Source organism: Engystomops pustulosus, chromosome 6, assembly GCF_040894005.1.
Source record: "Engystomops pustulosus chromosome 6, aEngPut4.maternal, whole genome shotgun sequence".
Taxonomy (NCBI): Eukaryota; Metazoa; Chordata; class Amphibia; order Anura; family Leptodactylidae; genus Engystomops; species Engystomops pustulosus.
The window spans coordinates 9650684-9722772 of record NC_092416.1 but is presented as its reverse complement, the minus strand read 5'-3'; the positions used below and the strand labels follow the sequence as shown (position 1 = coordinate 9722772).

At 45.0% G+C, this 72089-nt stretch overlaps 3 protein-coding genes across 4 annotated transcripts in view; all 3 read right to left on the bottom strand.

The window, feature by feature from the left end:
- LOC140065363 (fMet-Leu-Phe receptor-like) overlaps nt 1–3232 on the bottom strand; it is a 5047-nt gene extending 1815 nt beyond the window's left edge. Inside the window, exons 1-3 of one of the 2 annotated variants that reach the window (XM_072112955.1) lie at nt 3097–3232; nt 2447–2483; nt 505–576 (exon numbers count right to left, since the gene is read on the bottom strand). In XM_072112955.1, the coding sequence (XP_071969056.1) occupies nt 505–563 (59 nt within the window). In that variant the 5' untranslated portion in view covers nt 564–576; nt 2447–2483; nt 3097–3232. Of the gene's footprint in view, nt 1–504; nt 577–2446; nt 2681–3096 lie in introns of those variants that run through there. The other variant, XM_072112956.1, reaches the window with a different exon arrangement.
- Nucleotides 3233–8727: 5495 nt separating this feature from the next.
- Nucleotides 8728–12436, bottom strand: LOC140065362 (formyl peptide receptor 2-like). The gene is made up of 2 exons (XM_072112954.1): nt 12370–12436; nt 8728–11938 (listed from the first exon to the last, which is right to left on the bottom strand). The coding sequence occupies exons 1-2, from the start codon at nt 12426–12428 to the stop codon at nt 10993–10995; spliced, it is 1005 nt and encodes a 334-aa protein (XP_071969055.1). The 5' UTR covers nt 12429–12436; the 3' UTR covers nt 8728–10992.
- Nucleotides 12437–39694: 27258 nt separating this feature from the next.
- On the bottom strand, nt 39695–60199 carry LOC140065361 (C3a anaphylatoxin chemotactic receptor-like). Its single transcript, XM_072112953.1, has 4 exons — nt 59889–60199; nt 54090–54189; nt 43242–43319; nt 39695–41111 (listed from the first exon to the last, which is right to left on the bottom strand). The coding sequence occupies exons 3-4, from the start codon at nt 43304–43306 to the stop codon at nt 40166–40168; spliced, it is 1011 nt and encodes a 336-aa protein (XP_071969054.1). The 5' UTR covers nt 43307–43319; nt 54090–54189; nt 59889–60199; the 3' UTR covers nt 39695–40165.
- Between the last annotated feature and the right edge of the window lie 11890 nt (nt 60200–72089).

Here is a 72089-nt window from a genome sequence, read left to right as displayed (position 1 = left end):
GGGAACACTCAATATGGAAAGTGTGGCTAATTTGTAAGCTGTCTCTTCTTTTGGATTATTTGACCAGTGATACTTAGATTGGATTCATCTGCAATGTGTAGAGCAAAGGATAAGTTGCTGCCAGTTGTAACATAGTCAAAAAGAATAAGTCATGAGCCCAAACTACATCTGGAGAAGTTTTTGTGGCCATGTTTATATAATTTTCATAACACTCCCCAACACAATATTAAAAATCATCTCAAACAGTGGATAAACTTATATGTATCCCAGGACCCTGTCCCATGTTGCACATGTTCACCATTAATTAAATGTAGCGCAGCACCTCCATTGACATAAATGTAGCATAGCAGTGCCCCCCCCCATTAGTTAATATTGAGCACAACAATCCCCCCTTATTAATTAATGCAAAGGTCCCCCTTATTTTCTAGGACAAAGGTTGCAATGAAGATGACCTGATTTTATGTTAAACAATAAAGTACAAAATAAAGATGAATATTAACATACCAGTTGTGGTAATCCAGAGTTATATCAAGTAGGGTCAGGTTATCATCAGTAGGATCCATTCTGACTCTTTTTCTAAACAGCAAGTAAATAAATGAATAAATAAATTATCAAAAAACTAATAACTGTGCACCGAGAAATACAGGACATCATGTACTATGGAAGTTTAACACAAAACAATATTATCTCGGAAACTGCTCATCTGCTGACATGCAAAGCCAAAGAGAAAGAGATGCAGACATACAATGGTGTAACACTGGGTAATGAGGCGGGGATGCCTATTTTGATATCCTTTAAACAGGTCCTAGATCTTTATATCCACTTACCTCATAGTAGAGATGTTATCTGACTTTGTGTTACTTTTTGACTCTAAGTGCTTTAGAAAAGTGGTATTAGTCCAAGAATGTGTTATCTTCAAGAATTGAAGGAAACCAACTACTACAAAAATGTAAAAAAAAATTATTAATGTGTCCCTAATCTTGACAAGCCCGCATGGGAGAGGGAGGTTCAGGGGCGTGCATAATTAGCAGCCCAGAGCACCGGACATCTTGTCCCTGACACTCCGTAGCTGTTTATTATAACATTCTTTTCTAGCTGATCCCGGCTTGTCAAGATTAGCGCTGGACAGCGCCGGGATCAAGGTAAAGAGGATCAGGGTAAGTATTAATAGGTTTTTTTTATGTTTTTGAGGCAGTTGGTTTCCCTTAATCTGGCGCTTAACAATGAAGATTTTTATTGAGGGTAATTATTACTTTAACAAACAAGACAATAATTGTAGTCAAAGGTACATTATAGGACAATCAGTATTCAATTCACAGAGCATTATGTCTGTATCTTGTGAGTACAAGCTTAGTAGAAATAAATAAGAAGGCTATTATGGGCCTTTGTTTAGGGGGGACATCTAGGTCTAAAAATAATAAAGTATGGGTTGGGAATGGGCAAAGATGTTATCCTAGGAGGGAATTAAGTAAGTTGAAAGTTTTCTTCCATATGTGGGTATTTAGCGGAAATTGCCATAATATGTGGGGCGGGGTGGTGCCAATTTTAATATCCTGTCAAATGACCCCTGGACTGGGATCACCTGAAACAAAGACTAATAGAAAGCAACCAGCAGTGCTGGGACATTATGACCAACTGGGCTCTGAGCCGCTAATTATTCACCCCTATCGCCACCTCCCTCTCCCATAAGGTGATGTCAGGCGAGAGGCACAGTAGAGTATCTGTAGCTTCATTGTGATATAAGATAGTGGCAGTTTTCCTTTAAGAAGTAAAAGGTTTGTATATAACCGTACCAACTAGTAGCTTTCTTCTTACAGATAGTAAGGAGTTACAATGTCAATATTCAACATCTCCACCAAAGCACAACTACAGCTCTCGTACCCACCATCTTGAAACCATTTAGGAACAATTATTGTCTGATAAATAAAATAAGCATAATTTATTATGGTGCCTCTAAGGAGCCTAACAGCTAGTCATACGTGTTATTGCAAAACTCACATCTATCATCTAACGACTTTGATAACAGACGTGATCCTTACAGTTACAATATGATGGGTAGAAAGTTCCTCCTCACAAAGTCGTATTTTGGAGGTAGTAAATGTGAAAAATATAAATATCTGATGAAGTCTAATATCTTAAAGTAAAGTAGCATGTGGACCAACAACCCCCACCCTATATCCATGGAAGGGAAAATCCTAGATGGGGTAAAGCTCCGATAATGGGGAGGTAGACAGGCTGGACATTGCATGGGCATGGACTCTTCCAGTCGAAAAAAAGTCAAGAAAGATAAAAAATAAACAAGTGCACATACAGTATAATATAAAAACAATACAACACATAATACCACATGTGAACAATACTCCTCCTGAGCAATGTCTGGGGATATACAATGGATCTTATTCTTATTAAACAATAATAAAGCTTAAGGAAATAAGAAACTACTCACCACAGCAACAGTTTCATCTGTGGGAAAGAAAGGAAGTCTGCGGGATGATAAATACAGTTATAGTTGTAGGTCAAAGGTGAAGAAGAGGCTTGGGAAGAGAGCGAGTGTAATGTAGAACACAAGAGGAGTGAGAAATAAGAGAGAGAGGCCGGATGTGATCAAAGTATTGACGGATGAGTCAGGATCAGCATGAACATTTAAAATGACAATGGAGAGAAGAGAAATATTATGGTGGATAAAGGATACAGGAGCTCGAAAGAAAGAGAGAGACAGAGGGTAACTATATGTGGGTTCCGTGCAGGCATTCCAGTATCCTCCCAAACACATAAGGAATCAAGATGTCATAAAAAGTTTGCTACATTTTTAAGGCATTGCATAAAATGTTGCCTTATTTAAACTGTCAACATCTGGATTCTAAAAATCCAGTGGTGGTGAACTTTGCAGGACTGGTAAAAAAGTTGCCAATTTTTGTGCAAGAAAGTTGTAAGCATAACAGAGAAAGATAAAAACTAAGAAAAAATGACCCCATATATAGGAGTCCTTGCACTCTAATTGGTTTACTACAATCATTGACTTAGCCCTCCCCCAAATATCTCTTTTTATCTCTCTGTTGTGTAGATATTGGATCATACATAAAAGCTTTTACTCACCTGATTTCTAGAGCCACAGCTCAGCCGGAGACAAAGATCAGTAGAGATCATATACTGTAATATTCTATAGAAAGGGATAGACAGTCACCACATGTACTATGTACTATGGCTCACAAGTAAGATGCCTGAACATCTGAGAAGACAAAGAGTCTCACATTGTCTTTTCTTTCCTCCACAATATCGAGTGCAGGATCGGAGAACGATTATAATCTGATTGTTCTGATATCACGGGGCCGTACTCTTTTGGCGGTCAATCAAGTGGCACATGACTGGTTGTTTAGATATCAGATAAGTGAAAGTGCAGTTTTATATTCTCACGGTAATTTCTGTCACTGATAAGTTAAGACAATATACTTTAAAAAAAGTAAAAAGAGAAATAAAAGAAGTGGGAGCATTGTAAAAAAAAAGAAATTCCAACGTACATCTAATGCAGGGCGTACAAAGTTTCTAAATTTACAATTATATTTCTATGTAAGATTATTGACACATGTAGCACCAGTTACCATGACTGGCTTAACGTCGTAACCTGATGTGATAACTCATCCTGCAGTGTAAGCTCATATTAGGAGCTGTCCCTCATTGGGTCTAGAACTATTAACTTTGACTTTAAGATTGGTCCATTTAACTTAAAATACACATGATTTAACTCTGTATTTTGCCCAAAAATTCACCAGTTCTATTTAGCAGAAAATGAACTTTGGCCCTATGCCAGGTAATGGGGGCATTTCTCGTGGAGCTCTCCCAATCTTCCTCCATTCAGCTCCCTCTTCTTCCCCCTCCCTCTTCTAACCACTGATTGTGTTCAAATCTCTTCCATTCTCACTGGGTGAAATTCCCGGCTCCAGACATGTGACGTCAGTCAATGACGAGAGTTGAGCTGTGAGTGTGCATGAAGCAGATTTGAGCACACCTGGTGGTTATATCAACATATGTTAATATCATCCACAGATATTACAGAATATCCGATAGGCAGGGATAGCCAGGCTATGAAGGAAGGGCTCGGCCGGCTACGTTTATTTCTACACCAGGGAGGACCTGGCATAGAATTATGTGCTGCACAGTACCCCGCCAGATCAGACGGGGCTATCGTATTCCGGAGCATGAGCACTGGCATATAATAAATAACCCCCATTGACTTCTATATCTCCTGCCACCTCTCAGTAGAGATACTTCCTAGATCCAATTCACACATAGCTTTCACTGAAAATCATGTAAAGTACTGAGGTCATTCATCCTAGAGCCAGAGGAAATTAAAATGAAATATGAGCTTTTCAGTAAATTTCTGTGTTTAAGAGGACTAGATCAGGGTTATATACTAAGTTCCAGGATAATTGGACTATGACTATGGTTGGCAGATTCCTTCCACATGAATAGTTTATCTTGTACTGCAGGGGGAGAGGCAGGAGGCAGAGAACACTACAGACACAGGCACTTCCTGTCCAGCAGCAGTGCAGAGCAGACAGCAGCAGCTCTGAGGAGAACACTACGTGTTTTAAATTGAGTAAGAGGATAGCAGAGATGAGTGCGTGATCACGTCTTATATCCATCTAATCTCTGATCTGTCTCATCTCTCTTTCTATGTGTCAGATACTAGTGAATGTCCAGAAGATAAATTAAAGTGTTTATAAACCCTGTACCCTAATAATCTAAGCACATTGTCAGCACACAGCATCTCACAGCAAGAGGGATCATGAAGTGTCTGCTCAGAGAATCCCCGCTCACACTCTGGAATCTCACACTGACCATCACTGAAAAATAGGACCAAAACCAAGCAATAAAAGTTACTAAAATTGTAAATTAAGGGTTAAAATTATATCTATTGTGTAAACATCACAAGGGCATTAAAATTTTAGAACTTTCTTCTACGGACAAACCCCTTTAAGTCACTATAATTTTGTAATCAGGTGTGATACATTTACATTTACAGTCACTTACTTTACAGTCATTTATAGAGTTAAAGGTATAAAAAATATTTCTTTGCTCTGTAGAGGATTATTCTTGCCCAATGGCAAAAAAGCTGCCAATATGAATTTCCACTTTATGAAGTGAACATATCATGGAGATCATTTACACCGGCAGTCATCCAGGTAAAAGTTGTTTAAACTGTGTATTTAGGTAGAGGGAATTTAGGTTTACCGTATATACTCGTGTATAAGCCGAGTTTTTCAGCACAAAAAATGTGCTGAACAAAGAGGGGACTTTGTTCAGCACATTTTTTGTGCTGAAAAACTCGGCTTATACACAAGTATATACGGTAAACCTAAATTCCCTCTACCTAAATACAAAGTTTAAACAACTTTTATACTTATACAAGAGTCACGAGTCACTTAAAAAATACTTAAAAATACTTAAAAAATACTTAAAAATAATAAACATATACTCACCCTCCGTTGGCCCCGATGTGCAGCGCAGCTCCCCCGATGTCCGCGCGGGTCCTTTTCTGGCTTCCGCGCCTGTCTACTGTCTTCTGTAACATCCCAGGAGAGAGCAATGGCGGCGCCCAGCACGATTTTACGGAAGACAGGCGTGGAAGCCAGAAGACGAGCCACGCGGACATCGGGGGAGCAGCGCTGCACATCGGGGCCATCGGAGGGTGAGTATATAAGTTTATTATTTTTTTTAATGCAGGGCTGTGCTGTATACTACTGGGGCAGGCTGTATACTACTGGGAGCAGGCTGGGCAGTGCTGTATACTACTGGGGGCAGGCTGTGCTGTGCTGTGTACTACTGGGGGTAGGCTGGGCAGTGCTGTATACTACTGGGGGCAGGCTGGGCAGTGCTGTATACTACTGGGGCAGGCTGTGCTGTATGCTACTGGGGGCAGACTGGGCAGTGCTGTATACTACTGGGGGCAGGCTGGGCAGTGCTTTATACTACTGGGGGCAGGCTGTGTTGTATACTACTGGGGGCAGGCTGTATACTACTGGGGGCAGGCTGGGGTGGCTGTATACTACTGGGGGCAGGCCGTATACTACTAGGGGCAGGCTGTATACTACTAAGGGCAGGCTGTATACTACTGGGGGCAGGCTGTATACTACTGGGGGAAGGCTGTATACTATAGGGGGCTGGCTGGCTATATACTGGGGGGTCTGTGACCAATGCATTTCCCACCCTCAGCTTATATCCTCGAGTCAATATGTTTTCCTACATTTTGGTGGTAAAATTAGGGGTCTCGGCTTATACTTGGGACGGCTTATACTCGAGTATATACGGTATAAGTCCTGAAGGGTTTGATGTTGGCTCGTAGGGCAATATTGACTCACTGGAAATTGAGTGGGGCACTGACAGTCAAGGGGAGGGGAGAATTAATTTACTGGTATCAGCTGATAGGTGGAAGATTGGATTAATAAATTCAGATTTTAGTTGAATTTTCTTCTTTTCCTTTTTTTTTTTTTTTTTTTGCTTTTTTGTTTGTTTTTCTCTCCAAGTTTTCCATGGGGTGGGCAGTAGGGAAATGAAATGCTTGATATTGATATATCGATGCATATTGATTTATTTGTGTTCCGAGTTTGGCTAATGTAACATGTAAATAATATGTCTATTGTCTTGGCTATGTATTTTTCTATTAATGTTTTGTATTGATATTCTGTATTGACAAATAAAATAAAAAAAAAATTGTAAAACCTCAGATGTGAGTTGACTACCAGTTTTTTACTGGATGGCTTCAATATATGGTTCAAAAAAACCCAGATGTTAACAATTATCATCAGTAACAACACACATGAAGTTCTTTCAGAAAACCTTTTAAACACATTTTTACACGTAACTTGGCCATTTGTTTAACCCCTTCCCACTGCGGCCCTTTTTCGATTTTGCGTTTTCATTTTTCACTCCCCACATTCAAAAATCTGTAACTTTTTTATTTTTCCATGTACAGAGCTGTGTGATGACTTATTTTCTGCGTAACAAATTACACTTCAAAATGGTGGTATTTAATATTCCATGCAGTGTACTGGGAAGCAGAAAAAAGATTCCAAATTCAGTGAAATTGGTAAAAAAACGCATTTGTGTCGTATTCTTGTGGGCTTGGATTTTACGGATTTCACTGTGCACCCCAAATGACATGTCTAATTTATTATTTGGGTCGGTACGATTACGGGGATACCAAATTTGTATAGGTTTTATAATGTTTTCATACATTTAAAAAAATTAAAACCTCCTGTACAAAATTTTTTGGGGGGATTTTGCCATCTTCTGGCGCTAATAACTTTTTCATACTTTGGTGTACGGAGCTGAGGGTGGTGTCATTTTTTGCGGATTTTGATTATGTTTACAATATTATTATTTTTAGGACTCCATGACCTTTTGATCACTTTTTATAGAATTTTAATTTTTTTTCTAAATGGCAAAAAAGTGCCATTTTCGACTTTGGGCGCGATTTTCTGTTACGGGGTTAAACGCAGTGAAAAACCGTTATCATATTTTTATAGACCGGGCATTTTCGAACGCGGTGATACCTAATGTGTTTATGATTTTTACTGTTTATTTATATTTATATCAATTCTAGGGAAAGGGGGGTGATTTGAATTTTTAGGTTTTTTAATTAATATTTTTTTTCTTTTAACTTTTTTTTATTTTTATTTTTGCTATTTTTCAAACTCCCTAGGGTACTTTAACCTTAGGTTGTCTGATCAATCCTACCATATACTGCCATACTACAGTATTTCACTACTCATACATTACAATGTGCTGACAGCACATTGTAATGAATGGGTTAACCAGAAGTAGCTTCGGGTCTTCGTGAGACCCGAAGCTACCATGTCGATGGATCGCCGCTCCCTGATGACGTCACGGGGAGCGACGATCCACGGAAAGATGGCGGCGCCATCAGCGGTGAAACACCCGCGATCGGTGCCGGCACCGATCGCGGGTGTTACCGGTAAGCCTTTGCTGCAATATGCAGCAAAGACTTACCGGCTATGGAGAGGGCTCGGCTCGCAAGCCCTCTCCATGTACCGGGACCCGACATGTGAAAATGCTAAAATATATATGAACCACTTAACAATATCAACCCCTCACCAACATGTGACGTAATAGTAAGTCACACGCCGGGTGCATTGAGGAGGCTCACAGGCTAAGCCCTCTCCATAGTCGGTAAATCTCTGCTGCACATTGCAAATCTCCCGGCAGCTTATTAAAAATGGCGGCGCATGGGCGCCTCCATCTTGGCGAGGATCGTTGCTCCCCGTGACGTCATCGGGGTGCAGTGATCAGTCGCCATGACAGGTTCAGGTGTTCCAAAGTGTCCAATAGTGTTCCGCAACTCTACAGTGTCTGGTATCAAGCCATCGGATCAATTAGCACCATGAAGCTCTGAGGGGGATTTCTTATTTTATTTTTTTTCATAAACTGCTGCATTGTAAAATTGTTGTATTTTGTGCAAAATGATTTCTCTTTGATCACAACTTCACAACGTAACTTGGCTTTTACATTACATTTGCTATATCTGATTATATAGGATGGTGGAAATTATCTACAAGAATAAAACCATCAGTGTGAGTGAAGGAGAGCGCTATATACTGACCGGCATCACCTATATACTAGCACAGTGTTACCTACCAGCCTATGAGATCCCATCGGCGGTGATCAATCCTCATGCTGAACAATGGCTTCTGATTATCCTGCCCGAAGCTTCTGCTCCATACAATTATAACAGTTCTTCACATATTTTTATGTTTTATTAATTATTTTGTACGTGTGATGCACAATCCAGAAAATAATACAAAGTTTCCGAAAAATGTTCATAGCTCTAATTTTTGAAATTGCTAATACTAAAAATTGAAAGGGGGATTTAAAAACCACTTGAAACCAGACATACAAAGTTCTTGGTGCACGGAGAGAAATTCAGCCTATTTCCCACCTTATGCTACCTCAACGCCAAATACACTGCCTATAGCCTTGGCACATAATCTGAGCACTTGCATAGAAGGGCTCCGGGAGCACCGCACATCTCCCTGACGGATTTATCATGTAAGGAGGCTAGAGCCTCCTGATTGATTCAGTGGGGGCACCATCATACATTGGTGCATTTAGGATTTACGATAGATGTGCCCCAAACAAATCAAATGTGCAAAGATGTAGTAAGAAGATGTGGTTGCCTGTTTTTGGACATCCTGCCCATACAATAAAAACATGGTTGACTAGTGATAGATACATGATGGACACATGATATAAAATTGAATGATCCATGATACATACATAAAGTACATGATTGAAATCTGATGTACACATCATAGATACATGATGAGACATGTGGAAGATGCATTTATCTTAGTTTTCCCCTTTTTTCTCTTTAGTTCTTTTCTTTAGGTTGTAAAACAAATAGAAATGTTGTTCATAGGTGGTTGAGAAAACTCCTCAAAACCTGCTTTGCATAAGCCACTGGTCCACTGAATTACAGATGGTATTCGGAAGAAAAGTCTTTCTTGATGAGATAAGTCATCCCCGGCATAGAGTTATTCCACTGCTAACCGCACCAATGTAAAACCAAAAGATGGTGATAAATCTGTCTAAACAAGACTACTGCAACATATTTATAGGGAAATCTCTTGTGAAAGAATCAATAGATAACCCTCAGTTTCCCATAAAACTCATAAAATTTACACAATGTTCATGAACTATGAGGGAAGGGTTGACCACCGATAGAGTAAAAAAAGTAAGGTCTCAGTGGCGTAACATGAAGCTGGGGGCCTCTAGTATAAAGTCTGTGCCGGGACTTGGCTATACTCCTAGTACTGGTCTTTTCAAATAAAATAGTGACACCTTATGGCCACCCTAAGCCTCTTGAGCACGGTTGTGATGGCTCCTTTTACACCCCCTCAAGGAAAACCCCGGTAAAGCCACAGTCTTGCACATTCTTCAGTGGTCCGGAAGTTTAGACTTATACTAGCAGATAAGAATCACAGAGATGAGGTAACAGATGTGGTCCACCTTCCACAAGGTGTTCACAAACTATTTTAGCTATGGGATCTCCACATTTACAAAGAGGAGCACTGTAACTCACAACACCCACTTTTACTGAGATTTTTCAACTTGGGCCAGTTGAAAAACGGGCTAAGGATAGTGTAAAAACCTAAAAAGTAAATGCGGCACAAGGTCTTTCAGGTGCAAATAACTCCAGTGTTCTGGTGCGGACAGATTGGCGCTTATTTACTAAGGGTCTGCATTTTCGTTGGGTTTCTCGACTTTTTGGGGATCGTGCCGGGAATTGTGCCGCACGCAATCGGATTGTGTCGCAATCGCGCTGGCTTTCATGTCACACAAATCGGGGGCGGGCCGACGGACGATCTGATGGATTTGGACTACCCACGGGATTTAACATTTAAACTTGTGTCGCATCCAATGTACTTACCTACAAAGGGGGGAAAATGGTGAACTCCGGCAGACCTGATCAGGGAAATGACACATGCAGGATATCAGGCGCACAATCTTCACGAACAGCGGCAGAGTTCATCCTCGTCAGACAGTCCAGATCAGGGATCGTGCAGGGACCGGGTAAGTAAATGCGCCCCATTGATACAATACTGATGTACTCAATTTAGCTGAATGTTTACATGTGAACTTACCCTAAATATCTCTCCACCTCGAAAGGAAAGGCAAATCTAAGCCAGATGGTGAGAACATAGAATATTCTGTAACTATTCTGTATCAATATTTCTATCTCATCTGCTGTCTCCACCTCCATCTGTACCGGGCATCCATGTGATGTCACTGCTGATGTCACAGAGTTCCCCAGAGCAAATATAAGATCTACAGTATATGCAGAGAATTTCATGAAAGGGTACTGATTATTTCAGTCTTCTGTTACTAGAAATGATTGGGGGATGAATTTAATAATATGATCCCACTGATAACATCGCACACAGGATCTCAGGACCATTATCACTCACCCGTTCCCTAACAAGGCGAGACATCCACATTGGGTGAATGTTCATGATCCCCTCCTTCTCTGCAGGGCTCATCAGGAGGTTCACTTAAGGCATTTTCCATCCTAAAAGGAATGGATATCAGGAAACGATGTCTGAAATCTTGGCCCATATATACATAAATAATTGGGTTGATACAACTGTTTAGATAAACCAGACACTTAACAATAACATCGACTGTAAAGTTTTGTAAAAGAGACCTACTATATGGTATTGCTAATGGCCAGATGTAATACGGAGCCCAACAGATGAAGAAACACAATATAACAGCGGTGATGATCCTGTAGGGTCTCTGAGAGCTCTGGGGTCTATTTCTAGTCTTAATTTTATAGAAAATGGTGATATAACAGGCCGAAATAATGTGAAAAGGGAACGCAAACATTAAAAAGAGTCTTAATAACTTATATGTATTGTTTGTATAATGACCTGCAGTAAAAAGACCGTACCACCCTAATAAGAAAACCATGAATCCACTCCAAACGAGACTCAGCACCCAGATAATTCCTGCAGTGATTCTCACTAGTTTCTGTCTCCTATGGACCTTAGCCCAAAATGGCCACATGACCGATACCCAGCGATCAATACTCATGGCCGTCAGGAGGAGAACACTGGCGCTCATGTTTAGATTAAAGAGAACAAGGTTAAATGAGCAGAAATGTCTTGGTAATGATGTTTGGCACACAGTAGTGGAGTAGCCCATCTCTACAATGGGCAGTGGAAGTGACAGACAACACATGAGGTCGGCAATGGCCAAGTGTAGGAACCACACGGCACTGATCATCTTCTTCATCCTGAATCCGGCAATCCAGATGACCAATCCATTCCCGATAATCCCAAGGATGAAAATGATGCTGTATAATGTAACCGTCACCGTGTTCAAAATTTCTAGATTTTTATAAAAAGTTGTCCAGAACTTTCTGTAAGATAATCAGAGAAGACGTGAGAAGAAAGAAGTTAGAATTTATAGTTCTGCAAATCACTACATTTTACATTGCAAGACTTTTACTACTTATATTATTCTAGGACAGCAGAAGCAAAGTTTGAGAGAAACTAGTGTCCATGGGTGGATATGTTCGGGATGAGCAGCATAAACCTGATTGATGTCATTTACCAAATGATTGATGTCATTTACCAAGTTGAAATCAACAGAATATTGTGTGGTGCATCAAATCAATGCACAGAATGTATTTATTTTAGTGGCCCAGAAGGTAAATTATTTTAAAAAATTGGGGCGGATAATCACAAAACACCACTCCTTGGGTTTTATTTTATAACAAAAAATTCAGGTACAAATTTAGTTTCATTTTCTTGTCTTTAGAAAAATAAAATATGAGAAATGTCAACATACTGGTTCCCATCATCCAGAGTTGTGTTAGGTGCGGTCTCAGAAGCGCTGATAGGATCCATTTTGACGTTTTACCTAAGCAAAAAAAAATTATGAAATTGATATAAAATATTATTTTTATAGTATTTCATGGTCGTGACACAACCCCTGCTGATACATAGGAAATCACCACTTGTCTCCCGATGACCTCATTACGCGATATCTCACACGAGTAAACAATGACTAAGACTAGGTGGTATTTTACTCCATCAAGATTTCACCTATTATATCCAAATTCAGAGCCATGGTGCTGGCAAAGATGTGGGGTAAGAGGCACTCTGCTTCATATGTTATGGTCCTGTCCAGTGATCACACCACTATCGAAGGCAATAGAGCAAATCATATCCCAAATCCAGCATGAACAATTAGCTCTAAAAGCAGCCACATCACTGCTACTAATGGACATAATCACGCATATCTTAATGGCCAGAAACTGGTTATCACCAGAGCCTGGAAGACACCGACAGCTCCCCACGTAAGTGAAGTCTTATCTCAAGTTAACACTAAGGGAAGACATGTGACAAGTCACACATCGGGGCAGATTTACTTACCCGGTCCATTCGCGATCCAGCGGCGCGTTCTCTGCGGTGGATTCGGGTCCGGCCGGGATTCATCAAGGCAGTTCCTCCGACGTCCACCAGGTGGCGCTGCTGCGCTGAAGTTCCCTAAAATGCACTGAAGTTCACGATCCTATCCTGGACGAAGGTGAGTGCAAGCTCCACAATTTCCTTTTTTTAAATGCGGCGGTTTTTCCGAATCCGTCGGGTTTTCGTTCGGCCACGCCTCCCGATTTCCGTCGCGTGCATGCCGGTGCCGATGCGCCACAATCCGATCGCGTGCGCCAAAATCCCGGGGCAATTCAGGTACAATCGGCGCAAATCGGAAATATTCGGGTAACACGTCGGGAAAACGCGAATCGGGCCCTTAGTAAATGACCCCCATCATCTCCTTTATCCTCTTCCTTTTGGTCCTTTAGCCTCCTAACATTAGCAAACTGAACTTTATGCAAATATCCTGTCACATCAATTCACAAACGTCTTCATGGACTTCTACTTCTCTCCATCCTTCTTGGAGGCTGCTGTGACTTGATATAATCAGATATATACATGGGGTATGGTTTACTAATGTAAGATAAGACCACCCTGGTCACACGACATTTCTGCAGAGAAGCCTGGATCTTGTGTCTGGTTACCCTACACTATATAAGGAAAAACATGTAATGGGGAAAGCTGTCACCAGGCCTGAATCTGGCAGAGTAATCCAGGGACAAAAATAAACACCAGTGCAAACATGTTGGTTATAAGGGACAGAGGGTCCAAATAAATAACTAAATGTGACAAGGATTCTAATCCACTGAAGGTGACATCTTCTTATAGACTCTATGACCTGCCTGTTATATATGTGATACACAAGGATATAAAGCTTCTGCACATCGCTGTTTATAAAATGACAGGAAAATGTATGTAGCCCCCCACCACCCTATACACAGATCTGGAGATGCAGGGATGTGCGGATGTGCAGTAGGGATGTGGGGATGTAGGGATGTGGGGATGCAGGGATGTGAGGCTGAAGGGATGTGGGGATGTAGGGATGTGGGGATGCAGTGATGTGGGGATGCAGGGATGTGGGGATGGAGGGATGTAGGGATGTGCAGTAGGGATGTGGGAATGTAGGGATGTGGGGATATAGGGTCGTGAGGATGAAGGGATGTGGGGATACAGGGATGTGGAAATGTAGGGATGTGAGGCTGAAGGGATGTGGGGATGTAGGGATGTGGGGATGCAGGGATGTGGGGATGTAGGGATGTGCAGTAGGGATGTGGGAATGTAGGGATGTGGGGATATAGGGTTGTGAGGATGAAGGGATGTGAGGATGAAGGGATGTGGGGATGCAGGGATGTAAGGATGCAGAGATGTGGGGATTCAGGTATGTGGGGATGCAGGGATGTGAGGCTGAATGGATGTGGGGATGCAGGGATGTGGGAATGTAGGGATGTGGGAATGTAGGGATGTGAGGCTGAAGGGATGTGGGGATGCAGGGATGTGGGAATGTAGGGATTTGGGGATGCAGGGATGTGGGGATGCAGGGATGTGGGGATGCAGGGATGTGGGGATGCAGGGATGTAGGGATGTGCAGTAGGGATGTGGGAATGTAGGGATGTGGGGATATAGGGTTGTGAGGTTGAAGGGATGTGGGGATGCAGGGATGTGGGAATGTAGGGATGTGGGGATGCAGGGATGTGGGGATGCAGGGATGTGGGGATGCAGTGATGTGGGGATGCAGGGATGTGGGGATGCAGGGATGTAGGGATGTGCAGTAGGGATGTGGGAATGTAGGGATGTGGGGATATAGGGTCGTGAGGATGAAGGGATGTGAGGATACAGGGATGTGGGAATGTAGGGATGTGAGGATGAAGGGATGTGGGGATGCAGGGATGTGGGAATGTAGGGATGTGGGGATGCAGGGATGTGGGGATGCAGGGATGTGGGGATGCAGAGATGTTAGAATGTAGGGATGTGGGGATGAAGGGATGTGGGGATGAAGGGATGTGGGGATGCAGGGATGTGGGGATGCAGAGATGTTAGAATGTAGGGATGTGGGGATGCAGGGATGTGGGAATGTAGGGATGTGGGGAAGCAGGGATGTGGGGATGCAGGGATGTGGGGATGCAGGGATGTGAGGATGAAGGGATGTGGGGATGCAGGGATGTTAGAATGTAGGGATGTGGGGATGCAGGGATGTGGGGATGAAGGGATGTGGGGATGGAGGGATGTAGGGATGTGCAATAGGGATGTAGGAATGTAGGGATGTGGGGATATAGGGTCGTGAGGATGAAGGGATGTGGGGATACAGGGATGTGAGGATGAAGGGATGTGGGGAAACAGGGATGTTAGAATGTAGGGATGTGGGGATGCAGGGATGTGGGGATGCAGGGATGTGGGGATGCAGGGATGTGGGGATATAGGGATGTGAGGATGAAGGGATGTGGGGATGCAGGAATGTGAGGATGTAGGGATGTGGGGATGCAGTTGATGTGGGGATATGCAGTAGGGATGTGGGGATGTGCTGTAGGGATGTGGGGATGTAGGGATGTAAGGATGTGAGGATGCAGGGATGTGGGTATGCAGGGATGTGGGGATGCAGGGATGTAGGGATGCAGAGATGTGGGGATTCAGGTATGTGGGGATGCAGGGATGTGAGGCTGAAGGGATGTGGGGATGCAGGGATGTGGAAATGTAGGGATGTGGGCATGCAGGGATGTGGGGATGCAGTGATGTGGGGATGCAGGGATGTGGGGATGGAGGGATGTAGGGATGTGCAGTAGGGATGTGGGAATGTAGGGATGTGGGGATATAGGGTCGTGAGGATGAAGGGATGTGGGGATACAGGGATGTGGAAATGTAGGGATGTGAGGCTGAAGGGATGTGGGGATGTAGGGATGTGGGGATGCAGGGATGTGGGGATGCAGGGATGTGGGGATGTAGGGATGTGCAGTAGGGATGTGGGAATGTAGGGATGTGGGGATATAGGGTTGTGAGGATGAAGGGATGTGAGGATGAAGGGATGTGGGGATGCAGGGATGTAGGGATGCAGAGATGTGGGGATTCAGGTATGTGGGGATGCAGGGATGTGAGGCTGAATGGATGTGGGGATGCAGGGATGTGGGAATGTAGGGATGTGGGAATGTAGGGATGTGAGGCTGAAGGGATGTGGGGATGCAGGGATGTGGGAATGTAGGGATTTGGGGATGCAGGGATGTGGGGATGCAGGGATGTGGGGATGGAGGGATGTAGGGATGTGCAGAAGGGATGTGGGAATGTAGGGATGTGGGGATATAGGGTTGTGAGGTTGAAGGGATGTGGGGATGCAGGGATGTGGGAATGTAGGGATGTGGGGATGCAGGGATGTGGGGATGCAGGGATGTGGGGATGCAGTGATGTGGGGATGCAGGGATGTGGGGATGCAGGGATGTAGGGATGTGCAGTAGGGATGTGGGGATATAGGGTCGTGAGGATGAAGGGATGTGAGGATACAGGGATGTGGGAATGTAGGGATGTGAGGATGAAGGGATGTGGGGATGCAGGGATGTGGGAATGTAGGGATGTGGGGATGCAGGGATGTGGGGATGCAGGGATGTGGGGATGCAGGGATGTGGGGATGCAGAGATGTTAGAATGTAGGGATGTGGGGATGAAGGGATGTGGGGATGAAGGGATGTGGAGATGCAGGGATGTGGGGATGCAGAGATGTTAGAATGTAGGGATGTGGGGATGCAGGGATGTGGGAATGTAGGGATGTGGGGATGCAGGGATGTGGGGATGCAGGGATGTGAGGATGAAGGGATGTGGGGATGCAGGGATGTTAGAATGTAGGGATGTAGGGATGCAGGGATGTGGGGATGAAGGGATGTGGGGATGCAGGGATGTGGGGATGCAGAGATGTGGGGATGCAGGGATGTGGGGATGGAGGGATGTAGGGATGTGCAATAGGGATGTAGGAATGTAGGGATGTGGGGATATAGGGTCGTGAGGATGAAGGGATGTGGGGATACAGGGATGTGAGGATGAAGGGATGTGGGGAAACAGGGATGTTAGAATGTAGGGATGTGGGGATGTAGGGATGTGGGGATGCAGGGATGTGGGGATGCAGGGATGTGGGGATATAGGGATGTGAGGATGAAGCGATGTGGGGATGCAGGAATGTGAGGATGTAGGGATGTGGGGATGCAGTTGATGTGGGGATATGCAGTAGGGATGTGGGGATGTGCTGTAGGGATGTGGGGATGTAGGGATGTAAGGATGTGAGGATGCAGGGATGTGGGTATGCAGGGATGTGGGGATGCAGGGATGTAGGGATGCAGAGATGTAGGGATGCAGAGATGTGGGGATTCAGGTATGTGGGGATGCAGGGATGTGAGGCTGAAGGGATGTGGGGATGCAGGGATGTGGAAATGTAGGGATGTGGGCATGCAGGGATGTGGGGATGCAGTGATGTGGGGATGCAGGGATGTGGGGATGGAGGGATGTAGGGATGTGCAGTAGGGATGTGGGAATGTAGGGATGTGGGGATATAGGGTCGTGAGGATGAAGGGATGTGGGGATACAGGGATGTGGGAATGTAGGGATGTGAGGATGAAGGGATGTGGGGATGCAGGGATGTGGGGATGCAGGGATGTGGGGATGCAGGGATGTGGGGATATAGGGATGTGAGGATGAAGGGATGTGGGGATGCAGGGATGTGGGAATGTAGGGATGTGAGCATGCAGGGATGTGGGGATGCAGTGATGTGGGGATGCAGGGATGTGGGGATGGAGGGATGTAGGGATGTGCAGTAGGGATGTGGGAATGTAGGGATGTGGGGATACAGGGATGTGGGAATGTAGGGATGTGAGGATGCAGGGATGTGGGGATGCAGGGATGTGGGGATGCAGGGATGTGGGGACATAGCGATGTGAGGATGAAGGGATGTGGGGATGCAGGGATGTGAGAATGTAGGGATGTGGGGATTCAGTTGATGTGGGGATATGCAGTAGGGATGTGGGGATGTGCTGTAGGGATGTGGGATGTAGGGATGTAAGGATGTGAGGATGCAGGGATGTGGGTATGCAGGGATGTGGGGATGCAGGGATGTGTGGATGCAGGGATGTGTGGATGTAGGGATGTGGAGATGCAGGGATGTGTTGATGTAGGGATGTGGAGATGTGGGTATGCAGTGATGTGTGGATGCAGGGATGTGGGGATGCAGTGATGTGGGGATATGGAAATGTCGGGATGCAGGGATGTGGGGATGCAGGGATATGGGGATGTCCAGTAGGAATGAGGGGATGTCGGGATGCAGGGATGTGGGGATGCAGGGATATGGGGATGTCCAGTAGGGATGAGGGGATGTAGGGATGTGAGGATGTGGGGATGCAGGGAAGCAGGGATGTGGTGATGTAGGGATGCAGGGATGTGGGATGCAGTGATGTGGGGATGCAGGGATGTGGGGATGCAGGGATATGGGGATGTCCAGTAGGGATGAGGGGATGCGGGGATGTGGGGATGTGGGGATTCAGGGATGTAGGGATGCAGGGATGTAGGGATGCAGGGATGTGGTGATGTAGGGATGCAGGGATGTGGGGATGCAGGGATGTGGGGATTTAGGGATGTAGGAATGCAGGGATGTGGTGATGTAGGGATGCAGAGATGTGGGGATGCAGGGATGTGGGGATGCAGGGAGGTGGGGATGCAGGGATGTGGGAATGCAGGGATGTGGGGATGCAGGGATGTGTGGATGCAGGGATGTGTGGATTTAGGGATGTGGAGATGCAGGGATGTGTTGATGTAGGGATGTGGAGATGTGGGTATGCAGGGATGTGTGGATGTAGGGATGTGGAGATGCAGGGATGTGGGGATGCAGGGATGTGGGATGCAGTGATGTGGGGATGCAGGGATGTGGGGATGCAGTGATGTGGGGATATGGGGATGTCGGGATGCAGGGATGTGGGGATGCATGGATATGGGGATGTCCAGTAGGGATGAGGGGATGTAGAGATGTGGGGATGTGGGGATGCAGGGAAGCATGGATGTGGTGATGTAGGGATTTAGGGATGTTGGATGCATTGATGTGGGGATGTGGGGATGCAGGGATATGGGGATGTCCAGTAGGGATGAGGGAATGCGGGGATGTGGGGATGTGGGGATGCAGGGATGTAGGGATGCAGGGATGTGGTGATGTAGGGATGCAGGGATGTGGGGATGCAGGGATGTGGGGATTTAGGGATGTAGGAATGCAGGGATGTGGTGATGTAGGGATGCAGAGATGTGGGGATGCAGGGATGTGGTGATGTAGGGATGCAGAGATGTGGGGATGCAGGGATGTGGGGATGCAGGGATGTGGGGATGCAGGGATGTGGGGATGCAGGGATGTGGGAATGCAGGGATGTGGGGATGTAGGGATGCAGGGATGTGGGGATGCAGGAATGTGGGGATGCAGGGATGTGGGGATGCAGGGATGTGGGGATGCAGGGATGTGGGGATGCAGGGATGCAGCGATGTAGGGATGCAGGGATGTGGTGATGTCCAATAGGGATGTGGGGATGCGGGGATGTGGGGATGTCCAATAGGGATGTGGGGATGCGGGGATGTGGGGATGCGGGGATGCAGGGATGTAGGGATGCAGGGATGTGGTGATGTAGGGATGCAGGGATGTGGGGATGTGGGGATGCAGGGATGTGGGGATTTAGGAATGTAGGGATGCAGGGATGTAGGGATGTGCGGACATCCATCAGCAGAAGATTGATCTCAGTGTATTGTTTCAGCATCTATATTTCTATAAAGAAATAGGAAAAAGACAAAACATATAAAACATAACTGTATCATCATAGTAAAATCCTGTTATTCCCAGTTCCATTTGGAAATAATCCGCTATAAATAGGAACTGATTCTTTACATTTAAAGTTAGTAGAAAAGCAAATAACAGAGAAAGTACTTACAGCCGCAGCAGCTACTTCTGTATGGGACACATCAACTGTGGGAAGGAAAGGTTTGGCCGAATCTAAAAATATTCATAGAATATTAGGTCACAAATAAAGAAGAGGCTCGGGAAAAGAGAAACTGTAATTAGGAACACAAGAGGAATTTGGAAAGGGGGGGGGGGAGTGGATGCGAGGGGAGTATAGACAGATCTGTGAAGGTCTGGAGGAGATAACAGGGAGAGAAGGGAAAGTAATAATTATTTATATAAATGAGATCCCTTCTTTTTCCTAACTATCCAGAAGCAATAGAGCAGTAGCTGTAACCTGGCTACTATTATCAGGGTGGGAACGTTCCCGTAAATATTTCCCATTTATTTTATACTAGTCTGCGGCTTCTATATCCAGCAGTCAGCCGTTGCTCAGTTATTGGACAATGTGCTGTTGTTCCGGGTACCCTGGTGACATAAGGTACTGGGGGAGTAAAGGGGGTGTAAGTGTCAGCAATTTCAGAAGCTAACTGTCACGGGTGGTCCCCTGACCCTCTCCGGATCTAAACACTAAAAATAAATGTGTCAAATATTTTTTAAAAATCTATCCAAGGACATCAGACTTAGAAACCTACCCCACCACCTGGGAGGCAAATTATTATAGATTCAGAAAAAAAAAAGTGACAAATTAAAGTACGAGAAACTACAATCAGTGTAAACTACAACGTACAACGACGTGGACGTTCTACATCTTGGTTGCAAGATGTAAAAAAGGCAACCAGCAGGGGAAGAAACCCAATATAACAGCGGTGATGATCCTGTAGGGCAGTGATGGCGAACCTATGGCAAGGGTGCCAGAGGTGGCACTCGGAGCCCTTTATGTGGGCACCCAGGCTGTCACCCCAAGACAGAGTTCACCAGACAGGACTCAAATCTTTCTGCAGTTCCAGAGACTTGAGATGCTACTGTCAACACTCTTTTAACGTGACACAACCTTCACTGATTGGAACTGCAGGAAGAGTGAAAAGGTGTGAACAGATTATCTTTTGAGGTCCCCTTGCTGCCCCCATTATTCTTCCTGTACAGAGAGACCCTGCAGAGAAGCTACAATGATGTCTGAATTTGCCCTCCTGCTTTCAACTGTATTGGTGTCCCCAGGGGGCCAATACAATTGAATGTTGGAATGTTGTGGAAGAACAGGAAGCAATAAGTTACTGTTTAAATTGTCATGTTGGCACCTGATGGTAAATAAGTAGGTTTTGGTTGTAGCTTGGGCACCCAGTCTCTAAAAGGTTCGCCATCACTGCTGTAGGGTCTCTGAGATCTCTGGGGTCTATTACTTTTTCTAAGTTTAAGGACAATGGTGACATAACTGGTGAAGATGATGGGAAAAGGGATCACAAACAGCATAACCAAGCAGACTATGTGAATGATCAGAGCATAGCCAGCACCCCAACCCTTTGCATAAAATAAACTTAAGAAATAAAAAGACTCAACACAAGACTCAGCCCCCAGATAATTCCTGGAGTGATTCTGACTCGTTTCTGTGTCCTATGGATTTTAGTCCAAAATGGCCACATGACCGATACCCAGTGATCAATACTCATGGCCGTCAGGAGGAGGACACTGGTGCTCATGTTTATAGTGAAGAGCATGCTATAAGTAATTTGGTAACTGAGTGATGATGAGTGAACATCAATGAAAGCCCAATAAACAATTATCATCGGAATAGAAGCGCAGCACAGGAGGTCGGCGATGGCTAAGTGGAGGAACCACACGGAACTGATCATCTTCTTCATCCTGAATCCAGCAATCCAAATGACTAATCCATTCCCGATAATCCCAAGGATGAGAATGATGCTAAGTGATGCAATTTTCAACTTCTGTAAAATGTTCATCTTGTCAGAAATGGCATCAAAAGTTCCTGCCTTGTCTCTAATATAGAATCTAAGAAGATAAGATGGGGGAGATGTTTAAGTTCATGAAAAACTTACAATTTAATCACTTGAAAGTTTTCTAGACTGTTCACTTTTTCAAGTGAAGATCTATTGCTATATCCAAAGACTATGTCTATCTGCAAGTGTGAGAAGAAGTCTATAGCATTTAGAAAACTTATTTAAAATGAAAAAAATATTTGCATGGACGTAAACAGTAAAATTGTATGTTGTGACAATTAAAATTTAGCTCCTGGGGGACTCCTGTGTCTTTTTATTATCTTTGAGATCTTTTTGCACTTTGATTAAAGTCCATCTATATATTCAGGTAAAAAGGGTAAGAACTGTCTGTGTAATCATAAAAATGAGGAAAGAACTGCCTGTAGATCTCAGAGACATGAGTAGATGATAGATCTCTGTAGAGCTGAGATAATGTACATAGGAAGGAGAGAACTGCCTGTGGAGCTCAGAGACACGAGGAGATGATAGCTCTCTGTAGAGCTGTGATAATGTACATAAAAAGGAAAGAACTGCCTGTGGAGCTCAGAGACATGAGGAGATGATAGCTCTCTGTAGAGCTGTGATAATGTACATAAAAAGGAAAGAACTGCCTGTGGAGCTCAGAGACATGAGGAGATGATAGCTCTCTGTAGAGCTGAGATAATGTACATAGGAAGGAGAGAACTGCCTGTGGAGCTCAGAGACATGAGGAGATGATAGCTCTCTGTGGAGCTGAGATAATGTACATAGGAAGGAGAGAACTGCCTGTGGAGCTCAGAGACACGAGGAGATGATAGCTCTCTGTAGAGCTGAGATAATGTACATAGGAAGGAGAGAACTGCCTGTGGAGCTCAGAGACATGAGGAGATGATAGCTCTCTGTAGAGCTGAGATAATGTACATAGGAAGGAGAGAACTGCCTGTGGAGCTCAGAGACATGAAGAGATGATAGCTCTCTGTGGAGCTGAGATAATGTACATAGCAAGGAGAGAACTGCCTGTGGAGCTCAGAGACATGAGGAGATGATAGCTCTCTGTAGAGCTGAGATAATGTACATAGGAAGGAGAGAACTGCCTGTGGAGATCAGAGACATGAGGAGATGATAGCTCTCTGTAGAGCTGAGATAATGTACATAGGAAAGAGAGAACTGCCTGAGGGGGAGAGAACTGCCTGTGGAGCTCAGAGACATGAAGAGATGATAGCTCTCTGTGGAGCTGAGATAATGTACATAGCAAGGAGAGAACTGCCTGTGGAGATCAGAGACATGAGGAGATGATAGCTCTCTGTAGAGCTGAGATAATGTACATAGGAAAGAGAGAACTGCCTGAGGGGGAGAGAACTGCCTGTGGAGCTCAGAGACATGAGGAGGAAAGAAATGCTTGAAAACCAGATTTGTGTGAAAACAAAGAAATAAAGAAGAGTAGAAAATGCTGTTTTAAAAGACACAAAAGCAAGTTCTAACTCTTCTCCAGTTTTCTCTTATTGACAGTCGGATGGTTTGGACGTGTCTTCAGTCAAATGACCACTGTGACCAATCAGCGTCTTCACAGGAACTGGGACTGTGTCAGCAGTCTTATCTTTCATCACTTTCCAGAATTGATTGATTGGCCACAGAAGACAAATAACTTTAACCAATTCTAATCCGGCTGTTAAAATCAGGGCCAAATGTGAGGAACTAGAGGAGTTGAGGTACATGATATTTTTTTAAAGGATCCTGTCACATCTGTTACCCCATCAATACCACAGACAGGGCATTGACTGGAAGTTTGCAAGTCTTCGAAAGATGTTATATCTGGCCAACATTGTAAGATGCCTCTAAAAACTGCTTTTATTGCTCCCTAAGATAAAGTCCAGAAGGTGGAGTAGCTGGACTATGCAGCCAAGCTGCCCCGCCTCCTGATGGCCATTTGTACTGCCCACCCACGTACTTGATGTTGTGCATGTGTGAGAACTCCTCCACATCTTTGACTTTATCGTAGGGAGGAGAGGGGGATAAATAAAAGTAGTTTTTAGCAAACTGCCAGACAAGGTACTGTTTATGTTCTTGGGGAGTAGAGGAGGGAAAATGTTCCCTTTAATACCCCCCTGTACAGCCCCCAGTCATTATTCAACTAAAGTCCTTTAAGACTCTGTTCACACCTGGGGGTGGAGTGGAGGGGGGAGACTGGTCCACATTTTGCATTGGGGTCCAGGAGCTTTACTTTACACCTCAGATATCACTCATTACCCTACTTACCTCTCCAACCACCCTCATCCAGTCTGATACTCACCCGCTGCCTTCACTTCTCTGCGTGAGTCACTTTTCTGTGTTCAGTCACCAAAATTGTTTGTTACACCCAACTTATCCACCCTGTGATTTCCTTTATATATTAAGAACGTTCTGTTTTGACATATTTATTTGTCCGTATCCCTGGTGATAAAAAACTGAGAAAAAACAGATAATGATCTAGAGACTCAAAAAGTGCAGGAGTCACTACAACCAAAATGTTTTAGTGTCTGGGGAAATCTTTTTATTTATATTTACCTAGTTTATAAAGGTTACCAATGTTAAAGCTTTAGAGGAAACCCTGCCATTTATTGGACTACATTGTAAGATAAAGGGGTTGTCCACTCCATATAACCCATCATTTAATAAACAACATTAACCCCTTAAGGACCAGGCCCTTTTTCGTTTTTGCGTCTTTATTTTTCACACCCCACCTTCAAAAATCTATAACTTTTTATTTTTCCATGTAGAGAGCTGTGTGATGGCTTGTTTTCTGCGTAACAAATTGCACTTCATAGTGATGGCATTTAATTGTCTATGCCATATACTGGGAAGTGGGAAAAAAATTCTGAATGCAGTGAAAATGGTGAAAAAACGCATTTGCGCCGTTTTCTTGTGGGCGTGGATTTTACGTCTTTCACTGTGCGCTCCAAATGACATGTCTAATTTATTCATTGGGTCAATACGATCACATGGATACCAAATTTGTATAGGTTTTATAATGTTTTCATACATTTACAAAAATTAAAACCTCCTGTACAAAAAAAAAAATTCTTCATTTTGCCGTCTTCTTGCGCTAATAACTTTTTCATACTTTGGTATACAGAGCTGAGGGTGGTGTCATTTTTTGCGACTTTTGATGACGTTTTCAATGCTTTTATTTTTAAAATTGTACGACCTTTTGATCACTTTTTATTGAATTGTTTATATTTTTCGAAATGGCAAAAAAATGTCCGTTACGGGGTTAAACGCAGTAAAAAAACATTCTTATATTTTGATAGATCGGGCATTTTCGGACGCGGCAATACCTAATGTGTTTATGATTTTTACTGTTTATTTATATTTATATCAGTTCTAGGGAAAGGGGGGTGATTTGAATTTTTAGGTTTTTTTAATATAATTTTTTATTTTTAATTTTTTTTTTATTAAAATTTTTTACTATTTTTCAGACTCCCTAGGGTACTTTAACCCTAGGTTGTCTGATTGATCCTACCATATACTGCCATACTAAAGTATGGCAGTATATGGGGATTTTGCACACCATCTATTTCAATGTGCAGATCGCACATTGTAATAGATGGCCTAAAACATGATAGCCTCGGATCATTGTGTGATCCGAGGCTGTCATGGCAACGGATCACCGCTCCCCGATGACGTCACGGGGAGCGGCGATCGGAGCCAAGATGGCGGCGCCCACGCGCCGCCGGCTCGTTAATGCCGCCGGCAGCTTTGCCGGCGGCGATGAAAGGGTTAACACCCGCGATCGGTACAAGCACCGATCGCGGGTGTTAGCGACGGGTGCTTGCTTCATTGTGAAGCAAGCACCCGGCGTGTATGAAGAGGGCTCAGCCCGTGAACCCTCTTCATACTACCCCATGCGCAATAAAGAGATTTTTCCCCTTCCACCAATAACTTATTATTAAGCACTACACCCAATACAGCACAAAAGTCTGCACTGAAAGGAGCGTTCCGGTGCACAGTCAGACGCTGGAACACATTTATCATGAAAAATCAGAGTTTGTGTTGCAAGTCCTACTTTAGAGGTGCAGCAAAAAACATTTGGAGTGCTGGAGTGATTGCACAAAGTAATACATAGTTTTTGCATTTGAAATATCCAGGAGTAATTGCATGTCCTACTGCCGTTCTGTTGTAATGCACTCTGAATGCAGGTTGTTGGGCGGGTTAGCCACTACCAGTCAGAGTGGTCGTATCCAAGGACAACAATCTTGTTTCTTTTTTAAAATCAGATTGTTTTCTATTAAACTTCTCCATTACATTTTCAATTTACAACATTGAAGACAACCCACAATGAACTCATCCCCCCCCCCCCCATTTTTTCCTTTGAAATAAATAATTTAATAATAATTTACATGTTGTATGAATATTGATAATGTAGCAGGTCAAGCCTGTGCATATCATGCATGCAAATACCCCCAGTAGCTTGACATCCCCTACAGCATGTAGGGAAGCTGATACCTTCTGACAAATGCTTTAAACAAGGTTTATTTAATATTTCTGGGAAACTACAGGGAAAATCACAAATGTGGGACCATTGCCTAATGGGATATGAAGATCAGTTGGGTAAAGGGACTAGGGTTGAGTATATTAGTGTAATGAGACCTCTGGCATCGGAGCTTCACAAATAGATTGCTCTTTGTGAGATTAGTTGGGGGGCAGTTTAAGCAGGAAGGAGAGAACAGAGGATTGTAAATGAAAGGGGTCGTCCAGATTAAAGAAAAATTATATATAAGGCTTAGGGGAGCTAAAAAAAGGAATAAAATACTTATACCCCCTCCGTTGCACCAGTTCAATTGCATCTCCATCCATCAATGCTGTTCTCTGTTTGTTTATAGAGGCGGATGCTTCCATCCTAACCGCGGCCGCGCACCCGTTACAGCAGCAGTTTGTAGCAGCTGCATGGAAGTGGTCAGAACGAAAGTACCGGTCTCTGCAAACAGTGATGGTCAAATACATGAGGGAACACGAACGCCGGAGGTGGAGAGTATGAAATTGTAATTCTTTTTCTAGCCCCCCCGCACGCATTTTTTAGTTTTTTTAAAAGCCCAGTCATCCCTTTTTTTATTTGAATATTTCTGGGAAAGAAAATTCTCTTACAATTGCATATAAAATAGCAAAGTAGAATAGTACAAATATTACATTAATTTAAAAAAACATTATAGTCTAACAATCCATACGTCATCCTACCTTCTTGCCTACCACCCCTTACCCTACGCTGGTGATTTTAGAAGCAATGAAGAAAAAAAACCTCCTAAACCCACTGTACTTTCCATTGTTGCTTTCCTCTCCATATCGTCTCTCAGCTAGAGGGTAGATTCCAGGCGCCAATCACTATGACTAGAGATATTTCACTAGCAGGTTCCTTTATTTGGTAGCTTTGCAATACACGTTTCGAGCCCGGAATGGGCTCTTCCTCAGTTACATCAAGCATGTGCACCGTGAACACGCTGGAATCTACCCTCTAGCCGCTAGATCTTCTTCATGGACACCAATGGTACCAGGAAGCCCAGAAAGGCAGCATAAACCACTCAAAGATAAAACGGAAGCTACTTCACGTGTTGTACCGTTGTACTGTGAGCACTAGAGATGAGCGAACATACTCGTCCGAGCTTGATGCTCGTTCGAGCATTAGCGTACTCGAAACTGCTCGTTGCTCGGACGAATACTTCGCCCGCTCGAGAAAATGGCATCTCCCGCCGTTTTGCTTTTTGGCGGCCAGAAACAGAGCCAATCACAAGCCAGGAGACTCTGCACTCCACCCAGCATGACGTGGTACCCTTACACGTCGATAGCAGTGGTTGGCTGGCCTGATCAGGTGACCCTGGGATAGACTAGCCGCTGCCCGCGCTGCTCGGATCATTCTGTGTCTGGATGCCGCTAGGGAGAGAGCTGCTGCTGGTCAGGGAAAGCGTTAGGGTGTTCTATTAGCTTACTGTTAGGCAGGAGTGATTCTACAAGAACCCAACAGCCCTTCTTAGGGCTACAATAACGTTATACATTTTTTTTTTATTTGCTTGTGGCTGGGCTTGCTGGCATTAGTAGTGCAGCTAGTACCATATTGTGAGGAATTTGCAGGGGGACTTGCTACCGTTGTGTTTAGCTCTTAGTGACACACATATCCACCTCAAACACCAAAGTGGGACAATTTATTAGGGGTTTAAATAGAATTAGGCAGAGTCTGCTGATTTTTTTTTTTTAGCTGTATTTCATTTTATAGCTCAAACTCCTCTTGCAAAGCACAAAATCCAGTTGTGTGCTGTCAGTGTAGGTTAGAAACTAGCCATAGCAATAGGATAGCATCGTTTTGTTAAAAAAAATAAAAAACTAAAAAAAAATAAACACAAAATTTTTTTTTTTTCAAGTTTACACTTTAATTTGGAAAATGTTTAACCCGAGGGCTAGGGGTAGAGGACGAGGGCGTGGACATGGGCGTCCAACTACTGCAGGGGTCAGAGGCCGTGGTCCTGGGCGGGATGAGACACCACCTGCTGATGGGGGAGCAGGGGAACGCCGCAGAGGTACACTCCCTAGGTTCATCATGTCTCAAGTTACTGGGACTCGTAGTAGAGCACTGTTGAGGCCAGAACAGTGCGAAGAGGTGATGTCGTGGATTGCGGACAATGCTTCTAGCCATTTGTCCACCAGTCAGTCTTCCACGCAGTCCACCCATGTCACCGAAATCGGCACTCCTCCGGCTCCTCCACCTCAGCCTCCTTCCCCCCAGTCTGCCCCCTCCCACCAAAACTTGGCATTTGAACCGGCATACTCTGAGGAACTGTTTTCTGGACCCTTCCCACAGTCACAAACCACTTGTCCTGCTGCTGCTGAGCTATTTTCCGATGCCCAGGTTTTCCACCAGTCGCAGTCTGTGGGTGATGATGACATTATTCACGTAGTTGAAGAAGTGTGTAAAGAGGTGTCGGACGATGAGGAGACACAGTTGTCAGACAGTGGTGAAGTTGTTGTCAGGGCAGGAAGTCCGAGGGGGGAGCAGACTGAGGGATCGGAGGATGATGAGGTGACAGACCCAAGCTGGGTTGATAGGCCGGGTGAACACAGTGCTTCTGAGACGGAGGCGAGTCCTATAGCAGAACAGGTTGGAAGAGGCAGTGGTGGGGCCAGACGGAGAGGCAGGGCCAGAGCTGGGGCACCAGCGCCAAATGTTGCCCGTAGTCAAGCTCCCGTGGCGAGGGCTAGATTTTCAGAAGTCTGGAGGTTCTTTAAAGAAACACCGGATGACCGACGGACTGTGGTGTGCAACCTTTGCCAAACCAGGATCAGCAGGGGTTCCACCACTTCTAGCTTAACTGCCACCAGTATGCGCAGGCATCTGAATGCTAAACACCTCACTCAATGGCACCAAGCCCGTTCACCTCCGGCCGGGCACACCACTGCTCCTTCCCCTGTGTCATCTGCTAGTCAGCCCCCTGCCCAGGACCCCGGCCCAAACACCTCCCGTGCGAAAACCACACCTTCGCCTCCACGATCCTCCACAGCATCCACCAGCGTTCAGCTCTCCATACCCCAGACACTGGAGCGCAAAAGGAGGTATAGCGCAACCCACCCACACGCCCAAGCCCTCAACGTCCACATCTCCAAGTTGCTTAGCCTGGAGATGCTGCCCTATAGGCTGGTAGAGACCGAGGCCTTTCGAAACCTCATGGCGGCGGCCGCCCCTCGGTATTCGGTCCCCAGCCGCCACTACTTTTCCCGATGTGCCGTCCCAGATCTGCACAAGCACGTGTCAGAGAACATCCTCCGTGCCCTGACCAACGCCGTTTCTGACAAGGTCCACCTGACCACGGACACGTGGATGAGTGCTGCCGGGCAGGGCCACTATATATCGCTGACGGCACATTGGGTTAACTTGGTGGAGGCTGGGACCGAGTCTGACCCTGGGGCTGGTCATATACTGCCGACGCCGAGGATTGTGGGGCCTACCTCGGTCCAGGTCTCAAAGGCCTTCTATGCCTCCTCCTCCTCCCACCCCTCCTCCACCTCCTCCTCTGAATTACCATCCGTGGGCATGGCGCCATTAGTCGTTAGCTCTAGGCACAGCAGCAGTGCCATCGTCAAGCGACAGCAGGCGGTGCTCAAACTGCTGAGCCTAGGCGATAAAAGGCACACCGCCGAAGAGTTATTACAGGGCATCACTGCGCAGACTGATCTGTGGCTGGCACCGCTGAACCTGAAGCCAGGCATGGTTGTGTGTGACAAAGGCCGTAACCTGGTGGCAGCTCTGCAACTCGGAAGACTGACACATGTGCCATGCCTTGCCCATGTGTTAAATCTCATAGTTCAGCGTTTCCTCAAGACATACCCCAATCTGTCTGATTTGCTCACGAAGGTGCGCCGCATCTGTGCGCATTTCAGGAAGTCCAGCACAGATGCTGCCACTCTCAGGGCAGCGCAGCGCCGCCTCCAACTGCCCGCTCACCGACTGTTGTGCGACGTGCCCACGAGGTGGAATTCAACACTGACCATGTTATCCAGAGTTTACCAGCAGCGCAGAGCGATTGTAGACTGCCAGATGTCAACTTCCACCAGAACTGGTAGTCAGGTCAGTCAGCTTCCTCAAGTCTACAATGAGGAGTGGACGTGGATGTCTGATATCTGTCAGGTGCTGAGTAACTTTGAGGAGTCAACACAGATGGTCAGTGGTGATGCCGCCATCATCAGCCTCACCATCCCGCTGCTTGGCCTGTTGAAAAACTCTCTGGTCAGCATGAAGTCGGAAGCTTTGCGCTCGTCACAAGAGACGGGGGAAGAAGATTCCCTTGTTGATAGCCAAAGCACCCTTAGGTCTGTTTCTCAGCGCATATCGGAGGAGGTGGAGGTGGAGGAGGATGAGGAGGAAGAGGAGGAGAATGTTGGCGAGACAGAAGAGGGGACCATTGTTCAGTCCTTCACTGTTCAGCATGTATGGGCAGAAGAAGAGGAGTTGGAGGAGTTGGAGGAGGAGGAAATGGACAGTCAGGCCAGTGAGGGGAGTGAATTCTTGCGCGTTGGGACTCTGGCGCATATGGCAGATTTCATGCTAAGCTGCCTATCCCGTGACCCTCGCGTTCAAAGAATTTATTCCAGCACCGATTACTGGGTATTCACTCTCCTGGACCCACGGTACAAGCAAAATCTTTCCACTCTCATCCCTGGAGAGGAAAGGAGTGTGAGAATGCATGAATACCAGCAGGCCCTGGTGCACAAGCTGAAACAGTATTTCCCTTCTGACAGCGCTAGCGGCAGAGGGCGTACTTCTGCGGGACAAGTAGTGAGGGAGAGTAGGCGACCAGGCAGCTTGTCCAGCACTGGCAGGGGTACGCTTTACAAGGCCTTTGCCAGTTTTATGTCACCCCAGCAAGACACTGTCACCTGTCCCCAGTCTCGGCAGAGTAGGGCTGATCTTTACAGAAAGATGGTGAGAGAGTACGTAGCTGACCATACCATCGTCCTAAATGATCACACAGCTCCCTACAACTACTGGGTTTCAAAGCTGGACATGTGGCACGAACTGGCGCTGTACGCCTTGGAGGTTCTTGCCTGCCCTGCCGCTAGCATGTTGTCCGAGCGGGTTTTCAGTGCAGCTGGTGGCATCATCACCGATAAGCGTACACGCCTGTCGACTGACAGCGCTGACGCTTATCAAGATGAATAAAGCCTGGATTTCTCCGCATTTCCATTCTCCACCAGGTGAAAGAAGCTGAACCTGAATAATGTATGCACTCCTCCTCCTCATTGTCCTCCTTCTCCTCCTCTTTGTACACTAAAGCAGAGGAAACTGGCTATTTTTTTGCCAGGGCCAACTGGCTCTGGCTATAGTACTCTATGTATTTAATTTTTCTGGAGGGCCAACTACCCTGTCCTCTGTTTTAAACAATTTTTGGGAGTGCCACATACAGGCACTCAATCTATGTAATTTTTCTGGAGGACCAGCTACCTGCTCCTCTGGTTTGAAAACTTTTTTGGACTGCCACATACAGGCACTATCCAAATTACATTGTCTCCATAGCAGCCTCCACACGTCGTCTTTTTAGCTGCCTTCACACGCTGTCTCCATTGCTACCTCCACACGTCATCGCCATAGCTGCCTCCAAAAGTAGTCCATATAGCTGCCTCCATACATGGTCCCCTTATCAAACGAGCTGTGTCAGGCAGAATTTTGGGTTGTTTTCATGGCTTCCACATCAAACTTGTTAACTTTGTCGCCACCCTGCTGTGTAATCCACAAAATATACTGGCAAACTTTTATCATTTACCAATATTATTTCAGCGCTTCTTGCGCATCTGTTTACATTCCCCTTCATCGTGATCCAGGCTGCACTCCCATTGCATTTGAGTTGATCGTGCCAAATCTACACTTGAATTTCGCACTCTCTCTCTCTCTCCTTTCTCCTCGACCCTCCAAATACTGACACTGGTTCAGCATAGACTCCATATCATATCAGCTGCTATAGGCCATTACAGTATTAGGGAAAAAAGAAGGCAGGTGTAATAAATTGAGTATTTATCCTGAAAAATGAAAGTTCTGACCCCAGATAGCATCATCACAGATCAGTACAATGGAGTTTGTGAGGACAGGTAAGTGTCTACAAGAAATGCCCTTGGGTCTTATTGACCTTAGACTCACACAATACACAGTCACCAGTTTCATCACTCCTAGTAGCAAATTGCTGAAAATAAATAGAAACTGAACACATCAACAGCTTCTGCCAAAAGAGGACCTGAAAGAGAACAGGAAACCGCTGTGGGCAGACGAGAGAAGCTTTCCTGGAGATTGATTTCACTAAACACATGTATAGTTACACAATAAAGACATATACAATACAATAATAAAAAGGAATTCACCCACAATTTGGTTTGAAGGTGAATTTGAAGGAACCTAAAACTTTTGAATTTATATACCCACCTGTTTAACGTGTCATCGCTTTTTGCACAACTTGCTGTTATCTAAGAGCCTAATAGCAAATGTGCAATACATTTTCTAGTTCTAGTTCTAGAATTAATATTTACACAGTCCTCCTTATCATGTTGTTTCATTGATCAACAGTAATGAAGTAATAGAATATGGTCTGTTTGTACAGACACTTACATGGGTGTACACCACCATTCAGTACGGAATCAATGAATCAAGGGAATTATATGTTGGAAACAACAGGATGTGAGTGTATAATTTGTATTAAGATTTAACTTTTATTCTTAATAAACAAAGTAAAAAAGACACATTTTTAATTTAATAATAAGAAGTAGTAACACAGTAGTAACCACGGAAAATATGCAAATAAGTTTTCTAGGTTGGGATAAGGAAAACCACACCTCTTTCAGCTTCCTTCTAAGGCTACATTCAGACGATGTATGCCCGCCGTAATGTAGTACAGTGGGCACACATCGGCGCTGCGGAGAGCAGCAGGGGATGAGCGCAGCCCAAACCTGCCCCTCTCCATAGGCATATACAGCGCACGGCGCCGTATCACGTAGAAACATAGGACAGGTCCTATCTTTCTATGGGCTACGGAGCGGTACGGTGCCGCCCGTGTGATGCACCGTACCACTCCCATACAGGGTCGTGAGCCCATACAGAGTACGCTGTATATACGTCCCCCATACATGTGTGTGAATGCAGACTAAGGCAGCTCACTTGATATCAAGCATGACCTACAAGAGGCCTTATGATGTAGGATTAAAACCAAACCAGTATATCTATTCCAGAAGGACTCCCAACTGTAGACAGCGCTGTTTCCACCTGATTGGGTCTTCTCAGTACAGCGTAGGGTTTGGCTGACTGAGAGGCTTTTGACTATGGTCAGGAAGTAAGAGCTTTCCTTATGGAGACTGCCAATTAAGGCTGCTGGGTAGGCGTGTGGAGACTTATAAAGCTGGAACCTTCAAAATCTAGGGGATTCAAGGAAAATATGCAAATAAGTTTCCCAGAATGGGATTAGCAAAACCACACCTCTTGGCTTAGAGTGTCAGAGAGTCATCATTAGGTTCCACCAGAGAAAACTAGAAGAGACACAGAAAGGCACTGAAGTGGACATCCTTTGCCACATCATACACTGATGACACCGCTTTATTGTGAACAATGCCTGCAAAACCAGTGGGAAATATGCAAATACATTTTCCACGATAGGACGAGAGCCATTGTGACACATCAGACCATACAAAACTATTTAAATCAGTTTGGTCTGCATTCCAGAAGACCACATCACCGGGGTATTGGACCGCACCGCCAGGCACAGGCGTCATAGACTTCTTGCAAGGGTCAGGCCTCATTGCTGTTTAATAATCAAAGTCAATTTGCACTAAGCAGAAATTCTGGCCACCATCGATGTTGGAGAAGTTGAGATGACTGCTACACACAGGCCCCTGATGTCACTAGATGAGCCTTTGTTGGTCATGGTGCTACAGTGTTCTGTGTCAATACTGGACTGCCTTGGGTGACAAGCCTAGACTACTTGAATAACATCATTAATGCAGTCATTGTGCCTCTGTATGATCATCTCAGGACTAATTCAATTTTCGTAGATGACAATGTACCAACTCCTCAAGGTTGCATCATTAGGGAGTGGATGGTACAGATTTCGGAAAACCTTTTGCATCAGCTGAGTGGCCATGTGGAGGCTTGTAATTCTTTACCCTAGAAGGACCGTTGGGTAACCCTATAAGAAGAGTTGGATGCTGCTTTGGCAGACAATTTCCGGCTTGACAACAGCATGAGAAATTGGGGCAGATTCTCTGCGGAGGATTCGGGTCCGGCCGAGATTCACTAAGGTAATTCCTCTGACGTCCACCAGGTGGCGTTGCTGCGCTGAAGTTCCCCGAGGCCTGCCGAAATGCACTCAAGTTCACCGGCCTATTCCTAGTGAAGGTAAGTGCAAGTCTCGCGACACTTTTTTTTCTTAAATGCAGCGGTTTTTCCGAATACGTCGGGTTTTCATTCGGCCACGCCCCCCGATTTCCGTTGCGTGCATGCCAGCGCCGATGCGCCACAATCCGATTGTGTGCGCCAAAATCGGAAATATTCGGGTAACACGTCGGGAAAACGTGAATCGGGCCCATAGTAGATGACCCCCTTTGTTGTCAGCTGTAATTGATGCTCAAGGCCACATGACAAGTTATTGAGACACTTACATATTGGTGGGGTTGCACCAAGCATTATTGTTGGCTTTTGTTTCATTAGATTGCTTGAGATGAGAAAATCACCAGTGGATGCTTACACTTAAACACCCAACTTTCAAGATATAACATTATTGCAGTGTGAAAGTTTTATATTTGATCCTAACTAGAGATGAGCGAGCACTAAAATGCTCGAGTGCTCGTTATTCGAGACGAACTTTTCCAGATGCTCGAGTGCTCGTCTCGAATAACGAGCCCCATTGAAGTCAATGGGAGACTCGAGCATTTTTCAAAGGGACCATGGTTCGGGAATAAAATGTGTTAATTAATTGAAAAAGAATGTCTTCTGATAAGTTAGCAGATGTATGCAAACATCTGCAATCTATTCTTCACTGTTCCGCGCGTATATTATCTCCCGACAAGTTATCAGATGTGAAGAACAGTGAAGAATAGAATAAAAACAGTGAACACAGGATCATTTAAGTGAAAAACACAGTGAAGAATAGATTACAGATGTTCTGCACATCTGCTTACTTGTCGGGAGATACGCTGTCCCGTGCCCCGCTGCTCTCCGTGCCCCGCTGCTCTCCGTGCCCCGCTGCTCTCCGTGCCCCATGTCTCCGTGCCCCATGTCTCCGTGCCCCATGTCTCCGTGCCCCGCTGCTCTCCGTGCCCCGCTGCTCTCCGTGCCCCGCTGCTCTCCGTGCCCCATGTCTCCGTGCCCCATGTCTCCGTGCCCCATGTCTCCGTGCCCCGCTGCTCTCCGTGCCCCGCTGCTCTCCGTGCCCCGCTGCTCTCCGTGCCCCGCTGCTCTCCGTGCCCATGTCTCCGTGCCCCATGTCTCCGTGCCCCGCTGCTCTCCGTGCCCCATGTCTCCGTGCCCCATGTCTCCGTGCCCCGCTGCTCTCCGTGCCCATGTCTCCGTGCCCCATGTCTCCGTGCCCCGCTGCTCTCCGTGCCCCGCTGCTCTCCGTGCCCCGCTGCTCTCCGTGCCCCGCTGCTCTCCGTGCCCATGTCTCCGTGCCCCATGTCTCCGTGCCCCATGTCTCCGTGCCCCGCTGCTCTCCGTGCCCCGCTGCTCTCCGTGCCCCGCTGCTCTCCGTGTCCATGTCTCCGTGCCCCATGTCTCCGTGCCCCATGTCTCCGTGCCCCGCTGCTCTCCGTGCCCCGCTGCTCTCCGTGCCCATGTCTCCGTGCCCCATGTCTCCGTGCCCCGCTGCTCTCCGTGCCCATGTCTCCGTGCCCCATGTCTCCGTGCCCCGCTGCTCTCCGTGCCCATGTCTCCGTGCCCCATGTCTCCGTGCCCCATGTCTCTGTGCTGCCGCTGCCCCATGTCTCTGTGCTGCCGCTGCCCCATGTCTCTGTGCTGCCGCTGCCCCATGTCTCCGTGCTGCTCCCCGGTGTCTCTGTGCTGCTCCCCGGTGTCTCTGTGCTGCTCCCCGTTGTCTCTGTCCTGCTCCCCGTGTTCTTCAATGTGTTCTTCACACATATATATTGTTCTTCACATGCTATTTTGTTCGCACCGTTCCGCGCGTATCTTCCGACAAGTAAGCAGATGTGCCGAACATCTGTAATCTATTCTTCACTGTGTTCTTCACTGTGTTTTTCACTTAAATGATCCTGTGTTCACTGTGTTCACTGTTTTTATTCTATTCTTCATTGTTCTTCACTGTGTTTTTTTAATTAAATGCTCGATCTCGAGCAGGGGAAATACTCGTCCGAGCAACGAGCCGTCTCGAGTACCTTAATACTCGAACGAGCATCAAGCTCGGACGAGCATGTTCGCTCATCTCTAATCCTAACTTTTTATAGTGTTCCTATATTAGTGTGTATGTTGTGAGGATTTTGCATTGATTTGGAGGACAGGACAGGCCAAAACATACACATTTTGGTTGCTTCTGGTTCTTCTGGATTGGCCTTACTTACATAGATGTGTGTTGGAGAATGTTTTCTTTTCATTGTCTGATGTTTCTAAGTTATTTAGTTTATTTCTTTGTACAGCCGTTATCATCTCTCACTGTCCCTGGTGGGGTTCACAATTAGGGATGAGCAAACCCAAACAGAAAAGTACAGACTTTGCCGATTTGGGTCCCCTGAACCCAACCCCGGCTTATTTTGAAGTCCTTGTCGGTTACGCCCACACTAATCAACAACTTCGAAATTGTTCTGGCACTGCATCAATTTCAATCACGGAGTATAATTGAGGTGTGATCACGGTTTGGTACTGGAAACTTGACCCAAACAGGATTTTTATGTCCGGGTCCAGGGCAAGTTCGGAGAACTTAATTATATCCGCTCATTCCTACATTCCCTAATAGTCTTTGGAGTGAGGAAGGAAAACAGAATTAAACCCAATTAAAACTCGCAATAATGTGAGTTGCAGATTTCGCCCTGCCACCACAAGTCATCAGTGTCACCTATATTCTCTCTACTAATTTAGTTAATTTACACCCGTAATGTAAATCAGCTTCTAATTAATTTTATGGCGTTATTTTGATAGGAAACAGGGGTGGAGCTCTACTTTTGTATTGGACACCCTGATCCACAGCAGTTAAACAACTTTCTGCAGAGAAATCTGTGGATTCTTTTTGGCAATGTGTATGGGCTTTTCAATAATCCAAAACACTACAATGCTACTGAATTGCATGGAAGATTTGTACCACTTCAAACACTACATGTGTGTGGGCATCCCTAGATGTAGCAAACCTTAATGTAGCTTTAAAACATGTCATGTGACCAGGCTCTGCTTTCCCATGCTGCCATGGATATTCAGGCTGGGGGTAATGAGCTGGGGGTGCTCTGGCCTTAGTCACCGGAGCCTCTCTTGGCTCCTCCGACTAATTATATATGCTCGTCCCCAGTGACGTTACAGGTGGGTGGGACCAGCCATTGTGGTCATTGGCTGTCTTCGGATCAGCGGGCAGGACCACGCTAAACATCAGAAAGTAGTGGCCTGCATATATCATTAAATGGCTCATTAGCATATTTTTTCAAGTTTTATACAGACGAATGCTGACGTTCTACAAGTTAAGAAAGAAGGTTCAACCAGCTAGAAAATGTAACAACCACGTATGTTAATAAAGCTGTAGGAGCAAAATTAGCATTGATGTGCATGAAGGCCTCCCAATATGACCTTACACCCCCTTGCCTTATGCTTGTGGGTGAGTCTGATTTAATATAATCCAGGGTCCAAGTCTGTAGGACTTAGGGCCGGACTGTTCTAATGCATTTTATGCCACAATTTTGTCGTGGCTGGAGAGGGACGCTCAATGATTGGCTCATCCTGTGGATACATCATCATTATTATAACATTTATAAATATTTATCATATACTTATAGAGCATGCATACAAAGCATGAAAACTAAAGTCACAGGACAGCTTTTTAGAAACATAAAAGAAAATTCTACAACGTATATATAAAGGAAAAAGGACGGCACTCACCCAAATCCTGTGGAATAAAACTTCTTCTTTATTACAAACGGGGTATAGGAGGCCGGAAGAAGCGCAGACAGCGTGAAACGGCAGTAGCCTTCCTCACGAGCACCATGCATCACTCCCTCCCCGCTATACCCTTTTTGTGATGTTCGGATTTGATTCCTAATAAAGAAGAACTTTTATTCCACAGGATTTGGGTGAGTGCCGTCCTTTTTCCTCTTTATATACATATTTGCCTGGACTAGCGTTTTTTCAGGACACTGGCACCACAACCATCCTGACTATTGAGAGCACTAGCGAGATAGTCTCCTATCCAAGCCTCTGTGAAAGTGTTTACATTTAGTGGTTGACGGAGGTGCCGCTACTGTCTGTTGTTCCTGTTTGAGAAAATTCTACAACTAAACACTCCGTCTCGTAGTGGATCAGGGAGCATTTTAGGCTGTAATAGGAACATGGACACTATCTAAAGCAGCCAAATTGGATGGAACACAATTTTTAAGTGAAGGTAAAAGGAAATAAAAATTGCCTCAGATATTAAAATTTCACAATCAGATTTTCAATATCTCTTCTGGTCCAAACTTATCAACCCCCAAAATTCTCAGTAGATTTGAGTTCACAGCAATTGGATTCAGCACTTTATGCTTATGTTCAGCACCAGGGATGACAAGTCACATAGCTGTGCATCACATGGTATGCTCCTGAATTTTGTTTTAATTTTCTGGGGGGGGGATCTATTAAAATTGGTATTTAGAACATATGTCTTCAGCACCTCCCCCAGTGGTGTACTGCATGCTGATTATATTAAGTAAATCCAGAAGCAAGCTTAAGGTCAGGCCAGTTTAGACTAGGACTGAACTGGTAGAGACCATAGTAAATAGGACGGACCTGGGTATTAATGACACCACCACCCTGCCAGCCAAGCTCTCTGCCATGTTATAACCATAGTAGTATGATAGGCAGAATTCCAACAAAACTGTCAGAAAAGTGACGTATTACATATTTTGTACAGCAGAAATCTGGGGTACAAGGCATAGTAAATCTGCAGTGTTTTGAGCCTTCAAGACCTGCTGTGTGCCTGTGTCCTTTCAAAAAACTCACTTTGACATTTTGAACCCAAAAAGGGGTATGGAAGGTCAATTTATTATTGTTTTTATAGATACCGCCTCAATGCACAGGAGGCACAGGAAGTGAGATAGAGTTGTCCATACAGCTTCCGGTATGGCACAACACAAGCTCACAACCGGTACAGTAGGGTTATATCGAGTCAACCCCGTAGCATATTTATAATCGAGACACAGACGTGTGGATTCGTGGATCGAGATAAAAGAACAACATAGGTTAAATTTTATATTTAATTGACACACTAAGAAAAACAGTTCACACAATCGATATATGTACAGTTTACATGTGCAGTGACACTGTTGAACAAGTAATACTGATATGAGCCCTCCCCCTACTTGATGTATGTTCTATATTTTCATTATGCCTACTTTACCCAAGACTATGTCAAATCAGACCTGGTGCAGTTTTGTCTCCCCATTGGATACATCAAGAGGACGTTGTCTCTTGGCGTATCCACCATGATGGGGGGGGAGTTGACCACATGGTTTCTTTTTCTTTTTAGTGAAAAAGTTTTAAAATAGTGAAACTATAAATAAGACATTTTTCTAAATACATTTCTAGGAACTACAAATAAATAATCTAAGCCTGGAGATTTATTTTTATCTTCTCCAATATGTGAGCAACCTGAGAGCTGTTTATGGTGTGTTGCATATATGTTAATGAGCCACAGAAAAAAGGTCCAGTTCTCTTTCTTGTAGTGGCACCATGAAAGACTAATCATCAGTAGTAGGAGTTGGTTCAAGGTCCTCTTCCTTGTAAGGATCATTATGATTTTCACTTAAGGCTTTTTCAACCCTGAAGGGGATGGATCTCAGGAAATTATGTCTAAAATCCTGGCCCATAAAAACATAAATAATTGGGTTGATGCAGCTGTTTAGGTAAGCCAGGCAGATAAGAATAGTAATAACTATCTGAGATTGAATGTCAAATATGTAATACTTGGGTGTTAGTCCCCAGGTGTAATACGGAGCCCAGCAGATGAAGAAACACAATATAACAGCGGTGATGATCCTGTAGGGTCTCCGGGATCTCTGGGGTCTCTTACTTTTTCTAAGTTTAAGGAAAATGGTGACATAACAGGTGGTGATGATGATAAAAGGGATCAAAAACATTATTATAAACCTGATCAGGTGAATGGTCCATGCTGTATAATTGCTAACTCTGAAATCTATGTAGATCAAATAGTAGTAATACACCGAACCATTGAGAGTGACACTCACCACCCAAATTATCGCCACAATGATTCTCGCTAGTTTCTGTGTCCTATAAACTTTAGCCCAAAATGGCCACATGACTGATACCCATCGGTCAATACTCACAGCTGTCAAGATGAAAACACTGACGTTCATGGTTATTATTATCAGAATGTCAAACAATACGTGGATAACAAATGTTTCAGACTCAGAATGGTAAACCAACACTACGAATAGTAGGGGAATAGAAGCACAGCACAGGAGGTCGGCAATGGCCAGGTTCAGGAACCACACGGCACTGATTGTCTTCTTCATCCTGAATCCGGCAATCCAGATGACTAATCCATTCCCGATAATCCCAAGGATGAAAATGATGCTGTATATGGAGAATGACACCTTCTGTATCATAATGTCCACCTCAAAGTGAATAGCTGTGTGATTCGTTTCTTGGTCCTCATTAGATGACCTTAAACAAGAGGATGGGGGAAAAGTTAGGATAAAAATAATTTATAGTTTAAAAACATGTATTCCTTGAACTCTTAAAGGAGTTGTCTGAGACCGTAAAAAAGGCATTGGTGGCTGGGTGGGGGCTGATTAAAAAAATAAACATTTGCTTACCTCCGCGGTCCCTCCTGGCATCCCACGTTGCCATCTCTCTGATCCGTGTCCCGGTAAACAAACAGGGGCACGGAAGCTGCACTGCATTTAGCTGCTGGATGGCTGAGGGGGGCGGCCACAACCACCCATACCTCACTATACAGCTCTGGGAATGGGAACGGGTGGACCTGGATGGCTGGGAGCTAAACACAGCGCAGCTTCAGTGCCCCTGTTTGTTTACAGGAGCACGGACCAGAGGTATGGCAGCGGAGGATGCCGGAAAGGACAGCGGAGGTAAGTATATGTTTACTTTTTTAAGCAGCCCCCTCCCATCTACCAATGATTGTTTTACGTTCTTGGACAACCCCTTTAAAGGGGTATTTCATGAATATGAACAGCGGATACAAATAATAATGCTATAAATAAATGAATACAAAAAAACTCAACATCATTACTCACAAAACAAAGCTTAAATGATTCACCAAATTATGTGGGCTTTCTAAAGTAGTCGGAGTTATCACCAAGATGGCCTCCACAGGCTACTACATCTCCCATGATCCTACAGGTCTTAGTTACAGCTTCTCCCTTTCATGCTCTACTCCCATTGATGATGTAACAGACTGTCCTGCTCTGTAACCATAGTAATGATGTGTAACTGCCATCACTGCACATTACAGCACTTATTTGGGTCTCACCATATAACTGGCCATACTGGATGCACTGCAACCCACTGACTACAGCCAAACATAGTGGTGATCACATGACCTTCCCAGGCAGGTGCAGGACATCTGATATGCAGAATCTACTGTCCTGTTTCTCCTCCACAGGGACAAAGTAAATGTATTGATCAAAGGGCTATTAGCATTTTAATTATCCATTATAGTGGATGTCCGCAACATTTTTTTTGCTAAGAGGAGCTAAATTTTAAATAACAATAATTACATATTAGCTTATATTTTAAAGACCCATTTGAATTAGAATTATGCAGATTCCTGGAATAAGCCTTTAAGTAAAAAAAGGAGAACAGGAAAGGTTTAATTGTGGTCCGAGGTCTCCCTACATGACCACCAGTTCTAGACCACCATAAGTATATTATCGCTACTAGTGATGAGCGGACACAAACCACAATATTAGAGTCCGTGCTGTTTCTGGAAATGGCTTCCTCAACCAGGAAACCCCTTCTGAGAACATTAGAATCCCCATTGTAATGACTTGAGATGAGCGAGTATACTCCCATGCTCGAGCATTTAATTAAGAAAAGACAGTGAAGAACAGTGAAGAATACAAAGAAAACAGTGAACACAGTGAACACAGGATCATTTAAGTGAAGAACACAGTGAAGAACACATTGCAGATGTTTCTGTACATCTGCTAACTTATCCGAAGACACGTGTGCCGAACGGTGTTCTTCACAATAGTATGTGAAGAACAATATGTGTTTCCATACATCTGCAAGGTATTCTTCACACATATTGTTCTTCACATACAATTGTGGAGAACACCGTTCTGCACACGTGTCTTCGGAACAGATTGCAGATGAACGCGAACATCTGCAATGTGTTCTTCAGTGTTTTTTCAATGTGTTCTTTCAGTGAAAACATCTGCAAACATCTGCAATGTGTTCTTCTTTAGTGTTCTTTCAATGTGTTCTTTCAGTGAAAAATGCTCGAATCTCCCATTGACTTCAATGGGGTTCGTTATTCGATACGTGCACTCGAGCATCGGGAAAGGTTTGTCTTGAATAACGAGCACTCGAGCATTTTAGTGCTCGCTCATCTCTAGTAATGATATGTTTGGATGTGACAGAGATATTTTGTGGTAGATTTGGCAGATCTGGTCTCTCCACAGGATCTAATTAATAGAAAGTCTAAGTGACTTCCTCATTAATAACCACATTGATTAAGTCTATCTAAGGCTTTGTTAAGACTTGGATAGAGATGTGATTGGAGCAAAACCTGATAATGTATTGAATTGTATTGAATAAATAATTTTAACCTACAGTTCAATATTATCCAGATGTCCAGTCATGTTAGGAAAGGTTGCGTGATGATTAATAGGATCCATTTAGATTTTGTACCTAAAATTAAATAAAACCAAAATATGAAAACTTAACAGTAAATGATTATCCAGTTTACCCCTAACAACAATGAATAGAGGGTGGTTGTATTTTATTCCAAAACGATTAAATAAAAGATTATTTATTGAACTAAAAGATGCAAAAAATGGCAGAATTTCCATGTATCAGCCCTTTGAGGGGTCCTGCAGGGGCGTGGTGAATTTTAAAAAGATCCAATAAATCCTGATCATTTTTTTTTCTTCCTATTTATGTAGCTATTCTCTGAAAACCAAACAGAGAGCAAATAAATCTCCATCAGTACAATAATTGCAGAATTTCCTCCTGTTCCACCCTCTTCCAGTTGGATCAGGGACATTGACCCTCTATTGTATCCTCGGGACACTTTCCAGAGTTGTTCCAGTGCCATTTTGTTTGGGGTGATATGTTTTGGGACAATCAATCTGTTTTGGCAACTGGGGAAATTAATAAGATTAAGAAACTAATCAAAAAGGCAACTCGGGTCTGACTTGGAGAGCTTCCTGGAGGTTGTCGAGAGAAGAACGTTGGTGAAATTTAAGGCAATAATGTGCAATTAAAAAATTCCCTTTTATCGTTGGTTGATGACCAAAAAAGCTGATTTGGACTATTTTTAACTAAGGAGGAGCGGTTGAGGTGAATGTCCTTTATAACAAAAAAAAAATGGTAACTATTAGAGATGAGCGAACACTAAAATGCTCGGGTACTCGTTATTCGAGACGAACTTTTCCCGATGCTCGAGTGCTCGTCTCGAATAACGAACCCCATTGAAGTCAATGGGAGACTCGAGCATTTTTCAAGGGGACCAAGGCTCTGCACAGGGAAGCTTGGCCAAACACCTGGGAACCTCAGAAAAGGATGGAAACACCACGGAAATGGACAGGAAACAGCAGGGGCAGCATGCATGGATGCCTCTGAGGCTGCTTAAACGCACCATTATGCCAAAATTATGGGCAACAGCATGGCCATGACAGAGTGACAGAATGAAGCTAGATAGTATCTAAAACATGCAATAATTGACCCTGACACTATAGGGGACGGCATGCAGAGGCAGCGGCAGCAGGCTAGAGAGTGTCATGGCGACATACCCTAAATGGACTCAGGCTTCAAACCAATGGGTGGCAGAGAGGAACCAAAGGAGGTGAGCAAGAAGTGCTCAAATAATATCGGTACATGATAAAAGTTTGCCAGTATATTTTGTGGATTACACAGCAGGGTGGCGACAAAGTTAACATGGAAGCCATGAAAACAACCCAAAATTCTGCCTGACACAGCTCGTTTGATAAGGGGACCATGTATGGAGGCAGTGAACTAGTAGTAGATTAAAGGTGCTGCAGTTAAAACTATGTTAGTTGGATCTTGGCATGGAGCTGGCGCTCCGCTGCCAGACGAGCTTTCGCCAATCCAAGCCCCTGTCTCTAGGCTACTCCCCAAACAGCACTTTTGTATAAGATCAAGTGTAGTAGCGTTCTTATAAGTTTAGGATATGCCGGGTGAGGGGAATGTAAACAGATGCGCAAGAAGCGCATGATGCGCATGGAGCTGGCGCTCCGCTGCCAGGCGAGCTTTCGCAAATCCAAGCCCCTGTCTCTAGGCTACTCCCCAAACAGCACTTTTGTATAAGATCAAGTGTAGTAGCGTTCTTATAAGTTTAGGATATGCCGGGTGAGGGGAATGTAAACAGATGCGCAAGAAGCGCATGATGCGCATGGAGCTGGCGCTCCGCTGCCAGGCGAGCTTTCGCAAATCCAAGCCCCTGTCTCTAGGCTACTCCCCAAACAGCACTTTTGTATAAGATCAAGTGTAGTAGCGTTCTTATAAGTTTAGGATATGGCGGGTGAGGGGAATGTAAACAGATGCGCAAGAAGCGCTGAAATAATATCCCTAAATGGTAAAAGTTTTCCAGTATATTTTGTGGCTTACACAGCAGGGTGGCGACAAAGTTAACAACTTTGATGTGGAATGCCCTGTAATAGCTCTTGGGCGGTGTGCCTTTTATCGCCTAGGCTCAGCAGTTTCAGCACCGCCTGCTGTCGCTTAGCGACGGCACTGCTGCTGTGCCTAGAGCTACCGACTGATGGCGCCATGCCCACGGATGGTAATTCGGAGGAGGAGGAGGTGGAGGAGGGGTGGGAGGAGGTATAGTAGGCCTTTGAGACCTGGACCGAGGTAGGCCCCGCAATTCTCTGCGTCGGCAGTATATGACCAGCCCCAGGGTCAGACTCGGTCCCAGCCTGCACCAAGTTAAGTGTAGTAGCGTTCTTATAAGTTTGGGATATGGCGGGTTAGGGGAATGTAAACAGATGCGCAAGAAGCGCATGATGCGCATGGAGCTGGCGTTCCGCTGCCAGGCGAGCTTTCGCCAATCCAAGCCCCTGTCTCTAGGCTACTCCCCAAACAGCACTTCTAAGAACCTTTTGTATAAGATCAAGTGTAGTAGCGTTCTTATAAGTTTAGGATATGCCGGGTGAGGGGAATGTAAACAGATGCGCAAGAAGCGCTGAAATAATATCCCTAAATGGTAAAAGTTTGCCAGTATATTTTGTGGATAACACAGCAGGGTGGCGACAAAGTTAACAACTTTGATGTGGAATCCATGAAAACAACCCAAATTTCTGCCTGACACACCTCGTTTGATAAAGGGACGATGTATGGAGGCAGCTATATGGACGACTTTTGGAGGTAGCAATGGAGACAACGTGTGGAGGCTGCTATGGAGACAATTTAATTTGGATAGTGCCTGTATGTGGCAGTCCCAAACATTTTTCAAACCAGAGGAGCAGGTAGGTGGCCCTCCAGTAAAATGGAATAGATTGAGTGCCTGTATGTGGCAGTCCCAAAAATTCTTCAAACCAGAGGAGCAGGTAGGTGGCCCTCCAGTAAAATGGAATAGATTGAGTGCCTGTATGTGGCAGTCCCAAAAATTCTTCAAACCAGAGGAGCAGGTAGGTGGCCCTCCAGTAAAATGGAATAGATTGAGTGCCTGTATGTGGCAGTCCCAAAAATTCTTCAAACCAGAGGAGCAGGTAGGTGGCCCTCCAGTAAAATGGAATAGATTGAGTGCCTGTATGTGGCAGTCCCAAAAATTTTTCAAACCAGAGGAGCAGGTAGGTGGCCCTCCAGTAAAATGGAATAGATTGAGTGCCTGTATGTGGCAGTCCCAAAAATGTTTCAAACCAGAGGAGCAGGTAGGTGGCCCTGCAGTAAAATGGAATAGATTGAGTGCCTGTATGTGGCAGTCCCAAAAATTCTTCAAACCAGAGGAGCAGGTAGGTGGCCCTCCAGTAAAATGGAATAGATTGAGTGCCTGTATGTGGCAGTCCCAAAAATTGTTCAAACCAGAGGACCGGGTAGGTGGCCCTCCAGAAAAATGGAATAGATTGAGTGCCTGTATGTGGCACTCACAAAAATTGTTTCAAACAGAGGACCGGGTAGGTGGCCCTCCAGAAAAATTAAATGCATGAAGTATAGCAAGAGCCAGTGGGCCCTGTCAAAAAATAGCCATTTTCCTCTGCTTTACTGTACAAAGAGGAGGAGAAGGAGGAAAATGAGGAGGAGGAGGAGGAGTGGATCAATTATTCAGGTTGAGCTTCCTTCACCTGGTGGAGATTGGAAATTCTGAGAAATCCAGCCTTTATTCATTTTAATAAGCGTCAGCCTGTCAGCGCTGTCAGTCGACAGGCGTGTACGCTTATCGGTGATGATGCCACCAGCTGCACTGAAAACCCGCTCGGACAAGACGCTAGCGGCAGGGCAGGCAAGAACCTCCAAGGCGTACAGCGCCAGTTCGTGCCACATGTCCAGCTTTGAAACCCAGTAGTTGTAGGGAGCTGTGTGATCATTTAGGACGATGGTATGGTCAGCTACGTACTCCCTCACCATCTTTCTGTAAAGATCAGCCCTACTCTGCCGAGACTGGGGACAGGTGACAGTGTCTTGCTGGGGTGACATAAAGCTGGCAAAAGCCTTGTAAAGCGTACCCTTGCCAGTGCTGGACAAGCTGCCTGCTCGCCTACTCTCCCTCGCTACTTGTCCCGCAGAACTACGCACTCTGCCGCTAGCGCTGTCAGAAGGGAAATACTGTTTCAGCTTGTGCACCAGGGCCTGCTGGTATTCATGCATTCTCACACTCCTTTCCTCTGCAGGGATGAGAGTGGCAAGATTTTGCTTGTACCGTGGGTCCAGGAGAGTGAACACCCAGTAATCGGTGCTGGAATAAATTCTTTGAACGCGAGGGTCACGGGATAGGCAGCCTAGCATGAAATCTGCCATATGCGCCAGAGTACCAACGCGTAAGAATTCACTCCCCTCACTGGCCTGACTGTCCATTTCCTCCTCCTCCAACTCCTCCAACTCCTCTTCTTCTGCCCATACACGCTGAACAGTGAAGGACTCAACAATGGTCCCCTCTTGTGTCTCGCCAACATTCTCCTCCTCTTCCTCCTCATCCTCCTCCACCTCCACCTCCTCCGATATGCGCTGAGAAACAGACCTCAGGGTGCTTTGGCTATCAACAAGGGAATATTCTTCCCCCGTCTCTTGTGACGAGCGCAAAGCTTCCGACTTCATGCTGACCAGAGAGTTTTTCAACAGGCCAAGCAGCGGGATGGTGAGGCTGATGATGGCGGCATCGCCACTGACCATCTGTGTTGACTCCTCAAAGTTACTCAGCACCTGACAGATATCAGACATCCACGTCCACTCCTCATTGTAGACTTGAGGAAGCTGACTGACCTGACTACCAGTTCTGGTGGAAGTTGACATCTGGCAGTCTACAATCGCTCTGCGCTGCTGGTAAACTCTGGATAACATGGTCAGTGTTGAATTCCACCTCGTGGGCACGTCGCACAACAGTCGGTGAGCGGGCAGTTGGAGGCGGCGCTGCGCTGCCCTGAGAGTGGCAGCATCTGGGCTGGACTTCCTGAAATGCGCACAGATGCGGCGCACCTTCGTGAGCAAATCAGACAGATTGGGGTATGTCTTGAGGAAACGCTGCACTATCAGATTTAACACATGGGCCAGGCATGGCACATGTGTCAGTCTGCCGAGTTGCAGAGCCGCCACCAGGTTACGGCCGTTGTCACACACAACCATTCCCGGCTTGAGGTTCAGCGGTGCCAGCCACAGATCAGTCTGCGCCGTGATGCCCTGTAATAGCTCTTGGGCGGTGTGCCTTTTGTCGCCTAGGCTCAGCAGTTTGAGCACCGCCTGCTGTCGCTTAGCGACGGCACTGCTGCTGTGCCTAGAGCTACCGACTGATGGCGCCGTGCCCACGGATGGTAGTTCGGAGGAGGAGGTGGAGGAGGGGTGGGAGGAGGAGGAGGCATAGTAGGCCTGAAACACCTGGACCGAGGTAGGCCCCGCAATCCTCGGCGTCGGCAGTATATGAGCAGCCCCAGGGTCAGTCTCGGTCCCAGCCTCCACCAAGTTAACCCAATGTGCCGTCAGCGATATATAGTGGCCCTGCCCGGCAGCACTCGTCCACGTGTCCGTGGTCAGGTGGACCTTGTCAGAAACGGCGTTGGTCAGGGCACGGATGATGTTGTCTGACACGTGCTGGTGCAGGGCTGGGACGGCACATCGGGAAAAGTAGTGGCGGCTGGGGACCGAATACCGAGGGGCGGCCGCCGCCATGAGGTTGCGAAAGGCCTCGGTCTCTACTAGCCTATAGGGCAGCATCTCCAGGCTAAGCAATCTGGAGATGTGCACATTAAGGGCTTGGGCGTGCGGGTGGGTTGCACTATATTTGCGTTTCCGCTCCAGCGTCTGGGGTATGGAGAGCTGAACGCTGGTGGATGCTGTGGAGGATCGTGGAGGCGACGATGGGGTTTTTGGGCCAGGGTCCTGGGCAGGGGGCTGACTAGCAGCTGACACAGGGGAAGGAGCAGTGGTGTGCACGGCCGGAGGTGAACGGGCTTGTTGCCACTGAGTGGGGTGCTTAGCATTCATATGCCTGCGCATACTGGTGGTAGTTAAGCTAGTAGTGGTGGAACCCCTGCTGAGCCTGGTTTGGCAAATGTTGCACACCACAGTCCGTCGGTCATCCGGTGTTTCCTTAAAGAACCTCCACACTTCTGAAGATCTAGCCCTCGCCGCAAGAGCCCTCACCACGGGAGCTTCACTAGTTGACAGTGGCGCTGATGCACCAGCTCTGGCCCTGCCTCTCCGTCTGGCCCCACCACTGCCTCTTCCAACCTGTTCAGGTCGAGGACTCTCCTCCGTCTCAGAAGCACTGTGTTCACCCGGCCTCTCAACCCAGCTTGGGTCTGTCACCTCATCATCCTCCGATCCCTCAGTCTGCTCCCCCCTCGGACTTCCTGCCCTGACAACAACTTCCCCACTGTCTGACAACCGTGTCTCCTCATCGTCGGACACCTCTTTACACACTTCCACTACGTCAAGAAGGTCATCATCACCCACAGACTGGTGGAAAACCTGGGCATCGGAAAATTGCTCAGCAGCAACCGGACAAGTGGTTTGTGACTGTGGGAAGGGTCCAGAAAACAGTTCCTCAGAGTATGCCGGTTCAAATGGCAAATTTTCCTGGGAGGGGGCAGACTGGGGGGGAGGAGGCTGAGGTGCAGGAGCTGGAGGAGTGGGGATTTCGGTGACATGGGTGGACTGCGTGGAAGACTGACTGGTGGTGGACAAATTGCTCGAAGCATTGTCAGCAATCCACGACATCACCTGTTCGCACTGTTCTGGCCTCAACAGTGCTCTACCACGAGTCCCAGTAACTTCAGACATGAACCTAGGGAGTGTAGCTCTGCGGCGTTCCCCTGCTCCCTCATCAGCAGGTGGTGTCTCACCCCGCCCAGGACCACGGCCTCTGACCCCTGCAGTAGTTGGACGCCCACGTCCCCGCCCTCGTCCTCTACCCCTAGCCCTGGGGTTAAACATTTTTAAAATGAGAGTTATAACTTTTTTTTTTTTTTTACTTTTTTTTGTTTTTTTTGTGTTTTTTGTTTTTTTTTGTGTTTTTTTTTTTTTTTTGAGTTTTTAGAACCAAACAATCCTATCCTATTGCTATGGCTATTTTCTAGCCAAGTATCAAAGGAAGCACACTACTATGCCAGATGAGATGACACTGAGTTATTGCCTAATAGAAATCCAACCCCTACTGAATTTTGCCACTTCAGCCTTTGCTATGGATATGTGCGCCACTAAGCGCAGAACACAGCGGTCGCAAGTCTCACTACAAATTGCTCAGAATTGGCAAGTACATGCACTGCAGAAACTAAAGCCACCAGCAGATCAACCAGAAATCAAATATATAGAACGCTACTGTAGGCTTCAAGAAGCTGTTTGTATTCTCCTATGGCTATTTTCTAGCCAAGTATCAAAGGAAGCACACTACTATGCCAGATGAGATGACACTGAGTTAGTGCCTAATAGAAATCCAACCCCTACTGAATTTTCCCACTTCAGCCTTTGCTATGGATATGTGCGCCACTAAGCGCAGAACACAGCGGTCGCAAGTCTCACTACAAATTGCTCAGAATTGGCAAGTACATGCACTGCAGAAACTAAAGCCACCAGCAGATCAACCAGAAATCAAATATATAGAACGCTACTGTAGGCTTCAAGAAGCTGTTTGTATTCTCCTATGGCTATTTTCTAGCCAAGTATCAAAGGAAGCACACTACTATGCCAGATGAGATGACACTGAGTTAGTGCCTAATAGAAATCCAACCCCTACTGAATTTTCCCACTTCAGCCTTTGCTATGGATATGTGCGCCACTAAGCGCAGAACACAGCGGTCGCAAGTCTCACTACAAATTGCTCAGAATTGGCAAGTACATGCACTGCAGAAACTAAAGCCACCAGCAGATCAACCAGAAATCAAATATATAGAACGCTACTGTAGGCTTCAAGAAGCTGTTTGTATTCTCCTATGGCTATTTTCTAGCCAAGTATCAAAGGAAGCACACTACTATGCCAGATGAGATGACACTGAGTTAGTGCCTAATAGAAATCCAACCCCTACTGAATTTTCCCACTTCAGCCTTTGCTATGGATATGTGCGCCACTAAGCGCAGAACACAGCGGTCGCAAGTCTCACTACAAATTGCTCAGAATTGGCAAGTACATGCACTGCAGAAACTAAAGCCACCAGCAGATCAACCAGAAATCAAATATATAGAACGCTACTGTAGGCTTCAAGAAGCTGTTTGTATTCTCCTATGGCTATTTTCTAGCCAAGTATCAAAGGAAGCACACTACTATGCCAGATGAGATGACACTGAGTTAGTGCCTAATAGAAATCCAACCCCTACTGAATTTTCCCACTTCAGCCTTTGCTATGGATATGTGCGCCACTAAGCGCAGAACACAGCGGTCGCAAGTCTCACTACAAATTGCTCAGAATTGGCAAGTACATGCACTGCAGAAACTAAAGCCACCAGCAGATCAACCAGAAATCAAATATATAGAACGCTACTGTAGGCTTCAAGAAGCTGTTTGTATTCTCCTATGGCTATTTTCTAGCCAAGTATCAAAGGAAGCACACTACTATGCCAGATGAGATGACACTGAGTTAGTGCCTAATAGAAATCCAACCCCTACTGAATTTTCCCACTTCGGTCTTTGCTATGGATATGTGTGCCACTAAGAGCTAAACACAACGGTAGCAAGTCCCCCTGCTAATTCCTCACAAAATGGTAAAAGATGCAAATTAAAATAAAAAAAGTAGAACGTTATTGTAGCCCTAAGAAGGGCTGTTGGGTTCTTTGAGAATCACTCCTGCCTAACAGTAAGCTAATAGAACACCCTAACGCTTTCCCTGACCAGCAGCAGCTCTCTCCCTAGCGGCATCCAGAGACAGAATGATCCGAGCAGCGCGGCCAGCGGCTAGTCTATCCCAGGGTCACCTGATCTGGCCAGCCAACCACTGCTATCGACGTGTAAGGGTACCACGTCATGCTGGGTGGAGTGCAGAGTCTCCTGGCTTGTGATTGGCTCTGTTTCTGGCCGCCAAAAAGCAAAACGGCGGGAGCTGCCATTTTCTCGAGCGGGCGAAGTATTCGTCCGAGTAACGAGCAGTTTCGAGTACCCTAATGCTCGACCGAGCATCAAGCTCGGACGAGCATGTTCGCTCATCTCTAGTAACTATAAAATAACTATTGGGGAGTAGAGGAACTTTTTTTTATTTTTAGTTTTTCTTGTATTTGTAATTTTGTATGTAAATTTGTATTGTGTGTTTTGTGTATGGCATGCTGAGTCACCTTAATTTACACTTGGTTATGAATTAAGCTTCATTGTACAGGCGGTCCCCTTCTTAAGAACACCCAAATTACAAGTGTAATTTTCTTTACGAAAGCCTTAGGCTACAATAAACAGCTATAATCATTATCAAATGTATCTGTAATGAAGCTTTATTATGAATTTTGGTTCTTATGGCAATCCAACAGAGGCCAAAAAAAATCTGGCTGCAGATACAATTATAAAATATACACTTCCGACTTACATACAAATTCAACTTAAGAACAAACCTACGGAGCCCGGGGACTGCCTGTATTTTATGTACTCTAAACTGGTGCTCAGGTCCAAGCTCTATGCTAGTGGATAGTCTTTTTTGGCAACTTATAATAAAGAAAGCTGAGCACACTTAGCTACAAGGATATATTTATTCCTTTAAAAAAATATCTCAAATATGATGTCAGATAGATGTCTTAATTGCAACTAAAGACATAAAAGAACAAATAATAGTAAGAATAGAATGACTGTAGCAATAAAAATAAAAGTACATGGATCAGAAACTTACGGTATATGTAAAACAATCCCTATAGACATTACCCAAGTATAGATACATATAGAGGCATAATATGGGGTCCATTAGGCTTCTAGCCCCAGGAGGACATGTTTAGATTTTCCATGGGGTATCAAAAGCTTAACTTTACTCCATAACCCCAAATGCTATTCCTGTGATTGTTTGTCATATAAATTTCTGATCCTATAGGATCTGACGCCATCTAAGTTGGAGATATATTTTAAGGAAAAAAATAATCTAGTATTTTTCTTGGTCATTGTGCTGAGCTCTCTTTCTAATAATTCTATTTTTGTTTGTCACCCAGACAAAAAACTGGCAGCACAATTTTTATTTACCTACCAGGGTAAAGGGGTTGTTGTGCTGGAACTTCTTCTACCGCTTTTTCGTTGAGTTACTAGTCCTATGTTTTAGGAGCACTAACCTATTTTGCACTCAAACTTTTTTATCAATACTTCGGAAATGTAATGTTTGTCGTGGTAGATCATGCATGTAGCTGGTAATAGTTATTGGGCTTACGAATATATTCTTTAGGGATGTCGTGTCTTGAACTCTGTCCTTAGGGGGTGAGGGTTCAGGCTGATGATGTGCACCCATCTAGTTAGAATTAATCTCCATGTGAATGTTACAATGTTACACCTGATCAATGAATTCCAGTTTACATAAGCCGCAGGCTACATGGGTTACAGATATTATTCAATAACGTCACATGACATTAAAATATCTAAATAAAAGTCAGGTTCTAATTTTCTACATGTATATTATAAGCAGAAGCTCAACCAATGCTCAATCTCTGCTATGCCCCTCAGCTTTACTGAATTATTTAGAGTTTCGGTCTTCCCATTTTGGGGAAGACATATTATGGGGTCCCTTGGGCTTCTATCCTCAGGAGAACTTAGTTTAGATTTTCCTTGGGGTTTCAATAACTTACCTTTACACCATAACCCAACACATCTCTACATCCCCCATCATCTGGTATGGTACTCACCCGTTGCCTTCACTTCTCTGTCTGATCTTTTCTCCAGCTTCCAAAAACGTTGGTATTCTTATAACTTCTCCTTTCTGTGATTTCCTTATTCTGTGACTTCCTTTAATAAAGGTATTACCACATATTTTATTAGTCCATATGTCTTATTATAGAAAACCCGTGAAAATACAGTTTCTCTTAGCAAGTTTGTAACATTGGGATGAAATGTTTATCAGAAAACAAAATGGGGCTGATTTCAGTTTTGCGCCGAATTGGTTTCCGGCAATTTCCTTTTTTCACTGAATTGGCACATGCAATCGGATTTTGTCACATCGGCGCTGGCTTGCACGCGACAGAAATTGGCGGGGCATGACCGTCGGACAACCCGACAGATTCGGACAACGCGCAAGATTTAACATTTAGAATTGTGACGCAAGACACGCACTTACCGGTAAGAGGACAGTGAACTCCGGCGGACCTCAGCGCGGAAACAACACATGTAGGAAATTGGACGCACGATCATAGTGATTCGCGGCAGACCTGAATCCTCATTGGACAACGCACCGCTAGATCGCCACAGGACCGGGTAACTAAATCTGCCCCAATATACCGTATATACTCGAGTATAAGCCGACCCGAGTATAAGCCGAGGCCCCTAATTTTACCACAAAATACTGGGAAAACCTATTGACTCGAGTATAAGCCGAGGGTGGGAAATGCATTGGTCACAGCCTCCCAGTATATAGCCAGCCAGGCTCTGACCCAGTATATATAGCCAGCCAGACCCTGCCCCAGTGTATATAGCCTGCCAGACCCTTCCCCAGTGTATATAGCCTGCCAGACCCTGCCCCAGTGTATATAGCCTGCCAGACCCTGCCCCAGTGTATATAGCCTGCCAGACCCTGCCCCAGTGTATATAGCCTGCCAGACCCTGCCCCAGTGTATATAGCCTGCCAGACCCTGCCCCAGTGTATATAGCCTGCCAGACCCTGCCCCGGACAGATCGCACAGAAGATATACAGGGGTCACCGGAAAGGTGAGTTTAGATATATTTATTTTTTTGACTCGAGTATAAGCCGAGTTTGGGTTTTTCAGCACATTTTTTGTGCTGAAAAACTAGGCTTATACTCGAGTATATAAGGTACTTCGGGTAGGGGATATTTCTCACCACATTTTATGATTTCTTGATCTATTTTTGAGACTTGTTACAGTTGAGACTTTTTTTTCTAATCAATAGAGTTTAAAAAAGTCTCAACTTGACAAATGTCCCAAAAAAGTAGTACAAGAAACCAGATAATGTTACCAGATAAATTACCCCTTTGTGTGGGGAAGTGATGAATCTGTGGAAATAATAGGCGATTGAATGACCCACTTCAACCAATAAGTAGCCTTCAGCCAAGGGACACTGAAGGAAGTAATTGATTTCATTGATGTCCTGTGGTCCAAAAGGGCATTTATTGGCTGAACAGTCCCGTTACCCTTCTTTAATTGCTACATCCAATCCAGAGGAGGAGCAGATGGTGCTGGATTGGTGTCACAAATAATTGAAAATGTTTACAAATGAGCAAATGGTTTATTCCATAAAAAGAGGATAACAATAGATAGTATCATAGTATCATAGTATATAAGGCAGGAAGGAGACGCAAGTCCATCAAGTCCAACCTTTAAGAATTAAATAAATGTTTTATCCCCATAACCCGTGATATTTTTTCTCTCTAGAAAGGCATCCAGGCCTCTCTTGAACATGTACATAGAGTCCGCCATAACAACCTCCTGCGGCAGAGAGTTCCACAGTCTCACTGCTCTTACAGTAAAGAACCTTTGTCTATGGTGATGGTAAAATCACCTCTCCTCTAGGCGTAGAGGATGCCCCCTTGTCCTGGTCACAGGCCGAGGTATAAAAAGATCTTTGGAGAGATCCTTGTACTGTCCGTTCAGGTATTTGTACATTGTAATGAGGTCTCCCCTCAGTCGTCTTTTTTCTAAACTGAATAATCCCAAATTTTTTAATCTGTCAGTGTATTCTAGTTCCCCCATTCCCCTAATAATCCTGGTTGCTCTCCTCTGCACCCGTTCCAGCTCTACTATATCCTTTTTATACACTGGTGCCCAAAACTGTACACAATATTCCATGTGTGGTCTGACCAGGGATTTGTATAAGGGCAAAACTATGTCTTTATCATGAGAATCTATTCCTCTCTTGATACATCCCATTATTTTATTTGCTTTAGCAGCAGCCGCCTGGCTCTGGTCACTAAAATTAAGTTTACCATCCACCAATACCCCCAAGTCCTTTTCAGCTTCAGTTTTACTAAGTAATTGACTGTTTAGAACATAATTATACTTTTTGTTTCCATGGCCCAAGTGCATAACTTTACATTTATCTACATTAAACCTCATCAACCATTTCTCTGCCCATCCCTCAAGCTTCCACAAATCCCTCTGTAATGCTAAACTATCGACCTCAGTATTTATTACCTTACACAGCTTAGTATCATCTGCAAATATTGAAACTTGACTGTGTAAACCGACTACAAGGTCATTAATAAAAATATTAAAAAGAAGTGGCCCCAATACTGACCCCTGTGGCACTCCACTGGTAACATCAACCCAATCTGAGTATGTGCCATTAATGACCACCCTCTGTTTTCTATCACTAAGCCAATTACTTACCCAAATACACAGAATTTCTCCTATTCCCAGCAGTCTCATTTTATATACCAACCTTTTATGTGGCACGGTGTCAAATGCCTTTGAAAAGTCCAGATATACAACATCCACAGCGTCCCCCAGATCCAGTCTTGAACTTACCTCCTCGTAGAAACCAATCAGATTAGTCTGACAGGAGCGATCTCTCATAAACCCATGCTGACGCTGGGTTATAAGGTTGTGCACAGTGAGATACTCCAGGATAGCATCTCTAATAAACCCCTCAAATATTTTCCCCACCACAGCAGTTAGACTCACGGGTCTGTAGTTTCCAGGATCGCTATTTGATCCTTTTTTGTATATTGGTACCACATTTGCTATGCGCCAGTCCTGTGGAACATAACCAGTCCTCAGTGAATCTTCAAATAATATCACCGTACATAATTCATGCAGAACCCGGGGGTGTATGCCATCTGGCCCAGGTGATTTATTTATCTTAGTGGTTGCGAGGCGGCGCCGTACCTCTTCCTGGGTTAAACTGTTGACATTATAAAAAGAATTAACATTATTCCTCATTGTGTCTTCCACCAGGGGATTTTCCTGGGTAAAGACAGTTGAGAAGGCGACATTCAGTAGATTGGCCCTTTCCTCATCTCCTTCCACCATGACCCCCATGTTATTTCTAAGGGGACCCACACTCTCTGTTTTTAGTTTCTTATCATTTATATACTTGAAAAATAATTTGGGATTATTTTTGCTCTCCCTGGCAATATTTCTCTCAGTCTCTATTTTTGCGGCCTTTATCTGCTTTTTACAGGATTTATTTTTCTCTCTATAATCCTGTAATGCCTCATCGCTACCTTCACGTTTTAGCACCTTAAACGCCTTATCTTTCTCGCTTATTGCTTTCCTTACAAGACTAGTTAGCCACATAGGGTTTTTCTTGTTCCTTTTATGCTTTTTCCCATAAGGTATGTGTTTCTCACAGGACTTTTTCAGAATATATAAGAAAAAGTCCCATTTTTGGGGTGTACTTTTGTCTTTGAGAACATTATCCCAGTCTATGCCTTTAAGGTTTTCCCTTAGTTGCTGAAAATTTGCCCTCCTGAAGTTTAGAGTGTTGGTTGCCCCTTCACTAACGCTCTTAGTAAAGCATAATACAAAATCAATAATATTATGATCACTATTCCCCAGGTTCCCCCCAACCTGTAGTTTTGATACCCTATCAGGTCTGTTGGTAAGGATAAGGTCCAGCAGTGCCCCCCCTCTTGTTGACTCCAGGACTAGTTGCGACAGGTAATTGTCTTTTGTTGTTGACAAGAACCTGCTGCCTTTGAAGGACCTGCATGTTTCTGCCCCCCAGTCAATATCTGGGTAATTGAAGTCCCCCATGATAAGTACTTCCCTGCGCTTTGAAGCCGCATCCATTTCACTTATCAGCATTTCCTCTGCTGCTTCCATTATATTTGGAGCCTTATAACAAACCCCTAGTAATATTTTATTATTCTTTTTCCCTCCCCTTATCTCCACCCATAGGGACTCCACATTTGCGTTACTGATGTCATCTCGCAGGACGGGCTTGAGGCGAGAATTCACATATAAACAAACCCCTCCCCCTTTTTTATTTATACGATCCTTTCTAAAAAGACTATAACCATCTATAGTAACAGCCCAGTCATAGCTACTGTCCAGCCATGTCTCGCTGATACCCACTATATCATATTTCCGCTCCAACATCAAGAGTTCCAGTTCCTCCATTTTGTTTGTGAGGCTTCTGGCATTTGTGTACATACACTTTATATGGTTTTCCCTGTCCGTATTCCTTTTGTCCTTATTCCCCAATCTCATTCCAGCCCCCCTTCCTCCCCCATGGACTATGAATCTTTCCAGCTCTCTATGTACACTGTCTATTTGCCCTCCACAAGTGTAGTTGCCCTCCCCCCAGGTCTCTAGTTTAAACACTCCTCCAACCTTCTAGCCATTTTTTCCCCTAAAACAGCGGCCCCCTCCCCATTTAGGTGCAGCCCATCCCTACTGTAGAGCCTGTAGCCGACAGAAAAGTCAGTCCAGTTCTCCATGAACCCAAAACCCTCCTTCCTACACCAACTTTTGAGCCACTTATTTACCTCCTTGATCTCCCGCTGCCTTTCTGGTGTGGCACGTGGTACAGGCAGTATCTCGGAGAAAATTACCTTTGAGGTCCTTGCCCTGAGCTTATGGCCTAAATCTCTGAAATCATTTTTAAGGACCTTCCATCTACCTGTTACTTTGTCATTTGTGCCAATGTGGACCATGACCGCTGGTTCCTCACCAGCCCCTCCCAGTAATCCGTCAACCCGATCCACAACATGCCGAACCCGAGCACCCGGCAAACAACACACTGTTCGGTATGCACGGTCTTTGTGACAGATTGCCCTGTGTGTTCCCCTAATAATCGAATCTCCCACTACCAGCACCTGTCTGACCTTGCCTGTGCTTCCATTACCCTTCTAACTGGAGCAGACATTCCCCTGGTTGCTAGCGGCCACGTCTTTCTGCAGCATTGCTACCCCAGAGCTGATATCCCCCTCATCCGCCAGCCTGGCAAACTTATTGGGGTGCACCAGATCAGGACTAGACTCCCTACAACTCTTCCCTCTACCCCGCCTTCTACATGTTACCCAACTAGCTGCCCCATCACTCTGCACCTCCATACTTCCCTCCCCACACCCATCTTCCCCAGAGAGTTTGTGCTCCAGGAGCAGCAAACTTCGTTCCATATTATCAATTGCCCGCAGCCTTGAAACTTGCTCATTTAGATCCAGAATCTGGGCTTCCAGATGAGCAATTTTCACACACCCCACACAGCAGTATATACCCCCTCACACACAGCAGTATATACCTCCCTCACACACCCCACACAGCAGTATTCCCCCTCGAACGGCTGTTCAAGGAAAGCATACATGGCACAGGATGTACACCGTGTAGCAATGCCACTTATGGAGTCCATTATTCTAATGGGGATTACAATAGAAATATGCACGGAAAGAAGAATCTACAGTCAAGTAACACAAAACACAGCAGTTACCTGTTAAAGCCCCTCAGACTTAAGTCCCTTAAACCTAAGTCACACTTAAGACACTGCACACACTTCAGATCAATGCACACTCGCCGCCAAGCTCACACACTCACTTTTGTGATGCTTCTTTTAAAGGTTATCTGCCACAAAACTCTGCAGAGCTCACTGCAACAGGATCTGGCTGCAAACCACCAAACAAACTGACCACAGAAGTATATAAAGGCTGCTAATTAGATAGCCACACCCCACTATTAATTAGGCAGCACCTGTGACTATACTGTCTAGATAAGCAAGGTGAATGCCTCCCTATACCCCCCACACAATATACAGATTATGCAAGTAAAATACCTTCAGATCTACTTGGTTGCAATAAAAATCACACAATGAATATCAGGAAATAAAAATGTAGATGCACTTATCTATTTGTTGCTGGATCCAAAAAGTAGTCCTTCCCTTAAACCTAAGTCACACTTAAGACACTGCACACACTTCAGATCAATGCACACTCGCCACCAAGCTCCCACACTCGCTTTTGTGATGCTTCTTTTAAAGGTTATCTGCCACAAAAATCTGCAGAGCTCACTACAACAGGATCTGTTAAAGGTGTCTATATAGATCGAATACTGCAGTAAAAGAGAAAGTACTTCATATCCTGCAGCAGATGCTTCATCGGGTCCATTAGCAGCCTGTAACCTATGGGTATTTATATACCTCATGGAAGAAGGATGGTGGTCACTCCAGTGTGTGTGGAGCAAACAAAATGGTTATATAATCTCCAAATGTTTTATCACTACATTAAAATTCTGAAATTCCATGGAATAACACACTTATGCAGGTTTCGCCACAGTGGGCAGATTGCCTCTCGAAAGTGCAGGGTGCGGCAGATTATTGAATACTGGTGCAGGGTCTTCATTTATCTGGCACCCCTTGCACTGCTCCGGCACGGTGCACCTGTAACATAGAGCGTGCAGCACACTTCTGCTGTGTCACAGTAATACAGGTGCCACTAAGCAGTAAAAGCCCCTTTAGGGTAAAATTTTTCTAAAATAGAACAGCCGCAACAGCAAAACTGGCGCAGACACTTTATAGACACACGTGTAAGATCCAAAGATGTTCTTATAACGCCAATCAGACAGAAAACTGATGCAGCCACAATAATAGATCTGGACAAATGTGGCTTTAGTTAGGGGCCAAATATTTTAGGCAGATTACCGGAGAAAATTGCTGGGAGCATTTGAACGCATTAGAACGTCTACAGAAACCTAGAAGGGACAGAGTTCCTTGCAGTGGAATGCACCTTGGAACACAAGACAACTAATGGCGGAAAGCAGCCGAATGGGCACCATGGAAGCTCAAAAGGGCTATTTTCAGTGGATTAAAGTATAAGTATAATATATGTCCCTATATGACTGAGCTTTCTAAATATAAATATATATATTGTCACGGGTGCTCCCGCGATCCCCGTCTCGGATCTTGGGTTCACCCATGCCTCTCCAGAGTCCGGGGGCCGGCTTCACTCACCTTCCCTGGCTCCAGCGGCATCCTCGTCTCCTAGGGCTTGCACGCACTGGCTCGCTAAGATTTAAAGGGCCAGCGCGCCATTAATTGCCGCTGGCCATTTCACTAATTCTATATAGCCTGCCTCTTCCTGCAAGCCCTTGCCGGATCTTTGTGCCTGACAGCCTGAGAGAAAGCTATTCTGCGATTGGCCTGCAATTCCTGCGTTCCTGTGTCTCCTGCTTACCTGTATCCCCCCGTGTTCCAGTGTTACCTGACCTCCTCCTTGTTCCTGTGTTACCTGAGCTCCTCCGTGTTCCTGTGTACTAGTGTTCCTCCGTGCTGCTGTCCTGTGTGCTGTGTTCCTGTACCCTTCTGCTTGGACCTCCTGTTGCTGACCCCGGACCGGACTCTGACGTTGCATCTCTGCCGCCTGCCCTGACCTTGTGCCTGGACTTCGACCACGAGATTGTCTGCCGTCTCTGTACTTCAACCTTGGCCGCCACTTCAGACAAGTCACGCCTGAGGAACGACCTGGTGGTACCACGCCGCAGCTTGTCTAACCCGCTTTGCGGCGGGCTCTGGTGAAAACCCGGTACCACTTAGACTCCGGTCCCAGGTAGTGGCTTGTGTCATCGTCTGCAGTGGTCCAGAGGATCCACACCTGCAAGCCTGACATATATATCAATATTGATAACTAGGTATACAAAGAAGTGGAATATCAGGATAAAATAGAAATATTTGTATATATTTTTTGGTCATCAGGGAAAAAATTTCAAATATAAGACCAAACAGGAGGCAACTTACTAGATATAGGATTTCTTAGGTTAGAATTATTGATGGACTAGTGGACTGACAGCTTTGTATTGTTTAGTTAGTAAATATACATAAACATAAAACTGTAGGTTAATAATAGTAGTGATGATGTAATGTATATATAATAAATACATAATTGGGTTATACATGCAAATATCATTATCTCATCATTTGTGACAAGCTAGACCTGTGCTTAGGTGTAGAAGACTCAGTGTAGACTGGAAAAGGTTATTCACCCACAACCTGACATCTTCCTACACAGCGAGGGGCCAGGAATTTCACCTATTCCCCCCCTATGCCACAAGTCCACAGGTGTCAAGCATGGAGGGTCATGGAGCGGGACATGGGCTGTTGCAGGGAATTCCTGCCCTATCCTGTGCACTACCTTTAGCCTGTGCTCATTCAGGGGTAGGCTCAATTCTACACCCAGACAGGACCTAGCACCTACCACCTAGCATATGACAACTCTCCCCCAATGACTTACATGGGAAATTGACTGCTTCACCATGTAAGTACTTTATATTTTTCTATATCTATTGCAACTTACATAAAGTATACAATGGGGCTCATTTACTACGGGTCCGTTGTCTGCACTATTGTCAGAATACCTGCCGATTTCCGATTAGCGCCGCATTTAGAAAAGGTTTTTGAAGCACGCGATCGGATTTTGGCGCATCGGCGTATCACGTGACACAAATCGAGTGGGGCGGGCCGATGAACGATCCGACAGATTCTGACAACGATTGGGATTTAACATCTAAAATTGCGTCGCAAGACATGCACTTGCATGCACCGGGAGGAAGATGGTGAACTTCGGTGGACCTCGGCAGGGAAGCAACACATGGAGAATCTCGGGAGCACGATCTGAATCGCACCGGACTTCATCTTCGTCGGGTCGTCCGGATCGGGGATTGCGACAGGACCGGGTAAGTAAATGTGCCCCAATAAGTTCTTAAAATGTAAAAATTATTAAAAATATAAAAATGTATCACGTGTATCATTGTGACCTGATAAAGTTTTTGGAGAAAATTTTACTTAATAAAAATTGAAAAAAAAAACCATGTCAGATCTGTGTAGGGCGATGTTCAGGAAGTGGTAGTCTTGTGATTCACAGGAAGAACAAATCTGGACTTTTGTTTCCTTCTACCCATCTGACATCTAACCGCTCAATGCGTCATGTATCTCTCCATAGATCACACAGTTACCGAGCCATAAAACATTATAAATAAAGAATCAGGATATTCTTATTTATTCTATGTTGGGCTAGTGGAAGAGGCAAAAAATAAAAACAACACAAGACACTTATCTTCACAGAAGCGAAAAAAATTTATTGTTTTTCAGTTCTACACCTCTTTATTACGGAAGCAAGTGCCGTGATTGGCTGAGCAGTAGTAGTAATAGTAGTAGTTGTAGTACATATCATCTCCTACCTGGCTAAGCAGCTTCTCTGGACACTAGGTGAGTGAAGCTCTATGGTATATTTCGTGCTTTGTATGTTCTGTAGAGGATCCTGAAGAAGCTCCTGTCTTACACATAAAAGGTTGTACCTTCTCGAAGTATGTTTTTAATTTTACTATTTTTTTGATTTGGTGACATTTTGGTATTTTCTGGAATATATTTCAAGTTTTTTCTAATTTTGGGTTCAAGTCATATTATGTTAATTAGATTATCTAGAAGAAACCAATATTGTAACTTTTTAGGCTCGTCTATTGATTTTTAAAAAATTTTTCAAACTATAAAAATAACTCTTTCAAGACCAGGCACCCTCCCCAAACCCTTATGTTTTTAATTTTTCAGTTAACAGAGTCGTATAAGGATTGTTATCTGTGGGAAACATTGTAAATCCTGATTACACCACTTAATATTCTGTGCCATGTACTGGGAAGCTGGAAAAAAAAAATCGAAAGTGATAGTAGTGGTGGTTACACAACTTTCTTATGGATTCAGTTTTTACGGCTTTCACTGTTCAGTCCAAATGACTCATTTTATATTTTTTTGGTCATCAGATTTAAACCAAACTCAATAGTTGCAAGAAAAATGTCTTTGTTTCATGATATTGTAATGATTAGGTTTGTTGTACTTCGGTGCTGAGAGCTGTGTTAGATATCATATTTTGCAGGATGAGCCTGTGTTTTGACTAATTTAATTGTTGGAACTGTGTGACCCCTTAAGAATAATAATAATAATAATAATAATAATATCATAATCTTATATAGCTCTATCATATTACTGTACAGCTTTTGAGTGGACATAAATAAAATGAGACATTGCAGAGTAATTGTATAATCATTGTAACGTCTGTGCCAAACTCTCCTCTGCCTGCAGAGTATGGCTTAGAAAATAAGTTCTGACCGGACCTCCCGATTCTCTTGCTTCCGTGTGTCCTTCTTTCAATATGTCACTGATAAAATAGAATAGTTCACACTCCTCCAGCACAAATCCCTGAATCCTCCGATAGGAAAATACCGCTATTCAGACCAACACTCCTGCGTTTCTCCTGTGACCTCCTCCGTTTGCAACATGTGTTGCGGTGGATTGCTGGAAGAAATTAATCCGCACATAGCATAGTACAGTTTAAAACTCAGGATTTATTTAGATTAAAAATAGCAAAAGAGCAATAAAAATGTGCATGAAAAACTCCAACATGGGACGCCAGCTACACGTTGTGCTGTATTAAGACTGATAAAGCCACACCTGGTTCCTCTTCAGCTAAGCTCTGTTTAGCTAACTTGATTATTTCAATGTGTTCTTACAAGCAAAACATCAGTAAACATCTGTAATATTTTATTAAACAATAAAAACACTGTTCTTCACTTAATTTAACGCTCGATCCCGAGCAGGGGAAATACTCGTCCGAGTAACGAGCCGCTCCGAGTATGCTAATACTCGACTGAGCAGTATACTCGCTCATCTCTAGTGAACACCAATGCACAAAAAATAAATTACAGAATTGATGTTTTTTCTCCTCCCCTTCCATGTTGGAGAGGGAAGTGACATCATGCGAGAGGTGGGCATAGATAACAGCCTGAAGCGTCAGATTTTGCATCTGTCGCTCTATAGCTGCTTTTTCTAACTCTTTTGTTACGTCAATCTCGGTGTCAACATAAAAGAAGAGCAGTGCAGGGATCATAGAGAAGGGGGCTAGAGGTAAGTATGTGTAGTTTAATTTTACTTAGTGGTAGATTTACTTTAATGGTAGAAAGGTCTTAATTTGTTATTAATGAATAAATTTATTCTTTTATAAAAAGAGTAAACCCATCCTTCAAGGACCACAAAGAGCTAAAGAGAACCTGCCATTTAAAGGAATCCAGAAATACTTCATTGAAAACTATGTTTAAAATGATTGCCCTTATCCCTAAATGGTTCCTTTCAATGTTAAAAAAAATAATCAGTTTAAAAGTCCAAACCCACTAAGTGAGTCCTGCATATTAACCCTTTAATAACGCGTGACATATTACTACATCACGCGTCGAATGCGGGTGATTGGAGAGGGCTCATGGGCTGAGCCCTCTCCACAGCCAGTGAGTGTTTGCTGCATAATGCAGCAAACACCTACCGGTAACACCAGTGATTGGTGCTACAACCGGTCACACAAAGACATAAGACTGTCTCATTATTCCTCATCTGATATGAAAAATCCCTATATACAGCCATACTGTAGTATAGCAGTGTATGGTAGAGTCAATCAGACAACCTGGCGTCAAAGTACCCTAGGAGGTCTGAAAAATAGTTTTGTAAAAAAGTAAAAAAAAAAAAAAAAAAAAAGCATAAAAATTCAAATCACCCTCTTTCTTAGAACTGACTGACAGGCGCTTAAGTTGTGATAAACGTACATAGAGAGGTCCAGCCAAAAAGATGGGGTAGGGGCGGGTTTCTTAGTCTGATAAGTAAATAGGCTGATTCTTGTTCTATGTTATTCTCTAGTGGATCAATTACAGTAAAACATTTAGCATCTGAAACCACTTATTGAGCAATGTGTGAGCTCGCAGAAATGCCCCTCCATGGCCTCAATGGTTCTGCGGTTTAGGGCAATTCAACCTTTAAACAATGTAATCCTATAAATTCTGTTTAAAGCCTAATATTAAGGTGACTGGCACCTTTTTCTACCCAAACCTGTTCCATTTTACTCCACTGAATAAAACCTCCATCTCAGGATACAGTGATGAATGGACTGGATGAAATTTGGGTTCAGCGGGTTTTTCTGAACAGCAGGAAAAAATTTGGTTTAGTGCAAACATGAACCCCACTAAAATCAATAAGGACCCAAATTTAACATGAAAAATGGTTGTAAAATGGGGGTAGCAACCTTAACGACATAATAGTACGTCACACGTCACCTGGCACAGGATGTTGCAGCAAACACCCACCGGTAACATCCACGATCGGACCGCACCGATTGCGGGTGCTTACACTGCCATCACCCCTGTGACGTCATTGGGAAGCATTGATCTGGTCACATGACACCCTCGGGTCATGCCAAGACCCGAGGCTGTATGAATTTAACCATTTCATTACATTACATTATGGGGGTCATTTACTTAGGGCCCGATTCACGTTTTCCCGGTGTGTTACCAGAATATTTCCGATTTGCACCGATTTTCCCTGTATTGCCCCTGGATTTTGGCGCACGCGATTGGATTGTGGCGCATCGGCGCCGGCATGCACGTGATGGAAATCGGGGGGGCGAGGCCGAACAAAAACCTGACGGATTCGGAAATACTGCCGCATTAAAAAAAAAAAAAGTCACGCGGGACTCGCGCTTACCTTCACCAGGTATAGGCCGGTGAACTTCAGTGCATTCCGGGGAACTTCAGCGCAGCAGCGCCACCTGGTGGACGTCGGAGGAACTGCCTTAGTGAATCCCGGCCGGACCCGAATCCACTGCAGAGAACGCGCCGCTGGATCCGAATGGACCGGGTAAGTAAATCTGCCCCTATGTGCGATTTCCATATTGTAATGAATGATGAGGAAAATCACCATATACTAGCATACTGTAGTATAGCAGCATATGGTAGGATCAATCAGACAACCTAGGGTTAAAGTACCCTTAACAGCCTGAAATATAGGAAAAAATAAAATTAAAAATGTAAAAAAAAAATAAAAAAATTCAAATCACTCCCTTACCCTAGAACTGATAAAAATATAAATAGACAGTTAACATCATAAACAAGTTATGTATCTCCGCATCCAAAAATGTCTGATCCTGATGAAAATATCATAATGGTTATTCCCAGCGTTTAACTCCGTAACGGGAAATAGCGCCCAAAGTAGAAAATGTCACTTGTGTGCCATCTAGAAAAATGTTAAAAATTCTATACCAAGAGATCAAAAGGTTCTACAGTCCTTAACATGGTAGTATTGAAAACTTCCTCAAAAGTTGCAAAAAATGACATTACACACAGCTCCGTACATCAAAGTATGAAAAAGTTATTAGCGCAAGAAGACGGCAAAATGAAGATTTTTTTTTTTTGCACAGAAGGTTTTCATTTTTGTAAATGTATGAAATTATTATAAAACCTGCGCTCTGGGAGCTTCCGTCCATCTCGACCACCTAAAGTGGGAGTGGCCGGCTGCCGGCTACCTCAGCTGGTTCGAAATTCCCTGGGCACAACTTCCGTGCCCCTGTAAATAAACAGCTGCACGGATCAGACAGACTTTGGCATGGGACATCAGGAGCGACGGAGGAGGCGAGTAGATGTTTCATTTTTTTAAAAAAAGCTGGTCCCCGCCCGGCTACTAACTATTGTAATTCTTGGATAGGTTAAACCGATCGCCGTTGGTCACACAAAGACACGAGGCTGTCTCGTTATTCATAATCTGGTGGTGTAAGTTAACACTATATATTTAAGACTGGTAGTGTGGGGTAACATTGATTTATATATATATATATATATATATATATATATATATATATATATATATATACATATGAAATAGATAGAGAGATACATAAGTATTAGATAATTGTTATTTTGGCTCATAAACCATTTTATGTTATATTATTATAATTTTTAGGTGCGCAGTCAAAATGGATTCTACAGATTATAATCTGATCTTCACTTATACACCTGGAGATATGGATGATACTTACTGGTGAGCTTATATTTTATTTATAACTATGATGGAAAACATTGTACATCATGTAGGGGCATAACAACAGAGGTAGTTATGTGTGTATGTGTGATGTGTAAATGCCTTATAAGTACTTATTAATGTGATGTGCATATTATATCTCTTTATGCAGTATGTGCGTGTATGGTTTGTATATATGATTGTATATGCTGTATGTATATGTATTTATGCTGTACAAAATATTTGCTGAAAAACACCACCTCGGCTTATACACAAGTGTGTAAAATATAAACTGGCACTTCCTGAAGCTCGCCGCGGCTCCTTTTCGATCGGCTCCTTATCTGTAACAAAGCAGGCAGAGACACATCCATGCGCTATGCCTGCCAGTGCACACTATGATGGGCTGTATCGCCGCTGATGATGTCATAGTGCACGCCGGTGGGCAGAGTCCATGGATACGTCTCTGCCCGCTTTATTACAGAAGAAGAGCTGATGGAAGAGGAGCCGCAAGGGAGCATCGGGCAGCACTGGAAGGTGAGTATGGCAGTTTATTTTTTTTACACTCAGGGACTGCAGGGCATTTTATCAGTAAGTCCGGCTGGGGGGGGGGAGGGGTAAAATATGTTTCATTATTTGAAGGGGTGCATGAGGCACTTCATAACTTGGGGCGCTGCTGCAGGATATTTCATTACTAGTAGAGATGAGCGAACATACTCGTCCGAGCTTGATGCTCGTTCGAGCATTAGCGTACTTGAAACTGCTCGTTGCTCGGACGAATATTTCGCCAGCTCAAGAAAATTGCATCTCCCGTCGTTTTGATTTTTGGCGGCAAGAAACAGAGCCAATCACAAGCCAGGAGACTCTGCACTACACCCAGCATCACGTGGTACCCTTACACGTCGATAGCAGTGGTTGGCTGGCCTGATCAGGTGACCCTGGAATAGACTAGCCCCTGCCCGCGCTGCTCGGATCATTCTGTGTCTGGATGCCGCTAGTGAGAGAGCTGCTGCTGGTCAGGGATAGCGTTAGGGTGTTCTATTAGATTACTATTAGGCAGGAGTGATTCTACAAGAGCTCAACAGCCCTTGTTAGGGCTAGAATAGCGTTATATATTTTATTTTTTTTTGTTTGCTTGTGGCTGGGCTTGCTGGCACTACTAGTGCAGCTAGTACCATATTGTGACAAATTTGCAGGGAGACTTGCGAACGTTCTATATAGCTCTTAGTGACACACATATCCATCTCAAACACCTAAGTGGGACAATTTATTAGGGGTTTGATTGAATTAGGCACAGTCTGTCACAGGCACAGCACAAAATCCTGTTGTGTGCTGTCAGTGTAGGTTAGAAACTAGCCATAGCAATCATCATCTTCTGTGGTTGCTGTGTGATTTCTTCTGCATGTTTTGTTCTGTAAAAAAATAAAAAAACACAAAAAAATTAAAAAATAAAAAAACAAAAAAACACAAAAAATAAAAAAACACAAAAAACACAAAAAAAATTACAGTTTATATCTCTGTTTTGTCTATATAATAGACTTTAATTTTGAAAATGTTGAACCCGAGGGCTAGGGGTAGAGGACGAGGGCGTGAGCGTCCAACAAATGCAGGGGTCAGAGGCCGTGGTCCTGGGCGGGGTGAGACACCACATGCTGATGAGGGAGCAGGGGAACGCTGCAGAGCTACACTCCCTAGCTTCATGTCTCAAGGTACTGGGACTCGTGGTAGAGCACTGTTGAGGCCAGAATAGTGCAAACAGGTGATGTTATGGATTGCGGACAATGCTTCTAGCCATTTGTCCACCAGTCAGTCTTCCACGCAGTCCACCCATGTCACCGAAATCAGCACTCCTCCAGCTCCTCCACCTCAGCATCCTTCCCCCCAGTCTGCCCCCTCCCAGGAAAATTTGGCATTTGAACCGGCAAACCACTTGTCCGGTTGCTTCAGAGCTCTTTCCCGATGCCCAGGTTTTCCACCGGTCGCAGTCTGTGGGTGATGATGACATTGTTGACGTAGTGAGAGAAGTGTGTAAAGAGGTGTCGGACGATGAGGAGACACGGTTGTCAGACAGTGGTGAAGTTGTCGTCAGGGCAGGAAGTCCGAGGGGGGAGCAGACTGAGGGATCGAAGGATGATGAGGTGACTGACCCAAGCTGGGTTGATAGGCCGGGTGAAGACAGTGCTTCTGAGACGGAGGCGAGTCCTTGACGAGAACAGGTTGGAAGAAGCAGTGGTGGGGCCAGACGGAGAGGCAGGGCCAGAGCTGCTGCATCAGCGCCAAACGTTTCACGTAGTGAAGCTCCCGTGGCGAGGGCTAGATTTTCAGAAGTCTGGAGGTTCTTTACAAAAACACTGGATGACCGACGGACTGTGGTGTGCAACCTGTGCCACACCAGGATCAGAAGGGGTTCCACCACTACTAGCTTAACAACCACCAGTATGCGCAGGCATATGACTGCTAAAAACCCCACTCAATGGCACCAAGGCCGTTCACCTCCGGCCGGGCACACCACTGCTCCTTCCCCTGTGTCATCTGCTGCCTCTGCTAGTCAGCCCCCTGCCCAGGACCCCGGCCCAAACACCTCCCATGCGAAAACCACACCTTCGCCTCCACGATCCTCCACAGCATCCACCAATGTCTCCATGCGCAGCATTCAGCTGTCTATACCCCAGACGCTGGAGCGCAAGAGGAAATATAGTGCAACCCATCCCCACACGCCCAAGCCCTCAACGTCCACATCTCCAAATTACTCAGCCTGGAGATGCTGCCCTATAGGCTGGTCGAGACCTAGGCCTTTCGCAACCTCATGGCGGCGGCCTCCCCTCGGTATTCGGTCCCCAGCCGCCACTACTCTTCCCGATATGCAGTCCCAGCCCTGCACCAGCACGTGTCAGACAACATCATCCGTGCCCTGACCAACGCCGTTTCTGACAAGGTCCACCTGACCACGGACACGTTGGCGAGTGCTTCCGGGCAGAGCCACTATATATCGCTGACGGCACTTTGGGTTAACTTGGTGGAGGCTGAGACCGAGTCTGACCCTGGGGCTGCTCATATACTGCCGACGCCGAGGATTGCGGGGCCTACCTCGGTCCAGGTATCTCAGGCCTACTATGCCTCCTCCTCCTCCCACCCCTCCTCCTCCTCCGAATTACCATCCCTGGGCTTGGCGCCATCAGTCAGTAGCTCTAGGCACAGCAGCAGTGCCGTCGCTAAGCGACAGCAGGCGGTGCTCTAACTGCTGAGCCTAGGCGATAAAAGGCACACCGCCCAAGAGCTATTACAGGGCATCACGGTGCAGACTGATCTGTGGCTGGCACCGCTGAACCTGAAGCCAGGCATGGTTGTGTGTGACAACGGCCGTAACCTGGTGGCGGCTCTGCAACTCGGCAGACTGACACATGTGCCATGCCTGGTCCATGTGTTAAATCTCATAGTTCAGCGTTTCCTCAAGACATACCCCAATCTGTCTGATTTGCTCACGAAGGTGCGGTGCATCTGTGCGCATTTCAGGAAGTCCAGCACAGATGCTGCCACTCTCAGGGCAGCGCAGCACCGCCTCCAACTGCCCGCTCACCGACTATTGTGCGACATGCCCACGAGGTGGAATTCAACATTAACCATGTTATCCAGAGTTTACCAGCAGCGCAGAGCAACTGTAGACTGCCAGATGTAAACTTCCACCATAACTGGTAGTCAGGTCAGTCAGCTTCCTCAAGTCTACAATGAGGAGTGGACGTGGATGTCTGATATCTGTCAGGTGCTGAGTAACTTTGAGGAGTCAACACAGATGGTCAGTGGCGATGCCGCCATCATCAGCCTCACTATCCCTCTGCTTGGCCTGTTGAAAAACTCTCTGGTCAGCATGAAGTCGGAAGCTTTGCGCTCGTCACAAGAGACGGGGGAAGAAGATTCCCTTGTTGATAGCCAAA

Bases quoted from the DNA above. Each gene is read 5' to 3' on its own strand.
- LOC140065361 (XM_072112953.1), bottom strand. From the start codon at position 43,306: ATGGATCCTATTAATCATCACGCAACCTTTCCTAACATGACTGGACAT. The intron at 41,112-43,241 runs GTAGGTTAAAAT...CTCTTGTTTAAG, and splicing joins CATCTGGATAATATTGAACT to GTCATCTAATGAGGACCAAG.
- LOC140065362 (XM_072112954.1), bottom strand. From the start codon at position 12,428: ATGGATCCTATCAGCGCTTCTGAGACCGCACCTAACACAACTCTGGAT. The intron at 11,939-12,369 runs GTATGTTGACAT...ATTATCTTACAG, and splicing joins ACTCTGGATGATGGGAACCA to AAAGTTCTGGACAACTTTTT.